The sequence below is a fragment of the Vigna umbellata genome, chromosome 1, assembly GCF_029865625.1.
Source record: "Vigna umbellata cultivar VRB3 chromosome 1, Vumbellata_1.0, whole genome shotgun sequence".
Taxonomy (NCBI): domain Eukaryota; kingdom Viridiplantae; phylum Streptophyta; class Magnoliopsida; order Fabales; family Fabaceae; genus Vigna; species Vigna umbellata.
The window spans coordinates 75,589,644-75,661,732 of record NC_142165.1 but is presented as its reverse complement, the minus strand read 5'-3'; the positions used below and the strand labels follow the sequence as shown (position 1 = coordinate 75,661,732).

The window sequence follows — 72,089 nt, the reverse complement described above, 5'->3', positions numbered from 1 at the left end:
CATTATTGAATTGCAGGAAAATTTTGGAGATACATTTTGGGACATCAGGAAGAATGCCAAATAAATTCAAGACTCTCCACATAGACATTTTAGAATTAATTAAATTGTAATTCAGTAGTTTAGAATTTTTGAATCAACTCTTACATTTTGGGTCAATTTTTGGTAAAGTAGATTAGACCCAAAAGTAGAGGTTAGTGACTTGGACCCTAGGGTTTTATTGTGTGGGCCCCACCCTTATTAAAGAGAGGACACATGGCCAAGGGCTACAGCCGTCACATTCATATTTTTTCGGTCTCTGCACTTGTTTTTCTTGGAAGGTGATTTTTTAATGAACGAGAAGAGAGTTTTAATGCTTCATTCCTTTGGCTGAATCTTCATTGCATTTTCATTTTTATTGGAGGCACATTTTATTTTAAAATGAAAGGGTCTATTGAACGTTGTGCATTCGGACAGAGAGAATGGGGCGTGAGCAATATTTTTTGCTGTGCACATTAGTCTTTAAGCATCCAACTTTCGTCCAGCATCAACAAGGGAAAGAAGAGGACTTCTGCAATTAAAGAGGGAGGTGTCCAGCCGCCACTAGGAGGAGTTTCTCTTGGCTTTTGAACGTTTTTCCAGGGAGAATCAGCATATGAAGAGTCTCCAGCCACGAGGATGAAGGGCTACGGCTGAAGTAGAAGCACACGTTCTTTTATTCCAGCAGCATAATGCTTTAAACCTTCTTTCTTTCTTTAGATGCATGAACGAGTTGTTGTGGAGAGATAGGAATAGGTGTGCACGGAGAGAGGATGATGGTTAAGATATGAAGTTAAGCTCTAGCCGGCACTTCGAGAACGGTTACTAGATGGAAGGAAAAAAGCATGGTCCAGCCGTGACACTTGGAAAAAGAAGAAAGGATCGTGGAGCGAGGCAAAGTTTTGATCCATTTCGGAGGAGTGCAGCACGGGTTTTCTTTTAATTAATGCTTGCAACATTTTAAGTTAACTTCAATGGTTATTCGGTGTTTTATTTCTAATATTACGTTCACGGCTTATGCGTTTTTTTTAATTTATAAATTTGATTCCAAGTGCACATTTCTCTTTTCAATTAGATTAGTTAAAATCTATTGCATTCTAATTGATTCACGTGATGCGAATTGAAGTCTCGTTTTTGCAGCTAGTGGTTTATGCATTTAATTGGTTTATCAACTGTTGCTTTCAAGGCTAATGTAAATCATTCGGTCTCATGGGTTAGAGCTTTTAGCACCGTTAGAAGTTATTTTTAGTTACTAGTTTGTTCGGTTTATTTCATTTTATTAGCTCCTTCAATTCTTTCAAGCTCAATTTAATTAGTTGTGCACTGTTTAGTTTAAGATTAATCAGTTACTATTTTCATTAACTTTAATGCTTTCAAGCATGTTTAGTTGTGTTTAATTTCCATTTTAATTTAAGTTCATCCGCATTCACAAACTCTTCATCAAAACCGCCCACTTCGTGTTTGACCTAAGCCACGAACCACATTTCGTCCTTGAGAGACGACCTAGGAGTCACTTCCTAGCACTATACTGCATTCTTTAATGCACATCAAATTTGATGGGCCGCGACAGCCCGCATCACATTCCAACCTTTCTCTCCATAAGGAGTCTCCTATCTTGGACCACCTTAAAGTGCTTCACATGTTTACGAGATAGGAACCTACTATAATGGGGTTGTTTTGGTTCATTTTCTTTTCTTTTGGATGCCATGGTCTTCATTCTTTTGCCTGAAGAGGATGTCATTCCTACATCAAACACAGATACAAAACCACAAAACATGTTGTTAAGCATTAGTAAAACACAAACAACACCTTATTTCGAAGCTAAACCGCCGCTGAGGGTCAAAATCACCCCTCAGCGCCACCAGTGCAGCAATCCAGAACGTAACTCAGCAAAAATAGCATGTCTATCAGAGTGCCGCTCAGCGGCAATTTACCCCTGAGCGGTGATTCTGCAGATTTTTGCAAAATTCATTTTTAACCTGTCCTAACTCCATCCACATGCAATTTTCAGTTTTCCAAATCAAAATCATCCAGTTCAATCGGTTCAAACATCAATTAAATCATCAAATCATGCATAGAAATCAAAACCCCTAAAAATTCATGCTTTAACAATCAAATTCAAACTCAAGAACCTTAGAATGAAAAATGCTTGACTTACTTGGGTGGAGATGCTAGATGAATGGAGAATGTTTTCAAGCTATGATGCTCTCTTCCAACCCCAAGCTTAGATGGAAAACTAGTGAGAAAGTGAATGAAAGGGAGATTTTCTCAAGAGGGACGAGGGAAAAGTTGAAGAGAACCTTCGAAAAAGTATGTAGGAGTGTGTGTGCAGAGAAGAGTCTGAAAAGAGAAACTAAGGCGCAGCTTAGGGTATAAAAATACCTTAATGGGCTCGGGTTCCGCTAAGGGGCAACCTAAGCCCAGTTTGCGACACTACTGCTCAGCGGCACTTTCGGGAAGTGTTCTTCTTCTCCCTAGCTTAACCTAAGTGCCTCTTAAACATGCCCTTCACTTGCTCCCTGCAATAACATGTTCAGATTACTCATGCAAAATCCTATTATGCAACTACAGCAGAACAAACAAAAATATAATCAATCAACTGGGTTGCCTCCCAGGTAGCGCTTGTTTAATGTCACGAGCCTGGCCCAAAATCCACCAACACCCATCAGTAGGTGCAAACCTTTCTTACCAACACCCATCAGTAGGTGTAACAAACCTAGTATCCTTCAGTGGATACTTAACCACCTAGCATCCTTCAGTAGATGCTATATCCCTGTAACACAATTATAACAAAAACAAAAATACCCAAAAGTCCAAAATTACATCACCAAACCAAAAATTAAAAGTTCTTAAATCACTGGGTTGCCTCCCAGCAAGCGCTCTTTTAACGTCATTAGCTTGACCCAATAAAGTTCAAGTTCCTTCTTCCTGGTTGATGTCCATATTCCACCAACTCCTCAACTGCTTTCGGTGTACTGTTTTGACTCTTCTAGAATATGGAGACTCTATCTCTATCATCTCCTTTTCTTTATAACCTTTCACAACCCACAACTTGTTTTTGAATCTCACAGGTGTACCCAGTTGGAGTTGTTCTTTCATCCAGTCATCAGGAACTTTTCTTCCTCTTCCAATCTTTTCTTTTTCTGGTACCTGAAACAATAAACAATGTTTACCTTTAACCTTGGGCTTTTCATCTTGAGGGTTAGTCATGAGTACATCTTGAAATGCAGCTTTATGACTAGCTTCTTCCTCCTACATCTTCCTCTCTTCTTTGAAGACATCTACAACAACTCTCTCTTCTCTGTCTTGGAGCACCACTATACCTTCGTTCACATCAATGATAGCTTTGGCCGTTTTCATAAACGGTCTTCCAAGAATAATGGGTATCTTTTCAGTCTCCATCTCCATCACCACAATGTCTACCAAGAACTGGAGTTTGCCCACACAAACTACAATATCTTCTACTATTCCACAGGGTTCCTTTGAAGATCCATCTGCCATTACTAAGTTAACTTTTACAGGCTTCACATCAACATCACCGATCTGCTCCAGTAAAGAATAAGGTATCAAGTTAACACTTGATCCTAAATCGAGTAAGGCCTTGTTTATCCTTTTCTTCCCTATTGTGCATGGAATGGAGAAACCTCCTGGATCTTTTGCCTTTAGAGGGAATGGTTCCTTTTTAACAGCTTTATACTTCTTTGTATCATCATCTCTACGTCTTTTCTTTGTAGAGACTTCTTCTTCAGGTTTAGTATAAACTGCAATTTGTTGTAATATCTGATTCCAAGGTACATCATTGTCCACCATCTTGAATAACTCTGTAAAATCAAATTGCTTCTTTTGATTTATTGGAAAAGGAAAAATATCATTACTCTCTATCTATCTTCTCTCTCCTTTCTCTTTTCTCTCTTCTTTTTCTTTTTCTCTCTTTTCTCTCTCTTCTTTTTCTTACTCTCCTTCTTCTAACTCAACTTTCTCATCATTTGTACTCTCCACCACTTTGCATTCTACCTTGGGTTAACCTCAGTATTAGCCCCAAAATTTTTGTTTGCCCTCTCTTCCAACTGCTTGGTAATTTGACCCATTTAAGTCTCCCAATTCTTAATAGTAGCTTCAGTGCTCTTTTAAGTAGACTCAGTTTTCTGTATGAACTGATGAAGAGTTTCTTCCATCCTTATTAACCTTTCATTAAGTATAGAAATCTGTTGCCATAAGGTTGGTTGTTGTTGTTGTTGCTTATTGAATTGCCCAGTTTGTCCGTGACCAATGCTTGGGTGTGGTTTCCACCCTTGATTAAAAGTCCCCTGACGGTATTGATTGGCCATGAAGTTAACATCTTCTAAGGCTTCTAGTGGAAAAGCGCATTGACCATTGATATGGTCACCTCCACATAATTCACACAACTGTGATTGAGCCTGTGCAACAGTCTTTAACTCTTTTGGCAGTTGTGCAAGTGTTTTTGTAAGAGTCTCCAGTTGTTGAGTTAGTATCTTGTTCTGTGCTAGCAAGGCCTCATGGGTTTGTAACTATAGAACTCCTTTTTGTTGTATAGGAGCTCCTCTTTCACTGTTGAGCTCATTGTCACTAGTAGCCATATTGTCAATGATTTCTGTAGCTTCCTCTGGAGTTTTCCATGTGATATTTCCTCCTGCTGAGGCGTCAAGCATCATCTTGGTTTGTGAACCAAGACCTCCAAGGAAGATTAGGACTACTTCCACTTCGTCAAAGCCATGCGTGGGTGTCTTTCTTACTAAGCTTTTATATTTGTCCCATGCATGCCCCAGTGATTCCTCCATGTCTTGCCTGAATGATGAAATCTCTTGCTTTCCTTTATTTACTTTTGATTGTGGAAAGTATTTGTTTAGGAACTTGGTCACCACTACTTCCCACTCTGTAAATCTTTCTTCTGGAAAAGAATTTAACCAAAGCTTAGCGTTGCCTCCTAGTGAGAATGGAAACAAGCTAAGTTTGATTGCTTCGTCCGACACCCCATTTATTTTCACCGTGTTGCAGATCTCATTAAAAGTTGTGAGGTGCTCATATGGGCTTTCGTGAGACAACCCATTAAATTGATTACTCTTCACCAGTTGAATTAATGCTGGCTTAACCTCCATGTTGGCTGCATTGACCCTTGGTCTTGCTATGCTGTTAAAGTGTTGAGGTCCAGCTATATTTATGTAATCTGCAAGAGTTCTTCTGGCATTATTATTCTCCATATTTTCGGTGCTATGGTCAGAACCTTGTGGTGATGGTTGTAACAGAGTTTCCGGAGGAGGAAAAAGTTCTCTAGATGCACAGATTCTTCTCCTCCGTCTACTCTCGTCTAAACCTTCAAGAAGAGGTTCTGCAGTTTTCTTGCTCCTAGTTCGGATTGCTTCCTGCATACACAAGAAAACAAATCCCTAGAAAAATTGGTTAGCATAAAAAGATATAAAAGAAGATATAAGATCAGAGATAAGAAGATAAAATAAAAACAGAAAATAAAATAAAATAAAATAAAATAAAAAATAAAAATAAAATAAAATAAAATAAAAATAAAAACAGAAAAAATAAAAACAGAAATTCAAAATTCAAAAATTCAAAATTCAAAATTCAAGTCAAAGATAATCAAAAATCACACAAATGAACTAGTTAAACCACGAGTCCCCGGCAACGGAGCCAAAAACTTGATGCCAAATTTATGAACACCAAAAAACGGCGCCACAAACTTGTTTAACAATCGGCAAGTGTGACCAAATCGTATCAAGTAACAAACTCGGTAAGACCAAGTATCGTTCTCCCAAAGGACTCACGGCCTAGTTTAGCTATATGATTTGTTGATTATTTAAGACTTAAGAACAAATTGATTGTAGGTTTTAATGCAAGAGACAGTAATTAAATATGTATGCATGAATTTGATCAATGGATAGAATACAAACAATTCAATGAATTAAATGGATGAGTATGTTGTTGGGGTTATCAATTTCATCTTATCCACTCTCATATACTTTTAGGAATTCATCATTCTTATCATCAATTGTTAATGCCACTCTCTAAATCACGTTGCAAGAAGGCCTATCCTTAATTACGAGTTCATACAATTCCTAGCATTCCTAGTAATTAGTTCTGAAGTGCAGGAGCTTAAAGGCAACCAATATGCTATTGGGAGAAATTCCCCGAATCTAGATTTCCCCGTACGTTCCCGTATCGACAAAATCAATAATCATGGCAATGAATGAGTTAAACAAAGCAAGCAATAAGCAAAGAGGAAAAACCCTAACCAAAGATGAAAGAAAGCATGTATCTTAATATAAGACGTTAAAACACAAATTTCATATATGAGAGTTTCACAAGACTACATTGATTCCCCAACAACAATACAAGGTTTAGTTCACCATATTCATGGTGAAACTAGATGAACAATAATGAAAGAATGAAAGATAGAACCCTAGAAAGAGGAGGAGGTAGCCTGAGCATCCAAGATCTTCCTTCAAGGGGTGGAAAAGTGAGTGTTTGCTTCGTCTCAGCCAAAGATACAAACCCTAGGACGTCCTAAGGCTTATATACTATTCTAAAATTACAGAAAATTAGGCCCAAGCCAAAAATAGTGCCGCTCAGCGGTAAGTGCGTGAGTTGTTTTTCTCCCCTCAGCGGCCTTTTCACCCCTCAACAGAGCCAACGTGACTGCCTGAGTGCCGCTCAGTGGTAAACTACCGCTAAGCGGCAGTTGCAGCTTCTCCTTTTGCACTTTTTGATGTCTTTTCTGATTCCATCTTTATCCTTCTTCACTTCTTTCACCAAATTCACCTTAAAACCTGCATAAAAACACTGAAATCAAGCATAAACCTGTCCAGCTCTCTTATTTCTAAAAATATAACCAAAAGCATGATTTCAAGCTAGTTTCTAAGTGTTAAAGGTTGCTTTTAGTATCAATTTTAAGGATGAAAATAACAGTTTTTCAACTGTTATCAGCAGGACAACTTCCCTCCAATTACAGTGCTGCAAGAGGAGGGATATTGAAACATCAACCATCTACATCCAACAATACTGAGCAAATCAACATGGTTAGTAGAGAAGCTTATGATGCAGTTATAACCAGATTGAAGACTCTTGAAGATATGTTCAGGAAATACATACCTCAGGAAGAAGTATCCGGCCCATCATCTTCCCACCAGCCACACTCACCAACACAGCCCATGCAGCCCACTCCAGTGCAACCACCTCTCTAGCCCATGCAGCCCAGTCCAGTGCAACCACCTGTCCAGCAACAACTGCCTCAGCAACAAGAAGAAGAAGATGATTCTGATGACTATACTGACTATTAGGAGTTGACGAACTTTTAAAACTTAGTTGCTTAGTTTAAAAACTTTTTTGAGTTTTAACGTTTATTACTATTAACAACTACTTCTATGGTATTAATAGTCGATAAACTTTTAAAACTTAGTTGCTTAGTTTAAAAACATTTGTGTTTTGACGTTTTTTACTATTAACAAGTACTTATATGCTATTAATGATATATTTGATGTTTGATGTTTTGATGTTTCTTGATATTGATTGAATTTTATAAAACAAATATTTAGTGCATTGATGTATGATGATATTGATTGACAGGTGTATTGTGGTGGGTAGGCAATGTACAAATAGTAGTGCAACCTTCATTTTATGAAACAAATATTGAGTGCATTGATGTATGATGATATTGATTGCCAGGTGTATTGTGGTGGGTAGGGAGTGAAGAAACTCCACTGGAATCTGCTTTGTACATCACCGACGGCCTTGCCGACGGATACTAACGTCGGTAATAGCATAAAGTCTTTGACACACTGCCGTCAGAAAACAATTACCGAAGGCCGCAAACCGTCGATAATTTTCTACTGATATTACCAAAGGCCAGCTCCGTCGGTAATTACCGAAGGACGAAAGCCGTCGGTAATTACCGAAGGCAATAAGTCTTCGGTAATTGTCGTTGGTAATTATCGACAGTTTCCCGCCTTCGCTAATATTTGTCGATAAATTTATCGATGGTCAGAATCCGTCGACAAATATTTTTGACGAACTTCTTATCGTGAGCTTAATAGTCGTCGATAATCCGTCGGTATTGTATGTTTACCAACGACATGTTTTTGTTATCGACGGATTGAAGCCGTCGGTAATTAATACGCATTTTGTACTGCATTCCTGAAGCATTGTGCTAAGAGTGATTCAAAATTAATTGGAAATAAAACTGAATTTAAATTCATCATATGTAATTAAATGTCAATTTTATCTAAATTAAATGGTTGAACAAATATAATTTACTCTAATTTAAATCAGATTAAAACATCCAATCAAATTAGTCCAACTAAATGGATCTAAATTTCAAATAAAATCAAATTTATTGAATTTATATCGAATATAGATTAGATTTTAAAATTTTGAATTCTTGCCCACCCTTACCCATAAGCAACCCTTATAAACGAGTTTTGAACCTTTAAAATGGTTTGTTGTGAGTTCAATGAGAAACGACGAATTGCATACAATCAACTTACTTTGATAATCAATGTTGTAGCACCAAACATGTTGAGTATCAACACCATTAAGATAAGCTTTGATTTCAGGAATTCCAGGTCCTGCTGCTGTGGGTGCAAAACACACGCACAGAATAGCAGCAACAAATGTCAAAATGAAATTAATGCCCGTGAAATGTAGGAAACCTGTCAAGTACCTGGTCCATGCACATTCACTCAATCACACACAAATAACTCATCACATTGTCAATACTTAAAGAAACTAGAAATCATTCACCTTTCTTTGTGGATGTATTTAAAAACAGCCAGAAGCTTGTACCCAATAATGTTCTGAATAGCAAGATTGATCAGAGTGGCTATATAATACCAGTGAGAAGTCCAACAAGGAATGCAAGTAACCATTTCAAGAATATGTACTACAACACTTGAACTCTTGATCTGCTCCTCCAGTAATGCTTAAATAGATCATTCTCATTTATCCTGCACACAAAAATTATTTTCTTATTAACATCAAAAAATGAAGCACAAGAAAGTTTAGTATCTGACAAAATTTGAAACAGTTATCTTTGAAAACAATACATTGCAAACCAAAATAAAGAACATAACAAAACAACTCCTGCTATGCTTGATATTTCTAAGGGATTACCATATCCTCCATTACAACTAGTGAATCTCAAAATTGAAACCACTGCCATCCTCAATTGAAAATAACGTAGTAGAAGAAACCTAGGACCTTAACACCAACATTATTTCTCCTAGCCTCTTCATGATCCATGATGCCAACAAAGGTAGTCAATACAATATAACCAAATTGCATAATTAGAAAAATGCAATAAGTAGAGGAACCAAATCATAAAGATAAATGTTTAATCTGATGATAGGAAACTCAATAGAAAGAATTTAACCTTAAACTTAACAAATAAACAACTAGACCTTAACCAATCTAACAAAACCATTCAACAAAAATTTCACATCATACATGTAATTTTATCTCCACAAGGAAGAAATGTCTACCCTTTTACATTAAGAACCACAGTTCTAAATTAATTAACTAATCTTAACAGATCGGTAAAACCATGTAAATAAAGAATAAACTCTTAATCCATGGCACTATGTTCATAAAGACATGCATTTGAACACAACACACAAAAGGGTGAAAGAAAAAGAAAACACTTTAACTAACCAGTCTTGAGGGGAGAAGCCTAGCAGTTCAAGGTTCTATATCTTTGACACTCACATCAAAACGGGGGCTAATAACCCCACAGTTGTTCAGTCTACCATTCAATTCAACCACGATTTTACCAGTCCTATGGTCATCAACATACTCAAACTCTCCAATGTAACCTACACAATAAATCATCACTAGACACAACTAAAATTCAGAACGTAGACTAAATGATGCAACAAAAAATAAAAAAGTTTGATTACTGGGAGATATCGTGCTTTTGCATCACCAGAAGAAATTTGATAATGACCTTGGACGATGGCCTAATCATGACTTGGCGCTTTCCTCTTTTCTCAGCATTGTACATGCTCTTCAGAGTTCTGTTCAACACACTAACCCTCACCATACTCGCTCACTGTCAGACAAATTTCAATTACAATCAATAAATAAAACCACGCAATCCCATAGACTTTCAAGAAGCAAAAGAATGAGTCGAATCTTACCAAGAAAAATAGAGAAGCCTAGGGAACCTCCATTAGTGCTTTTTTTTTTCTTCAGAGAGTGACGAACAACAGAACAAAGAGGAGAACACTCAAATAAGAAGATTGCATACCAATCATCTTAAAAATAAAATAATTGAAGCATTCAAAGTTTAGATTGTAAACCGAACCAAATATACACTCTAGAATTTTATACTTCACTCAGTTAAACAAAAAAGAGTAAACTTAGGTTAGCTCTTACCTCCACTCCTATGGAGCTTTTTTGAAGCGGGTCAAATCAATGGTTCACTGGAACAAAAATCCTAACTCCGAAAGGGGAACGTCCACAAAAGGGAGTTGACCGGCGAAGGTGTTAAGACTCCGGCAAGTGTACCGAATCGTATCAAGTAATATAAAATGGTAAGACCAAGTATCGTATCCCAAAGGACTCACGGCCTAAACAATTATGTGATTTCTTGATTAAATAAGACTTGAAAACAAACTCTTTTAGGTTTAGAATGCATATACTGAAAAGTACATATGAATGCAATTTGATCAATTGGACAAAAGTGCAAAGATGAACGTGTTTGATATTATGGAATGAATATGTTGTTGGGGTTAGATTTCACCTAGTTTACTCTCATGCATATATGAATTCTACTTCTTCATTAATGTTAACGTCACTATCTAAAGTACTTAAAACCCGATTCCTCGGTGAAGAAAGCCTATCCTTAATTACTAGGTCACAATTCCTTGCATCCCTAACAATTAATTCTGCATTACGATTAGTAGCTTAAGACAACCAAAACTCATACCCCCATTCCTGAACAATACTGCTTCTGGGAATAATTCTCCGAATCACGAATTGTAAGATACCTTTCGGTACTCATGCAAATCATACATCATGCTAAATAATGAGTTAAACAAAGCAAGCATTATGCAAAGAAGAATTACCCTAACAATTAATGAAAGAAGCATATATAATCAAGAATCAATTAAATACAAGAGAGTTTACAAAAGGTTACATCATCCGCAACAACAAATAGAGTTTAGTTCACCATTGACATGGTGAAACTAGATGAACAATGGAAAAAGAATGAAAGATAGAACCCTAGAAATTGAAGATAAGAGCTTCTGCATCCAAATTCGCCTTCAAGGGAGCAAAGAATGAGTTTCTAAGCTTATTTCATCCAAAGATATGAACCCTAGGACGTCCAAGTCCTTAAATAGAACATAAAAATAACAGAAAACGGGTCCAAGCCCACGAGACTGGCGCTCAGCGGTGTGCGAGTGATGCACAAATTTATGATCACCAAAATATGATGTCACAAACTTGATTAACAATCGGCAAGTATGACCGAATCGTTTCAAGTAATAAACTCGGTAAGACCAAGTATCGTTCTCCAAAAGGACTCACAGCCTAGTTTAGTTATGTGATTTGTTGATTAGCTAAGACTTAAGAACAAAATAATTGGATTTTACTATGCAAAAGACGAAAATAAACATGTATGCATGAGGTTGATCAATGGCTAAAACAAAAGACAAGCACTTTCAATGGAATATATGGGTGAGTATGTTGTTGGGGTTATCAATTTCATCTTATCCACTCTCATATATTTTAGGAATTCAACATTCAAGTCATCATTGTTAATGCCACTCTCTAAATTACCTTTCAAGAAGGCTTCTCCCTAATTACGAGTTCATACGATTCCTAGCATTCCTAATAATTAGTTTTTTTAGCACAGGAGCTTAAGGCAACCAATATACTATTGGGAGAAATTCCCCGGATCTAGACTTCCCCGTACGTTCCCGTATCGACAAAATCAATAATCATGCATTGAATGAGTTAAACAAAGCATGCATTGAGCAAAGAGGAAAAACCCTAACTAATGATGAAAGAAAGCATAAGTCTTAGATTAAGATGCAAGAACAAATTCCATATATGAGAGCTTCAAAAGATTACATTGATTCCCCAACAAACATACAAGGTTTAGTTCACCATATTCATGGTGAACCTAGCTGAACAATAATGAAAGAATGAAAGATAAAACCCTAGAAAGGTGAAGAGGTAGCCTGAGCATCCAAGATCCTCCTTCAAAGGGGTGGAAGAGAGAGTGTTTGCTTCGTTTCTGCCAAAGATACAAACCCTAGGACATGCAAGTCCTTAAATAGGGCATAAAAATAACATAAAACAAGTCCAAGCCCATAAAAACAAAAGAAAACCGGTCCAAGCCCACTTAGAATGGCGCTTAGCGGTATTTTACCGCTGAGCGGTACTAGCGCATGATCCATTTTGCCCCCCAGCTGCTGTTTTGCCCCTCAGCGGTGATTTCGGCACCCGAAAAGTGCCGCTCAGCGGTATTTTTCCGCTCAGCGCCACTCGGTCAGACTTTTTCTGCGTTCTGGTTGGTTTTTCAAAATTCTGGTTGACTTTTCTGGTTGACTGGTTGACTTTTCTGGTTTCTGGTTGACTTTTCAGCACTTCAATCATTCGATATTTCAATTCTTCTTTCAAATCATTCAATTAGCCTACAAAATCAAGGGAATCTTGCACAAAACCATTAAATTCACTTTCAACTCTCTTATTCTCAAAACTAAAGCAAAAATATGAGTTCAAGCTAGTTTCTAAATCTTAAAGGTTGCTTTTGGTATCAAATTTAAACATAAAAATAACGGTTTTTCAACCGTTATCAGCGAGTCAAAAGTTGAGCTCAGGGTCAGCTCAGAAGGCAAGCAAGCGGTGTGCGACTCGTCGAAGTTACGCTCAACGCCCCTGAAAGACTGTCCGGGCGCGAGCCCGGAGCATCCTACGTTGAGGGCTCGAAAAATGGGCAACCAAGCGTGGGACAGTGTACTCTGGCGCTGAGGAAACAATACGAAACTTTTTGCAAAAGCCAAAGATTAAAGTGAGTTACTAATATGTTTCCTATGACAATTTTTTGTCATGTTTTTGAGTGATGAGTACATATGAGTGGCAGCACTAGAAGAATCTGGATCATGGCAAAGAGAATGCAAGGTTTAAGCATCCTTCTTTAATAACCCAAAATTTGAGTTATGTTTTCTTTAATAACCAATTTTGGAGCAAACCAAAGGAGAAAGGATACTTCTCAATTAAGAAGGTACGCAGTGGGGATTACAATCTCTACACATGGTTCTCCTCACCATAACACCGGGTTTTGTTCTCTGTTAAGTGCATATTGAATCAATATAATAAAGTATTAAACAATCATACCAAAAACCCATTTTCATCATCTAAATGCAAAATCAAAATATCAATCTCTCATTTCTTTCATTTGTCATTGTGTTTAAGCTTTGGAGGAGAATTCCTTCCTACTCCTATTGATGGGTTGTTAGGTTTTTTGAACCTCCAACACACACGGTTTCTTTTGAAACTTCCAAATATACTGATTCAAAGCTAAAAATCTGAGGAATAATCCAAATGGAGAATGCCAACCCATCAATGTTTGCGAAGAAGAAAGAGAATGAAGAAGAATGGGTTGTGACAATTACAAAACCTTGAGTTCGCGGGACTACAAGTCTGTGGGTTAGGGACGCTGGTGTAGTGACACTTTTTCCTTTTTAAATTACTCCAAATCATAACCATAGGAATTTTTATGAATAATAACATTAAATAGAACTTATATAGTTGAAATTATGCATGTAAGCTTTTTCTTGAATCATAACCATTATGTATATATATGTATAAATATGAATAATTTTAATTATAGCATTAGACAAAATTACAATTGAAATTTTGTAAAGAAAGAACCTACATGGAATAACTTATGTATTGTAATGTAGTTCTCTGATCATACTTAGAGCTTCACCTTCACAATCAATAATAAACTTAACAAAATGTAAAATTACAATCATAAAACTTAATTGATTTGAAATCAAACATTTACCATTTTGTAAGTTTGATCGACTTAGAAATCGCAATTCTTTATTTACGTTTTCAATTCAAGAATAACAGTAACATTTTTAATTAATGTAAAATTAAGTGTTGTATAGTATAAAATAGGTTTAATAGGTTCGGAGGTCCTTATATTTGTGGGTTCGTTTCAATTGGGTCCTCCAATTTTGAAAGTGATCAATTTGGTCCCTAATTTAACAAAATTGAGTCAATAATACCCTTTCCGTTAAATGTAATGGACGGCGTTAACTTTTTAAAGATGTAGCATGTTGAGGCATCCTTTTATTTGCAGGTTGCACAGTTTTATTTGAAGGATGCTTCAACATACCACATGTTTAAAACGTTAATGCCATCCATTGCATTTAAGAGAAAGGGTATTATTGACTCAATTTTGTTAAATTAGGGACCAAATTGATCACTTTCAAAATTGGAGGACCCAATTGAAACGAACCCACAAATATAGGGACCTCCGAACCTATTAAACCTATAAAATATGGACCGAGCGGTTATTGAATAAGGTCGATCGGTCTATCCGCTGTTGGTCAACCTGGTCAAATGGTTTTCATTGGTATTGGGTCGTAATTGGGCCTACAGCGCTAATAAGCTACTTCAAATGGTAATTGGGCCAGCGCTTAAGTTGTTACTGGGCCAATAATCTAGTAGAAGATAAAATCAAAGATATCTTATTAAAGATATTCGTAAAGTTGTTTATGAGTAACTAACCGGATCTCCAGGTAAGGTTGTTTTTATTTTATCCATGAAACATTTATAAATACATTGATAGGGCCAAAAGCCAGGTACGTTACACTTACATTCCATTCAGGGTCTACTCACACTCAACTCATATTCTCAAATATTCAAATACTAATAACCATTCACTAAATACTCAACCAAGAGCCGAGGCTCTTCAAATCACACGCCTAACTTGAGCGTCAGAGTATCTTTTGCAGGTACATCCCCCTCGTCAAGAAAGAGACCGATTGGTCAGAGGCAGGAGATTGAAGGTGACTGAGCGGTCCACATAGAAGGCAGGCGATCCAAGCGTTCGGAGGCGAGGAAGACACGTCGGAACAGGTTAGTCGGTCCCATAAAAATATCAACCGAAACATTTTGGCGCCCACCATGGGGCCAGGGGGCATCCCTTATAGCCACAAGGAACAGGACAAGGATGCAGTCTCACCATCAACGTCAACAAGCTTCTACGGCTTTACAGATAATTATTTTGATATAAATTCCTTTTATTATTTAATTTATATGATTTAATTTAAAATATCTTAATTCAATATTATAATATTGTTCAAGATTTATTAATATACTCACCACTTAGCCAAATGTGGCATCAAGTGTTCAACCATGCAACAGCTCGGCCCTTCGGCCTCATTGGTTTTCAGTCATCCGGCTTCACATCGAAGGTGGCAGGACCATGCAAGAGCTGAGAGGTAAATCCCCTCTCATTGAAGAAAAGACCAAGAGGTAAATCCCTCTCGCCAGAAAGTTGAAGAAAAGACCGAGAGGTAAATCCCTCTCGGGCGAGAGATAAATCCCTCTCGCCGGAAAGTTGAAGTCAAAGACCAAGAGGTAAATCCCTCTCGGCCGAGAGGTAAATTCTTCTCGCCAGAAAGTCAAAGTCAAAGACCGAGAGGTAAATCCCTCTCGGCCGAGAGGTAAATCCCTCTCGTTGAAGACGAAGACCGAAGAGGTAAATCCCTCTTAGAAGTAAGCCATCACTGGCATCAACAAAACCCAGGGAACGCTCTCTGAGAATCCCTGGTCCTAAACCGAGCGGTGAGGTTTTATAAGGCCTCACTCTCGTCCTAAATCGAGTGGTGAGGTTCTATACGGCCTCACTCTCGTCCTAAACCGAGCGGTGAGGTTCTATACGACCTCACTCTCGTACTAAACCGAGCGGTGGGGAACGTTCTAAGTGAACGCTCACTCTCGTCCTAAACCGAGTAGTGGGAAACGTTCTAAATGAACGCTCACTCTCGTCCAAGCCAAACGGTAAAGCCCGTTCCCTAGGAGGAACTCCTAGGTCAAAGTCAAAGCAAAAAGGTAAAGCCCTCTCGCTAGTAAATTCTCTAAGAACTCCTAGTGCAAAGCCGAACGGTAAAGCCCGTTCCCTAGGAAGAACTCCTAGGTCAAAGTCAAAGTAAAGAGGTAAAGCCCTCTCACTAGGAAGTTCTCCAGGAACTCCTAGTGCAAAGCCGAACGACAAAGCCTGCTCTCTAGGAAGAACTTCTACGTCAAAGTCGAACGATCATTCACACCACAATCACAGCCGAACGGTCTTGCTTACATGGTATAACCATCTACTTTCTTTTACTTCAAATTCGATTATTTTTCCTAATTGGTACAGGTACAACAAATACAGCCTCCCTCAAACTCATAAGTCCTATAGTTAACCATGGCTAAAGTCGAACGCTTAACTCGGACTTGGGGGTATGATGTATAGTATGAAATATGGACCGGGCGGTTATTGAATAAGGCTGATCGGTCTATCCGCCGTTGGTCAACCTGGTCAAATGGTTTTCATTGGTATTGGGCCGTAATTGGGCCTACAACGCTAATAAGCTACTTCAAATGGTAATTGGGCCAACACTTACGTTATTATTGGGCCAATAATCCAGTAGAAGATAAAACCAAATATATCTTATTAAACGGCAGGAGAGCGTTCGCTCTATATTGCAGGAGAGCGAGCGGCAGAGTCATGCAAAAACGGCAAAGTCAAGTGTCTCGGTCCCAAAAAAAATCTACCGAAACAAGTGTAAATTTGAAAGAAGTTATAAATAGTTTTTATAATATATAAATAACATAGTATTCTAAAAATATTATAAAAATAATAAATATTAATTTGTAAAAAGTTTTATATTAAATGTATGATTTCTATAATATATATTTTTTTATTTTCTCATTTTAGTGAAAAATTGATCTGTAAATGTCATATTATGAGTGGTATGTTCTAATTCGTAGATTAACAATGAGATTCTAATTATCACATTATCACTTAAGAACGAAAAAATTATAACATTATCACTTGACAATAAGATTCTAATTACATATATAGCAAAATTTTGTTTACAGATGCGAAAATGGAAGAAGAAAATTTAGGCATTATTCTATAAATATTATATAATTATATAAGAAAAAGAAGTATCATGAAAACATTATACAAATAAGTATTATATTTTTTCGAAACACTTGTTTAGTAATTAAAATATCATAATTTCTAGAAGTTTGAAATGTCTTTGACAAAGGTGTTGCTCTTTGAAAGTTCCGTGATTAAGATTCGAAACATTGCTTGACCAACACGAAGTCATAAACTGTCTCCTCGCTCTGTCTCTTCGTCTGCCATCCCCGCTTTCGCCTGTTTGCAATCAATGGCTGGTGAATCTGATGAGCCCGAAAACAACCTCTGTTGTGTTAACTGTGCCAAACCCGCCAATCTTGAGTACTCTTTCTTCTCTCTCCGTGTTCTGTAGATGCTCACAAGTCACAATAACTGTGACCCCACTTTTATTTTATTTTTATTTTTATTTTTTAATTTGTTTTGTTTTGGGTTGCCCGTTTCTGTTTTTCTTTTTGGTATTTGACATGTGTGGTAAGGACTAAGCTTGTGCTATGATCAAATGGGGTTGTCATAGTTTCAGCTCAAGCCGTTGTTGCTGTTGCTGGCAACTTGCAATTTTGATATTTTCAATTTTACAGTACCCAAATTTGTTGCATTTAATTGCTGGTAGTTTTGGTCAACTGGGTGCTGAAAAATTGAATTTTCAAGTTTATTATGATGGTCTTGCAATCGGGTGATTGTGGTTTGGTATGCTATGGTTGTAGAAACAATCTATTGACAAGTTTAGTTTACTTTTCCTTTTTTTTTTCTTCAGGTGCCCAAAATGCGTGAAATTGAAGCTTCCTCGTGCAGGTTCTGCCTTCTGGTTTGTGACTATTACTTTGCCTGTTTTTTGCATTTTGAAATGTTATAGGATATTATTGAATAGGCTACCGATCGGTGGAAGAGGTCAGGCTACCGAACGGTAGAAGCACATAGACGATCGGTCAAAGTGGTCGAAGAGTTATACAACATTATAAATAGTTCAGTTAATTCTGTTAGTTTACAAAATTAACTAGACCCTGTAGTCTTTTGCTATATAAACAATGGTATACTGTAAAATTGAAAGAAGTTAATGCATAATATCAGAATTTCTTACTCTTTTCAAATCTATACACTCTTGTTTGGATTCCTTTCTTCTTACCTGGAGTCCCTATATCCTGGGTTCTTGTTCGAGACTATTGTCTTCCTAGAAGAACCATATCAATTGGTATCAGAAGGTGACCTTCCAACCACGCCATTCCAATGGTTGCCAATACCCATTCTGTACGTGAAGATTTTGACCATTTCAAAGATTCAATGGAGTCTCGCTTCTTGGAGCTCGGCACGTCGCTGGAGGCTCGTTTCATGGAAATTGGTGTATCTTTGAAGAGCAATCTTGTAGAAATAATTGGTAATCGCGAAACGCTTTCTATCGCCAATAACGGTAACCATTCTTGACCTTATTCTTGTAGTACTAGATTGGCTAGGTTAGATTTTCCTCGATTCAATGGGGATGGGGTGAAACAATGGTTAATTCAATGTGAAATTTTCTTCTCCGTTGATGGCACACCGGATGATTACAAGGTCCGTTTGGCAGTCGTCCATTTTGAAGGAAAAGCTCTACAATGGCAAGCGCATATGTCAAGAATATAGGGTTATTCAATCTTCCTTCTTGGGAGTCTTACACTAAGATCTTGATTGATAGATTCAGGGAGGTTTGTGAGGATCCTATGGCTGATTTGATGAGGTTGCGTCAAAAAAATTTTGTCCAAGATTACCATGACACCTTTGATCGAATAGTGTCACAAGTGGAACTCTTGGAGACGAATCAATTAAGTTGCTTTCTGGGCGGGTTGAAGCAAGACGTCCAGATAATGGTTCAGATGTTTCAGCCCATTTCGGTGATGAAAGCCTTCTCGCTAGCCAAAATGTATGAATCTACTAGCAACACCACTTCGCAAGCGAAGCCATTCCACAAGCAACTCAAACCACCTTTGTTGCCTAACCCCGCACAACGCGCGGAAGATCCTCGGCCAAGACTGCTCTCGAGGAATCTTACCCCTGCCTTTATGAATGAAAGAAGGGCCAAAGGTTTGTGTTATTTCTATGATGAACCGTTCACCCCTGCCCATAGTTTAACCCACAAAAAACTTCGGATTCATGTCCTGGAATTAGAAGACGACACTGTTTCTGAAGAAGACACTACAAACCCAGTTGAAACGAAGGAAAACAAGGGGGAAGAGCCATTGATTTCGGTTAACGCATTGACACGAGTTGCTAGTTTCAAAACTATGAGAGTCACTGGTCTTTGCAAAAAGAAACCTCTACATATCCTCATTGATAGTGGAAGTACTCATAATTTCTTGGACGTTCACATAGCCAAGAAACTGGGATGCAGAATTGTGAACATGGATCCTTTGGGTGTCACAGTGGCAGACAGTGCTAAAGTCCAGATTAACATGATGGTTAAAAATTTTTCTTTGATATTACATAATGCATCCTTTAGATCAAATATGATGTTGTTACCATTAGGGTTTTGTGACATGGTTCTTGGTATAGAATGGTTGATTACCTTAGGGGATATCACGTGGAACTTTGAAAAGTTAACAATGGAATTTACGGTGCAGGGAAGGAGACTTGTTTTGAGGGGTACAACAAGCCTCAAAACCATCAGGAAACAAATGTTACATAATACGCTTTGTTCAGGAGTCCACATCTCAATGATACAAATGTGTGATAAGGGTTTGTCTAGACCTGGCGATATCCTTTTTGAAGTCGAGAATAGCCTAAGAAGACTCATTTGAGAGCGCGAGCGGAGAGTTTGTCTAGACCTGGCGACATGTCATGAACAAAGCATACACAGCCAAACACTCGGGGAGATGTATGAAAGAAAGGATCATTAGGAAACAAAATGGAGAAAGGGACTTTATTATTAAGAGAGGAGGAGGGCATCCTATTAATAAGATAACATGCAGTTAAGATGGCATCCCCCAGTGATGGATAGGAATATGGGCACCAAGCAAAAGGGTACGAGCAGTTTCAACCAAGTGTCTATTTTTTCGTTCTGCTATACCATTTTGCTGTGGTGTATGAGGATAAGTAGACTGATGTAAGATACCATGGGAACTCAAGATGGCAGAAAAGGAGGATGAGAAATACTCTTTTGCATTATCACTTCTTAATATTTTGATTACTTGACCAAATTGATTCTTGATTTCATTCAAAAATGATGTAAAGATAGCTAACAATTCAGAATGATTTTTCATAAGATAAACCCAAGTACATCTTGAATATTCATCAATAAAGGTAACAAAATATCTAAAACCAAAGGAGGAGATACAACTAGGTCCCCATATATCAGAATGGATGATGGAAAAACTAGAATTACATATTGATTGAGACCTTTTAGGAAAGGAAGCTCTAACATGTTTTCCTAATTGACATGACTCACATTCTAAGGTTTGGAGACCACTAAGTTCAGGACACATCTTTTTTAATTTGGACAAATGAGGATGGCCAAGTCATGTAGCACTTTAGGATTAGGAGCAGCAACACAGGACACCTTTGGACGAGATCCAAAATGGTATAATCCGTCAGCTTCATATCCTTCTCCAATCTGTCTCCCCGAACCACACTCCTGTATAACAAAAGATTTATGATCAAAGGTTATTGAACAATTTAACATTTTAGTCAACTGATTTAAGGAAATTAAATTAAAAGGACAATTAGGGACAAAAAGGACTGAGTTGAGATTGAGGGAGGGAGACAAAGAAACATGACCTCTCCTTTGGAAGAAGTTTTAGATCCATTTGCAAGGGTTATGAAATGAGGTTTTTCTCGAAAGGAAATAGATGAGAACAAAGAGGTATTACCAGAAATGTGATCAGAAGCACCTGAGTCAATTACCCATGAATTTTGACCTTCCATAGATTGAGAAACGCAGGCTGTTGATGTATTGGGAGATTGAGATGGTTGTTTCATGCTGTTAGACTTTAACTTTAAATACTCGTGATATTCATCCTCAGAAAACATAGAAGTGGAAGTTTCAGTCTTCGAAGTGGAAGTTTCAGTCTTCGAAGTGGAAGTTTCTGTCTTCGAAATATTGGCGGTTTTGGAAGGGAAACCATGTAAGGAGTAGCAATTCTCTTGAATATGACTCATCCTTTTACAGTATGTGCATTGAGGATGTTCCCGACCTCCTCGTCCTCCTCCTCTAGTGCCATGTCCTCCTCTTCCTCGTGTGGCAACCATGATAGATGTTCCACTAGTTCATGCGCTTCTTGAGTTTGAGGTACCGGGACACGCAGAAGGCGAGTGGTCAATGTTTCCATAGAGGGGACCTCATGACTAGTTAGAAATTGATCTCTGAGATGATCAAAATTGGGATGTAGGGCACGAAGGATCAACACCATGTAAAATTTGTCTAGTTTCTTTTTGATATCCTCTAATGAATCTACTTCCAAAAACATCCTAAGTTCTTCGACAGCAGATTGGGCTTCAGCCATGAAGGACACCATATCATGGTCTGCCATTTTAAGAGATGCAAGCTTGTTCGTAGTGTCATAGAGACGTTGAATATCGTTGGCATAAATGCTTTGGGCTTTCTTCCAAAAGGAGTGACAAGTTTTAAAAGCCCTCAAAGATACAAGAAGTTTGGGTTCCACTGATTGCCATAATAGGGCACACAACTAGAAATTTGCTTGTTTCCACTGATCAGCTTTTTCAGTAGGCACATGACTTCCATCTCGCTCAAGGTGGTCATAATGCCCTTGGCTAAAGAACCACATTTCAACGGCAGCAGACCATGATAGATAATTTTTTCCATTTAGCTTCTCGGAGGTAATTGATGGACTTTCGGAGAAGGAAAGAGTACTGCCAGACCCATTTCTGAAAAAGACGAATAGTACTAGCGAGGAACAAGAAAACCTTAAGGGTTTAGACGAAGGAAACTGTGACAGTGATGGACGACGGTGGCCGGCGAAGACGGTGGCCAGACGGTGGCCGGCGGCGGGCAGCGGCGGACGGTGGCGAGCGACGAAGAACTGTGGTGCCGGACAGATATATATTACGAGACAGAAACCAGAGCGGGATCGACCCGCTCTGATACCACCTTAAGATTGAAACTGTAAAATAATTCTAGAGCGCTTAATTGATCCCTCTCACAATCTTCTATTTATAAGAAATAATTGATACACAAGTACATGATAAATAGGGTAACCCTAGACCCATTATAATCATGATAAATAGGGTAATCCTAGACACAATATAATCATGATAAATAGGATAACCCTTGACACACTATAATGATGATAAAATAGGATAAATATCCTAACACCCACTTTGCTCCTTACAAGTTAAAATCGTCTTCCCTGTGGAAAGGTCCTAAAAAACACTATAAGTTGGAAAAAATGTTACTGAATAATTTAAATCCTTTGTGAGTTTTTGCACAGAGATAAGACTATTAGCTAATTGAGGAACATGTAAAACATCATTTAATATAATAGATGAGTCAAAAATTATATTACCAGAGCCGCATATAGGTATACTCTGACCATTCACAACTGTAATAAGTTGTTCTTTATTGCTTTTTCCATGAGTCGAAAGACCCACTAAAAGGTGTCATATGGTCAGTTGCACCGAATCAAGGATCCAATTGAGAAACATGACCAACAATATTGAGACAAATCTTACCTTTTATGGACAGAGTACATGATCCAGAGGGCTTACTCATTGATTCAACCATTGTTTCCAAGCGCTCGAGTTTCTCCTTATAAGCTTTCATATCAAGATCTGGTGGTGTGGGTGAAGGACTAGATGGATTGGTGGCTTCCCATTCTGAGGTAGTATGATTTACCCATCTTTGAGTAGACCCTTTGTTGTTTCCCATGCGCTCGAGAACATTCTTTCTTCCATGGAGTTTGAAGCATGTTTCCTTGGTAGGTCCAGATCTTTTACAGTATGAACAATAGTCCCCATGAGTACCTTTTTCAAACGTCTTTCCCCCAGCATTTGTGCCCTTGTGGATTCCCTTTCCAGTTGTCATGGCAGAGCCTGTGTTGGAGATCCCTCCATTAAGCATGACAGTTCTCTGAGTTTCTTCTCCTCTTACCATAAAAAAAACTTTTGACAGGGATGGTAATTTTTCTCTTCCAAAAATCTGAATCCAGATTGGGTCGTACTCATGATTCATGGCCTAGAGAAATTTAAAGATTCTTTCCCTTTCAATGAATTCAGCAAGAGCGGCAACATCTGTTTTACACATCTTTATTGTTTGGATCTGATCGAGTTCCATCCAAAGACCATTCAGGATTCTGTGATATTCTGATACGGAAAGGGAGCCCTGTTTTGTATTTATGAGAAATAGAGAAGATTGGGAGAAATATCCCTTGTGTGTTTTGCATACACATAGGGTAGTTTATTTATAATGTAAGATATGGGCCAAGGCCCTTAATACAGAATGGGCTGAACCCAATTAACATAAACACACATCTTAACATCTAACACTCCCCCCCAAGCTAGAGCATATAAATCATATGCTCCAAGCTTGTTACAAAGATAGTCAATTCTAGGTCCTCGTAAGGACTTAGTGAATATGTATGCCAACTGGTTGCTTGAGTTAACGAACTCAGTCTTGATATCTCCAAATATGATTTTTTCTCGAATAAAATGACAATCAACTTCAATGCGCTTGGTTCTCTCATGGAAGACAGGAATAGAGCTAATATGGAAGTAGTTTGATTATCACATATAAGTGTCATGTGAGTGACATCTCCAAATCTCAATTCATTAAGTAATTGTTTAAGCCACACAAGCTCGCAAGTAGCTGATGCCATAGCTTTATATTCTGCTTCTGCGCTGGACCTTGCCACAACACTTTGCTTCTCACTTTTCCAAGATATCAGGTTGCCACCAATAGAGACACAATATCCAGAAGTAGACCTCCTATTAGAAGGGAAACCAACCCAATCAGCATCTGAATAGCAAACGATTTTTGTATCAATGTTAGGATCATATAGCAAACCTTTTCCAGGTGATCCTTTAATATACTTCAGTATCCGAACAACTGCATCCCAATGGTCTTCACATGGGGAGTTTAGGAATTGACGTGTAACAGTAAGGTAGTTTAATTTATCAACTAATCTTCTGTACCATTCAGGATCTGAGAAAGGCTCCCCCAGATTTGGTAGGAGTTTGATGTTAGGATCCATAGGTGTCTCAACAGATTTAGAGTTCATTAACCCTGTTTCCTCCAAGATGTCTAGCGCATACTTCCTCTGAGATATGACAATACCAGTGTTGGATTGTGCTACTTCAATACCCAAAAAGTACCGGAGTTTGCCAAGATCTTTGGTTTGAAAATGATGACAAAGGTGTTGTTTCATCTGAGAAATGCCAAGATAGTTGCTTCCTGTGAGAACAATATCATCGACATACACTATTAAGTAGATAGATCAGCACTTGAGTGGCGAATAGAACACTGAATGATCCGCTTCACTGCGAGACATACCAAATTGTTGAACAACACAGTTGAATTTACCAAACCAGGCCCGAGGAGACTGTTTTAGGCCATATAAGGATTTGTGAAGACGACATATCAATCCAGATGACTCTGTTAGGTTACTTTATGCGAGTAACCTAAATCTATACTCTACTCTCGCATCAACCATCGAATAACAGAAAAAAAGAAAGTATGTATGTATTATTGATTCTGTAAGGTATAGAAAATTACAAGTGTAATCTCCCCCAAGGAAGCCTATCTTTCACCATTAGGGACGTTTACTATGTTCCCGAGTTAAAGCGTAATATTTTACGCATGGGTCAGATAATTTTAAAAGGTAATTCAGTTTTTATGAAAGACCAGGTACTGTATTTAAAGGATAAGCATGGTCGTCTAGCAACCAAGGAAAAAGCGAAGAAAAACTGGTTGTATGAACTGCAGCTGAAGATCTTGCATAAAAGGTGTTTGAAGCAAGATATGACTAGCAAGAGCTTGGATAACTCCATGATGAGGTAAATGTAACATGTTTGTTAACAAGTGCAGAAGATATAAAATTTGAAGAAGTTGTGCTTGATGAAAGACGGAAGAAAGCTATGGATGAAGAGATTAAGCAGATAGAGAGGCTACTAGATGAAGCTAATGAGATTATGAATAAACAGAGGGTTGAGCTTGAGGAGCTAAAGAAGGCGGCTCTTGAAAAAGAAGAGAAAACATCTAGTGTTATTGAACCAAACGAGGAAGATGAAGATGACGGCCAAGATTGTTGAGAAATCGTCTAAGGTCAGAAACGAGTTGGTCAAAGTTATTGAGAAGTCGAACATAACAAAGTCAGTCAAAGCATTAAAGATGTCAACCAAGGTAAAAGACAAAAAGGCCAGAAGGAAAAAAAAGAAGTCAAACCTGATTGAAAGAAGCAAATATAACTGCCTAATGTCTCTCCCCCTCTTTATTCCCTTTTTTTCTTCCTTTCAATAACTCTCCATACCCTATCAGCTATCAACAATAAACTTCCAGTGTATGAAATAGGAGGACGAATAGTAACCAATTACAATGGTGTAGGGAAAATGATATGGAACAACCAATAAATAGAGTCTGAGAAGAATGTAGGGAAATGAATATCAACCCATCTTCCCTCGTTATTCGGTGTCTTTCTCTTATAGAGTGTCTGTGCACACATCTTTCAGTCGCTATTCTGTTAGTTTCTGCCTCAGATTTCTTCTCATATCTGGGATTCCCGGATCTCCTCTTACAGATTTTTTATCTTTGGTGTCATAATTTTCTATCGATAATCAATTCTGAATTGGCAGCTTCTTGACAAATACCAAATAAAGTCAAATACAAGTTTGTAGATGGGAATTATCAATCATCATCTTCTAAATCCAAGTTGTCTTAATCATTTTGACCACTACTAGAGCTGTAGATTTCATTTTTAAAAGGATGTCTTTGGAATCAATACCTTGCTTCTGCTATAGTTGCTATTCAGCGAGCCATTTGGTCCAGTACATCTGCTATGCTAAACCACACCACTGAAGTGAGCACTAAAGTTGCTATATAGCGTGCTATTTAAAATCATGAATGCTACTGTTAATGTATCGGTACAATATAGTGCATCAGTTGGTGCTGACTAGTAATACTTATCGACCATTGTAAATAAAAAACTAAGTTCTGATTGATCTAATTTAATATCCACAGCATATTGATTTAGTTATTAGGGATTGTCAATTTGGTGAAGAGATGACATTGTTCCTCCAAGTGGAGTCCTGTAGAAGAAGTTGAGGTTGACCATGGTTCTAATAGAGAACAGTGAATCACTAGTTAATTACTGTTACTGAATCACCCTGAAATATACATCTCGTAGTCTTCATATCCTTCATACTTGAGCCAATTTTGATATCTTTTGACAGCTCTCAGGAATGTTTCAAGTCTTCATGGAGCTCGCACAAATCAGTGCATCTGAAGGCAAAGTTATCCTCACCTGACACACAAAATTCAGGCTCACTCAGTGAAGGTTGGTTATATTGTTTGAAGAGTGGGCAGGCTTGGACACCAAAGCTTCCTTACTTTGATTGGACCGGGTAGGGCTTTGAACATCTTCATACTCTAAACTTTCAAATCCCCACAATTTAATTAATACAAGATGTTGTGTTCATTATTAGTAGTGCTTTTTCACAATTTTTCATTCAGAGGCCTTCTGTGATTTTTATTGTTCCCCCTCTTTTCATTAATTTTTCTCTTTCAAGCTTACTGCTAATTACTTGTTTATTTGTTGAAACCAAAATATAACTTTTGCTCTTGCAAGATCGCTGCGGCCGTCTCCGATTTCTAATAAACGGATTGTCCCATGTCATATTGATAAACCTGATTGGGCTGATGATGTAAGTTATCCCAGTTCTTCTTATTTAAATGCTTTGTGCCTTCTCTTATTTAACTCATTTTGCTTAAATACAAGGAGGGTCCATTGGTTGCTGAAATCTTTTTATTTCTTCTGTGTTTAACTTCTAGGGAATTCCAATAATTGAGCCCAATAGTGTTCTGCAGTATACCGTTGAGGTGGGTAATTTTAAAATACATGAGTAGGTCCAAAAATTGTCTTTATTCTTTTTATTCTACTTTCTAACTCATACTAATCTATAGGTCAAAACTCCAGATCAAATCGAGAGAATGAGGGAAACTTGTCATGTAAACTACTTGCCACTCTTTCTCTCTGTAGATTCTCTTATATATAAGTTGTTTTCACTCGTCTACCATCTCAATCATAGTTATGAATTCAGGATAACGGTGCAGAGCTGCTGGCCCAGAAAATGGGATAGCAGGATGGTGGATAGTAGGATGACTGTTTTTCCTGAAATTTTTATATACATTAAATTACTAATACTATGCATATACCAATGCTCAAAAATAGAAAAATTACTTAAAAATAATGAGTTTTGAATTGAATGATGACAAATTCAGAAACTGTAAACTTGAGTAAAATGAAAGGTCTTTTAAATATTTATTTATTTTCTATTTTGTGTTGGTGTAGACTTTAGCCTCTAATTTGGCTGAATTGATTTCTACTTTATATAGATTGCAAGGGAGGTATTGGATGAAGCTGCTAGGATTATTCAGCCTGGTGTGACAACTGATGAGATTGATAAAGTTGTTCATGAGGCAACTATTGCTGCAGGTGCTAAATTTTTATTGAGTTTCCTTTTGAAACACTTCAAGTCTTACCACTTTTTTATTTATTGATTTTTAGTAGGTTTATCAATCAATGAAGCTCAGATACTTCAGCTTAGTAGCCTTCTTTGTGGCGTACCTATTTTTTATGTATGTCTATGTCAAACCCTTCACAATCAAATATTCCTACTAGCTATTCTACAATTTCTTTTGGAAACCTTTATACAAATAAATACATATTTGGGATTAAGTTTTTGGAAAATAATATTTTTCTTTTTCAACAGCTATTATTTCTCGAAAATATAAACTTCTCGGTGGCTACTACATAAGTTTGTGACATTAAATTATGTCTACATTAGGGTTTTAAATAGCGTGTCAGTGATGTAGTGGTGCAGAGCAGTCGCGACTGGCTAAAGGGCTGCTGTACTGGATCTGATGAATGGCTGAATAGTGGCACTTTGTGTTGATTCCAAAAAACTGCCTCAAAACAAAGTCACACAGTTTTGCGAGCGAGGAATTAAGCTTATTGTGTTCGGTTGAAGTGAAATGCGCAGACGTACTGTTCAGTCACCCGCGGGTGATGAGATTTGGAGGGATGGAATGCAAATTCTCTTAAATGTCCCTATAACTCAAAATAATTCCCAGATGATGTTTTATACTTAATATAATCGGTTCATTGTGAAGAAGAATGGAGGTTGAGGATGAAGATGAGAGACGTTGAAGATGAAGAAGACGAAGCAGAGAACGAGTTCAGCGTGAAGAGAGTGAAAAAGACGAAGAAGAGAGATCATCACCATCCAATTCCCAAACCTTCCCAAATGAACTAGAAGAAATTGCCATATAAGTAGACTCCACATCCTTCTTCAACCTCTTGCTCCCAAAACGGCACTTTCTCCTCTTCTGTCCCAAATCCATCTCCTTCACTTCACTCTCCTCATTAGAAGCAACTCCGTTCTCCTGCACGACACAGCGCTCACTGCTTCTCCTCATTAAAATCATTCGACAGCGACCGCCGTGCTGGAGGAAGCCTTGCGCGAGGTCGGTGTCGAAGGCAAGGTCGGTGGCGCATCCTTCTTCTTTTCCTCCTCTTCCCTACGTCGAAGTGAATCCAGCATCTGCTCCAGCGAGCTTCTCGCCAAGGAACATGGCGAAGCCGACAACACCATGTTTCCCCACCCCACCAACAAAAACCACTGAAATTTATCAACTTTGAACCCAATAGAAATTTCACCACCCCCACTTCGACTTTCGTTGCTGCATTGATGAAAGCCGTGAAATTGAAGATAGAATTTTCAGATTCAAATCCCTGTTGGTTAGTGCAACAAGAGTTCCTGGGGAATGAAAATTTTCGATTGCATAGAGGGAGATGTGAGTTGCTATGCGTAGCTCTTCCCTCGTCAACACATGGACCTCGTTTTTTATTATGTTGACAGCAAATTACTATTACATTGTTGTTACTGTGAATATTGTTGTTACTGTGAATAGAATAGTAATATTATTACATTATTAGTATTTTAATTATTATAAGAATTGTTGTTACTATGAATATTGTTGTTACTGGTAATAGAGTACTAATATTATTACATTATTAGTATTTTAATTATTATAAGAATTAAAATATGATATAAAAAATACAACTACTTTAATATGCTGTCTTATAAAAATAATTATTTTAATTTTTTCACAATTCCCTCATGATTAAAAATAATTATTTTAATTTATTAAATTACAATTTTATTACATTTTAAAAAATAATATTAATAATTATTTTTAATTTTTTACTCTTTATAAACATTTTTACAATTAAATATAATATTAACAATTATCATTTTATATTATTTTAATAACTAGGGGCATTTTGGTAATCTTTAATTTTTACCAATTAAACAAATTTTTTAAATGTGTCCCATCAATCAAATCCTACAGTAATTCTCACACACTTTACTTCCAAATTCACCCTCAATTACCCACAAATCCACTCAAAAAAACAACAAAAAAATTACCCTCAAATCAACTCAAATTCATTCAAATCATCTCCCCCAAATCGTCTCTCCCAAATCCCTACAAAAGAACAAAGTCTTAATTTTCAAAATTAAAATCTATAGATGTTAAAATTGTGAAAATGATGAAGAAGAGTTGGATTAGGAAGATGACTGAAAATTCCAATCTAGAGAATTTGTATTTATCTTTTGTTGGTGTTTACTTGTATGTTCTGTTTAAGACACTGACTTTTTACTATTAATTATAGATGTTATGTTAGGTATTCAAGATGAAATCCCTAACGAGCTCTCTAACTCTCACTTACTTACACCAACACGGAACAGAATAGAATGAGAAAGAATGGAATTGCATTCACACCAACAAATCAAGAATACAATGTACCCAGGAGCTTAACCTCCTTCACCTGGTTCTTAGACCGGTCAACTACATACAAGTCACTAACCAACTTTCAGAAACAAATACAGGGTCCTTATATAGACCCTGTTCCCGCCCTCTTAACTGTTATTCTGTTAGATAACAGTTAGGTATTATTCCTCACCCTTCTCCTCTCATAAACCCTCCAAGGCCTAACATTACTCCCTCCTTGAAAATCAACCTTGTCCCCAAGGTTGAATTCTGGGAACTGTTCTTGCATCATCACCCGATCTTCCCAAGTGGCGCTTTCCTCCCCACTGTTTTGCCATTCAATGAGTAATTGCTCTCTTTGGTCCCCTCCTTGCTGCCGGACCCTTCTATCTAACACTCTGCTAGGCAAACAGGTTGGGCCACTTTCCTGCAGATCTTTTGGCAGCTCCTTCTCTACCTGCTTCGTGCCAATAGCTAACTTCAACTGGGACGCATGGAAAACTGGATGAATCCTTGCGTTCTCAGGTAACTGCAACTTGAATGCTACTTCCCCTATCTGCTGAATCACCTTAAACGGTCCATAATACCTAGCTGCTAATTTCGGGTGCAACCTCACTGGCATCGTAACTTGTCGGTGCGGTCTGATTTTGAGAAATACCCAGTCATCCACCTTAATCGTAACTGGCTTCCTCCCTCGGTTAGCTTGTTTGACCATCGCATCCTGAGCCCTTGCCAAATGGAAACGAAGTTGCTGCAGTGCCTCATCACGCGTCTGCAATTCCTGGGCTACAGCTTCTACCATCGTTTCTCCCGGTACAAACCTGGTCAAAGTAGGGGGTGATCTTCCATAGACAACTTCAAAAGGGGTACTCTTCGCTGCTCCCTGATAGCTGGTATTATACCAGTATTCGGCCCAAGGGAGAATCATGTTCCAGCTTTTAGGCTGTTCAGAGCAAAAACATCTGAGATACCCTTCTAAAATTCTGTTGAGCACTTCCGTTTGTCCATCAGTCTCTGGATGGTAGGAGGTGCTCATCTGAAGCTGAGTACCCTGTAACTTGAATAATTCCCTCCAAAACAAACTGAGAAAGAGTGGGTCTCGGTCACTGACTATAGTTTTGGGTATCCCGTGCAACTTCACAATCTCCTTTACAAACGCTTCAGCCACTGTCTTTGCGGTATAAGGATGTTTGAGAGGAATGAAATGTGCGTACTTGCTCAGACGATCCACAACTACAAGTATCGCGTCGTACCCCTTGGATTTCGGCAACCTTACTATGAAATCCATGCTGATATCTTCCCACACAGCCTGGGGTATTGGTAGGGGTTGCAACAATCCTTGGGGAGAGGCTGCTAAATATTTATGTTGCTGACATACCAGGCACTGAGTTACAAATTCTGTTACAGCCTTCTTCATTCCGATCCAGTACAAGGACTGTGCGATCCGGCGGTAGGTGCGGTATACTCCCGAATGACCTCCCGTCGGTGTAGTATGATGCTCAACCAGCAGCTTCGGAATCCAACTTGACTTGGCTGAGAGAACCAGTCTCCCCTTGTAATGCAGCCTCCCATTCTCCATCGTGAATGCTGGATGTTTGTCAGGATCTTGGTTTAGGGCGGTTATAATTTTTCTAAGCTCTTCATCCTCATCAACTTCCTTTACCACTTCCTGGAAGTCTTTCCAGTATGGTCTTACTACCATATTCAGCTCCTTCTCCCTTCCTGGAATACCCTCCTCGGTTTCCTCCTCCGATTCATCTCTTTCCTTTCTAGATAAAGCGTCAGCCACCTTATTAGTTTGCCCCGTCTTGTAAACGATTTCGAAATCGTAGCCCAGTAGCTTGGCTATCCAGTGTTGTTGAGCTGGGGTGGTTATTCTCTGTTCCAGCAAAAACCGCAAGCTTTTCTGATCAGTGTGCACCACGAATTTCTGACCCATCAGATAGGGCCGCCAGTGCTGAACCGCCAACGCCACCGCCATGAGCTCCTTCTTTTAAAACAATTTGATGTTTCGCCATTTTATTAGGTGGCAGTCCTGGAAATTCCTGGAATACCCCCACGTACTGTTCCAAAAGTTTCTTCATATCCTCCTTTTGTTCTCTCGTCAACTCACTTTCTTCCTCAGTCTCCCAACTTGCCTCTTTGCCCTCCAGACTCCAAACCAACGCACACGACTCTACCTCGCTAAGTTTCAGCAGTTGTTCGGGTTCTATCACCCTCCTCTCCAACCTCGGGTCTCCGGTTATGGTGCGTTTCTGCTCCCCTTGCCAGAACGACATGGTGGATTTTCCCCAGTCTACCGTGATCTCACCCAACTTAGCCAACCACTCCACTCCGAGAATCATGTCTACGCCCCCCAGTTCGAACAAATAAAATCTCTCCATGATCTCGACGTCCCCCATGCAAACCACCACTCTCGGACAACACCCCCGCGTCTTCTTTCGTTGACCATCCCCCAAACTGACGTGATATGGGGATGTGTCTTCCTGCTCGAGTTTCAGCTCCCTCACCAATTCTTGACTAACGAAGTTGTGGCTCGCGCCACTGTCCACTAGTATCAGCACCTTTCTCTCTCCCACTCTTCCCTGCAGCTTCAAGGTTTTTGGTTGAGTCAGCCCTCCGGCTGAGAAAGCCGACAACTCCATGCATGGCGGTTCTGTCTCCGCCCCTGTCTCTCCTTCATCTCCTTCTTCGTCCTCGGCCAACAGCACCACCCTCAAGTTCTTCTCAGGACATTGGTGCCCGGGACTAAAGGGCCCCCCACAGCGAAAACATCTACCCTCCTCCCGGCGCTTCAAGTACTCAGGATACGACAAATTTCTTGAGCTCCGATTCCGACTGTCCCCGCCGCCGTAACCTCTGCTCCTCACGGGTTCACTCCCTGGCGCCGTGTCGCGCTTCACCGATCCCACACTCTCTATCGGTGTCGCTCGAACCATGCTACCCCTTGGTTGCTCCGTCCTCGTCACCACCGCTCCTCCTGATGATCGTCCCCACGCGGGGGTAGTCTTCGCTGCCGTCCATCCCATCAACCCTAGGCCGCGAAGAGCTTCCTCTACGTCCCGCGCAATCTTCATCGCCGTCATCAAATCGCGGGGATCATGTGGTCTCATCTGACACCGCAGCTCCTCACGTAACCCCGCAATGAAATAACCTAACAATTGGTTATCGGAAAATTCCTTTGTCTGCCCCGCCAATGCTTCGAATTCTTTCACGTACTCCTCCACGGTAGTGGTCTGCCTAATCGCCGCTATTCTTTCGTAAATTCCCCCACGGTGGCGACTCTCGAATCGGATCAGCAATGCTTCCTTCAACCCCTCCCAGGTTCGATCAGTTGCCTTGTCTTTCCAAAACTTGAACCAGTAAGCCGCGCTTCCCTCCATGCTGATATGAGCCAATTCGACTTTCTCCGCTTCCGCTACCTTCTGAATCTCAAAGAACTTCTCCGCTCTGTTAATCCAATACAGAGGATCAGGTCCTTCGAATATGGGTAACTCCACCCGTCGTCTCCAATTAAAGCCGTTGTCTGATCGCTCTCCCTCTCTTCCCCCTCCTTCGTTCTCGCGCCGGTTCCCTCCATTATGGTTCACTGAATCCTGACTTTCATCCGAGCCTGATTCCCCTTGGCTGTTACGTTTCCCCATCAACCGTAACAATTCTTGAATGTCTTTGCGCATCGCGATCGATTCTTGGCGATTCGCTGCCGTCTCTGCCTTCAAACCGTTGACCGCCAACTCCAGGTGCTCCATCTTCCCCTCAACCTTGACCATTCTTCCCTCCATCACTCGCGCTTTCCTCCGATCTGATCCGGCAGGTCGGACCTCTTTGTTAGGTATTCAAGATGAAATCCCTAACGAGCTCTCTAACTCTCACTTACTTACACCAACACGAAACAGAATAGAATGAGAAAGAATGGAATTGCATTCACACCAACAAATCAAGAATACAATGTACCCAGGAGCTTAACCTCCTTCACCTGGTTCTTAGACCGGTCAACTACATACAAGTCACTAACCAACTTTCAGAAACAAATACAGGGTCCTTATATAGACCCTGTTCCCGCCCTCTTAACTGTTATTCTGTTAGATAACAGTTAGGTATTATTCCTCACCCTTCTCCTCTCATAAACCCTCCAAGGCCTAACATGTTATTAATTTAGAGTAATTTTTATAATTTTTGGGAATTTATGCATTATGTAAACAATAAAAGAAATCCATAATAAAAGTTGTTTTGTCATGCCCAAAAATTTGGTATAGTGGGACAACTTCTATTATGAATTTTTTATAGTTCTTGTATAGAATGTTTTGGCATTACTGCATCTAGTGAGTGTTGAGCATGCATCCTCTGTTATCTAGAGTAATGAGTTTTGTCCTATATTGATTAGTAATGAGCAAAATGACAGTATATAAAAAAGAAGACTCATAAATTCATTGTCTTAATTGTCTTAAGGTTTTGGATTAGAAATGGTTTCTTGGTCTCTCTTGTATGGAATGCTTATAGTCCATTGGTGTTGAATCTTCCTGGTGTCTCTCCTCGTGAAAACCTAACAAACTGGTTCATGTATTGTATAGCTTTGAAAGGATCGCTTTCGTTTTTTCTCCCACATTTTGTTGTACAAATCACAACAAACATTTTTTATAGGAAAAAGAAATTTAATTTCATAGCAACTAGGTGCTTCATCTCTCTGCTTACCAGAAATTAGAAGTTCTAAAAAGGCCATGAGCATTAGAGAGCGGGCTTCCCAACCTTATAACTATGTTTCCAATTGCTTGCGTGAGTTTCTTGATGTGACTGTCATTTGGTTATTACAGATAGTTGCCGGTGGTGATACTGTTTTTACTTTTTACCTTTGCAGGAGGGTATCCATCACCTCTCAATTATAATTTCTTCCCTAAATCTTGCTGCACGTAGGTACTTTTCTTCTGTAATGTCATATTTTTCTCATTGTCTAAGTATATTTTAAGACGGAATTTTGCACTATCTAACAGTTCAGTTAATGAAGTAATCTGCCATGGAATTCCTGACGCAAGGTAAACTATTCTGTGCCTTTTTAGTCTATTCATATTATGGTTTTTCGTTGTTGCTAGTTGTTTTATTTGTGGCTGTAATTATTATAAACCAACTTCCTCAACTGATGCTTCATTGGCTGGGTACTTGAGAACTCCTCTTTTTAATATAGTCATTGTGCAGGAAGCTTGAGGATGGTGACATTGTAAATGTTGATGTCTCTGTGTACTATAAAGGTGTTCATGGTAAGTTGGTTAGCTTATTTATGCTTCACAGTTTCCAATTTTGAAGTTCATAAATCAACAACTGGTTAATTTTGTGGGTTGTTGTGCAGCTGATCTCAATGAAACATACTTTGTGGGAAACGTTGATGAAGAGTCTTGCCAATTAGTAAAATGCACATATGAGTGCCTGGAGAAGGCAATATCCATTGGTATACATCCATTGCCAATTCTGTCTCTTCTTTAACTTTCAAATATAATAACAGTCTTGGATCTCTTGTTTGTCTTTTGTTTGACGTGTACCTTAAAGTTTCATTATGAATTCATAACTCAAACTACAAATTTAGTCTTTAAAATGTTGATTTGGTCCCATCTCCTTAATCCCGTATTTTAAGGTTATAAATCATTTAAAAATTAAAAATATAAATTAAGGACAGAAGGACATGTTGAATAACTAACATGATCATATCATATTAGCTACTTATTATGTTGTAAACATGTATTGAAATGTTGATAATTGATGTTTACAGATTGCCATACTATACAAGTATGCATTTGGATTATAATGTGTTTTGGGTGTTTAAAATACATCTTGTAATTGGAATGTATATAATATTTTTTAAAACACTGAAATATAGGATCCTAATTCTTCTTCTGCAATCAAATTCAGTTAAACCAGGAGTACGGTTCCGGGAAATTGGTGAAGTTATTAGTCGTCATGCTTCAGTGTCTGGCTTCTCAGTGGTAATTTTTTACTTATTGGTTCTTTAGTTTTTTAAATCTGTTTATCATTATTCCTTCACTATAGTTGATGCTAATCATCTGTTCCCTATTTTTTTTCCCTTGGACCCGTTAGGCAAGATCATATTGTGGTCATGGAATTGGAGAGCTCTTCCATTGTGCACCAAACATTCCTCATTATGCAAGTATCCTTCCCTAGTTTTTTAGCACTGCAGGGAATTGTAAGAAATATTTAGAAATGGTCTTTTTCGTCAACTGATGTTTGATATTAACATTCACCACAGTTTATAATTTTCTTTTACAACAAACTTAACTCGGCATTGATAATGAAAGAAGCAATACAACTAGGAACATATTAAAACAAATAGTGGAACTAGCATAAGTTAAGGAAGCTTTAGCAAGAGCATGAGCTACCCTGTTGGCTTGTCTCCCTAAAAACTTGACCTCAAAGTTTCAATTAGTCTAAGAATTTTCCTGCATTGTTCCAGAATGGAACCAACTTCTGAAACATCTTGAGTAGTAGACCACAGTCTGTCAAAAATGATTTTGCAGTGTATACTTTCCTTCTAACATCAAGTGACCAGTTTAGAAATCGTTCTATATGTTAGTCATTCACTTTCTATTGACAACCCTGTTATAAATACCATTAATTCCAAGCAACAGGCAATGTGCACCTCTTGATTTATTATCTCTACCAACAAAGAACAAAGATTGCTAGAAAGTAGAAAGAAAACTTGTGGAATTTATACTCCTTAACCACTGTCAGGAAATAAAGCAGTTGGTGTGATGAAGGCTGGACAGACCTTTACAATTGAACCAATGATCAATGCTGGTATACTTATAATTCATAAAATTTCTTACAAATGGTTTTTATGAATCCATGTGGCAGCTCCAATATTATTTTTTAATAGGTGTCTGGCGTGATCGAATGTGGCCTGATGGATGGACTGTTGTTACAACCGATGGTAAACGAAGTGCTCAATTTGAGCATACTCTGCTGGTTAGTCCTTGTGTTTTCTCCATACTAAGTCTGGTTATTTCTGCATAATCCTGCCAAGTAAAACACGGTCTTGATGTGCTGAAAAGTAATAATAAATGAGAGAAAATGATCATAGTTGTAATTTTGGATGAGGTTTTCAAGAGAAAGATACGGTAACGATTAGCCATTTACTTTCTCACCTCACCTCTATTCATTTTGGTGTGAAACAAATGAAACATCAATAATATGCTTTGGACTAAGCCTTTGAAAAATATCATAGAGAGTACAGTGTCTTGGTATGATGTTAGTTTGAATTTTTTTATTTTTGGATAATGCAAGTTTAAACGTATAATGCAAGTTTAAACGTATAATCTCATGCATATTATCCAAATCATTGACCACTAATTTAATCATGTGTCTATTACATAGAGCTACAAAACCGTGGCTACTTTGTTTATATTTGTTTTGGTCAGTGAATTAGTAATTTGAATTTAGACTTATATTTGGTCTACATTAGTAGTTCACGATTATTTTTATCTGGTTGTACCTATTTAACATAGCTTATGGTTTTCATCATAATTAGGTGACAGATACTGGTGTTGAAGTTTTAACAGGGAGGTTGCAGACATCACCCAATGTTTTTCCTTGGCTAAATTCATAATTGGGTGAATCAATATGGTGATAGAGTCTGCCATTTTCTAAAATTACCATAAATTAACTGGGCAACATTTATTTGCTCTATTTCCATGGTTGCCTCTTTTGGGTATCATGTTTGTAAGGTATACAAAAAAAGATAAATAAAACATAAGAAAAATTTAATTGAGTTGAGGTGTAAAGGGTGATCAATGACATGTTTGTGCAATTTAAGGAAAGATTAATTTTAATAATTTTGCCTTATGCTTTTTGTATTATTTGTTTTTTTAATTAAATGATTTTATACAGTATTTCTGATTCAAATCAGCACAGTAAAATTGTTAGATAGTCAACAAAATTATAAAATTATGTAAATCATCATCAGATCTTTTGAGTGAATGGATTCAGTTCAAATAAAATCTAAATCTAATTAAAAATTAATGTAATTAGAGTTTACTTGTAACATCCTATTTTAGTAGTATAAAACTAATAAAATAAGACGTACATAAATGAAAACTTACAAGTAACTTGAGGCTATTAGAACGAGAGATCCTATCCTTGACGGACCAAAGATTATCTATCCTGTTGCTTTTTCCTTTCAACCAAACATTGAGTCTCCTGAAAGATGTCCTTCCTAAGCTTACACCGGTTAAGGTGATCATTGCAAAAGAGAAAACACCATACAATGTACAACAAAGAAGCAAGGGTAAGTTAATTTACAATTGAGGAACAATATATATTTATAAACTCCTGTAAAACATGTTACATACAACAAACATATCACTCCACAATCATCAAACACTTTATGCAGGACACTTGTTATGAATGGACTGTCCGGACTTAGAATGATTACCGAATTATGGCGGGTCGTGCACTCATGGTGGCTTCTACTGCTTTGCAAAGTCATTGCCAATGAGTTTCATGTTGATTGGTACCAGACAGAGTGTAACGCAGCGGAATAAAGCTTAGAGTAGCAGAAAGCGTGTTCGGTCACCTTTGTAAAATAAATTGGTCTGTTTTTAGAAAATCAATTTTCTTTCAGAAAATTTATTGAACAGTTGATATGCGTAAAAGATAAAAAATGTAGGGAATAGAAAATCACACGAGTAATTTTTATACTGGTTCGATTCAACAAAATCTACATCCAGTCGTTAATCACTATAAAAAGTGATTAACAGTTCCACTAAAAAGATGTTTCACAGATTACAACAAATAGTGAATAAAACAGATAAATAAACCTTCCTTCAACGAAAGAACCGGAAGAAGAACATTCCGCCAACTCGAAGAGAACCGCTCCGACTATCGACAAACGAAACGCGAGCTTCTCCTATTCACGAGACCAGGCAGAGCACCTTGCTAACTCGAAGAGAGCTTGCTCCGACTATCGACACACGAAACGCGAGCCCCTCCTGTTCACGAGACCAAGCAAGGGAACTTGAACTATAGCTTCTGAGAACTTCCTCTGACAAACAGTATTCTGCAAGAGCTTCTGTTCAACTGATCTCATTTTGAACTTCACAGAAACCCAATATATAGCCAGATGTTATGAATATCTAAGGTTAAGTCCCAACTGCCACGAATAATCGATTATTCAAGTCCGTTACAGGTTTTTCAAAAAATGTGATAATCGATTATTCAAGTCCGTTACAGGTTTTTCAAAAAATGTGATAATCGATTATATGAGGTGATAATCGATTATTCCTGGATGACTTTGTCATAATCGATTATTGCCATTCCATAATCGATTATTTCAGTTAAAAATGCAAGTTTTACAAAGTTTACAAGACTTTCCTACTATATTTAATTTCTACAAATTGCTTTTAAATAATTCTAATATATTCTTCAACTAAAACTTCTTGCAGCATCATCAAAACAATTTTCTTCAAGATTTACCAATACTCCTTATTGGTAACATTTCACCCTACCACACTCATGATGTTAGTCTGTTCTGGGCCTTGGAGCATATTGGTAACCTCGAAGACTAAGACCTCCTGCTACTCCTCACGACATGGATCAATCCTCTCTATGTGAGAATGAAAGACCATTGGAGTTTCAGGATAACGCCCAAGACTGAGCTCCCTGCAATCATTCTAAACATACTTGAACCTCACCAAGAGGATTCACTTTTGGAACTTACTTTGAAACCAACACCAAGAAGTTCCTCTGTGGAACCGATTTTACCAACCGTGAACCCATTTGAATCCATATGAAATCCTATACATATAATATTTCACTTTTACATTGCATATAAACATAGATATAATACTAATTATACTTCAAAAGACCACAAACAACTTAACAAGTCATCAAAAATCATATGAAACCATTCCATGTACGTTAACAGACAATAACAGTCCAAGAAGAACCACTAAACAACACAAAACCCCTTAAACTCATACTTAGACAAGGAAAACAACTTTGAAACCATCACCAACAATTCCGAAAAGGTCCAAAACCCCCAAAACGACCTAAAGAACGTCCAAAAATGGTATCCAGAATCCCGAAAACCACCAAAAACTGTCATGCATGATTTTCTAACGACAATAATCGATTATCATGTGATAATATTTGCGAGAGCTTTGAAGAAGATACAACTCTCTGACTAAAATAATCGATTATCAAATGAGATAATCGATTATTCTTATCTGTTTTTGACAACAACCTGATTTTTATGGTTTTGGTTGCATCTTAGACATATGCAAATCATCAATTTAGAATATATAATACTAATATTGATACGAAAACATGTTTATAGATGAAATAGAGTACTATATTGCTCATTTGAATAGGAATTAGATGTACCAAACCAATTCAATTCAAAAGTGTCTAAACTCAATTTTATCATGCTAATATCTACTCTTATCTCTTCCACACCAGATTTAACTTATTTAAAAGTCTAGACACATCATAATAGGTCTAACAAGACACTCTATAAACTTCCCGAGATCGTTCACAACCCTTTCCTCAAAATCTCATTACTCAAAACCCCACTTTTACACTAAAAACACTACAAAATATCCCTAATGAATTACTCCTATTTATTTCATCTCATTTAAATCAAAAGACACCTCTAACAAGTTTCAAATGACATAAAACAAGACCTGAAATACCATGTATACAACTCAAACCCTTATCTTTCAAATTTGCCTATCAAATCTCCACTTTTAACTACGCAAATTCAGAACTTTGATAGCTTAGTGCAACTTGAACATTTTAGTCAAATCACAAGATCAACACAACTTAATAACACACGGTTCATCATCACAATAACATCAATATCACATATTATCATAAAATCAATCATAAACTAACCAAATATACCCATTAAAATGATCCAACACAAACATGCAAGTGAAATTCTAATTAAATCAATTTATCCTACATGCAAGCACCAAACTTATACAACCAACATAATTTAAAGATACAAAACTAGCTTCCCTTACCTAAAACTGTTCTTCACGGCAGCATTCAAGATCACGGGACGTGGAAGGAAACCCTCTTTGAAACCCTAAACCCTAAATCACCACAAATCAGAAAGAGGAAAGAAACCCCAAATTCAAACCCTAAAACGATCGGGAAAGAATGTCGTGTCAGAGTCACCGGAAACTCACCGTGAAGAAGTCGCAACTCTACTATCGTGAAGAGAATGTCGTTGTCGTAGCACCCCCGAACGGAGACAGTTGCATCGTAAAGAGAAATGAGTTTCCTCCTGCAACTCCTTTTCCCTCAAGCCCACATCCTTCTATGACCCTAGGGTTTTCAGAGAAATGAAAGAAGAAAAAGAGAAATTGATGAGAGAAGAAGAAGACAAGAAGGAGAGTGACAGAGGAAAAGAAGAAAAGAACAAGTCTTTACATTATTTTTTTATTCAATTGTAGCATTTATTTACTTTCTTGATGAAAAAGGTTTCAATAAAACAAAATCCAAACTCAATTAAAAGTTACAAATATTTTTAAGTGCACCTCGTACTTCTTAATGAATGAGTTTCAATTAAAAGAAGGTTTAATAGCCAATTTAGTCCCCATTTGGTTGAAAAATCTCAATTTAGTCCCTCGTTATAAAAGTGTTTTACATTAGTCCTAACTTTTAAAATAGTGGGTCAGATTGGTCCCTTTCGTTAAATATAAGTTAACGAAATTAATGGATGATGATGTGACACAGCTTAAAGCTGATGTGTTAGATTGGTCCCTCGTTAGCTTTAAGTTGTGTCACATCATCATCCATTAATTTTGTTAACTTATATTTAACAGAAAGGACCAATCTGACCCACTATTTTAAAAGTTAGGACTAATTCAAAACACTTTTATAACGAGGGACTAAAATGAGATTTTTCAACCAAAGTGAGGACTAAATTGGCTATTAAACCTTAAAAGAAAGATCAGTTAAAGTATATATATATATATATATATATATATATATATATATATGTAAAATAAAATATACTCTTCAATTTCAATCCAAACATATATTAACACATGTGAAAAATGTAAAGCATGTCTGCCTTATGATTTTTATCCATATATATTAGTCCTAAGCTCGGATGAGGACAATTGAAACTTTAGCAATATTCCTTGGTACTTCTTCCTGCACTTTCAAGTAGATCATTGTCTCCTTCGGCAAAGTAAAATGTAAAAGAAAAAAGAGAGAGTAAAATGTTAAAAAAAAACTTAGGTAAGAAGTAATTATTATTTATCAAATCACATTTACTTTTACTTAAATATTTTCTGTTCTTTTGCACCCCTACCCTCATGTTCAAATTTTCATTTTTCTGTTTGTCTCTTTGCTTCGTTGTTGTGTGGTGGAGAATTTTACTTGCTTTTTCATTAGTCTTGAATGGTTCATTTTCTTCTTCATTTGACATCATACAGATATAAGAGTTTAAGTTTGTTTAGCTTAATGTAGTTATTTAAGCCATACGCACTGTTTAGGAAACAAAGTGGATTTCAAAAGCTAGCCAAAGTCATCGGATTTGGGTCATCAGATTTCAAAACTAATCGATTAAGAAATCCTGTTTATGAAAAATGTATTAGAAAATACACATGCCAATAGTAGAAATGTTAGCATGGAATTTTAGTTGTGACGTCAACAAATATTTAACACCATTAAGTAACACACATTACATCTATTTATTTTTTAAGTTTGAAAATCAAACTACATTAAAATCTGAAATAAAAATAAAATTTAATTTTACAGTTTAGAGACTTAAATCATATTTAATCTTTTAAAAAAAACATATAAGGTAATTTTTACTTTTTTAGCCTAAGAAAATCTAGGATTTATGGGTTTTATGGGATGCAGGAAGAGAAAGGAGGTGCAGGAAGAAATAGCGGAAGGTCCAATACGCGTAGTAGGAAAACAGAACAAGGTTAGGCCCAAACTGGAAGACAGACTTTTGCTTCACCAACACGAAGTTATAAAATGTTTTCCTCTTTCTTCGGTAGATTGTTCTATTTTCTGTTCCTCCTCAGCAACCCTAACTTTAAGCTCTTGGCAATCGATGGCTGATGAATCTAATGTGCCGGAAAACACCCTCTCTTGCGCTAACTGTGGAAAACCCGCCAATCTCCAGTACTCTTTCTTCTCTATTTTTATCTCTCTCTGGTTTATTGCTCCTCACTAGTAACAATAACTGTGGCCACACTTTTTCTCTAATTTATTTTTGTTTTGGATTGGATGTTTTTGTAATTGATATGTGGCAAGGTGTTAGCTTTTGGCTTTGATTAAAAGAGGGTTTCTTGGTTTTAGCATAATAAGTTGTTGTTGTTCTTGCTGCGGCGGGAAGCTTGTAATTTTTTATTTTTTCCTTCACCCAATAGTGTTGCATTGATATGCTAGTGATTTTGATCATTTAGTGGTGAGAAAAAAGCAATCTTCGGGTTGTTTATGGTGATGTTGCCATTGAGTGATTATGGTTTGGTATGATGATGATAAAGAAAACTTGAAAGGGGTTATTTTTAATTTACTTTTTTTTTTCATTTTTTCCTCAGGTGCCCAAAATGCATGGAATTGAAGCTTCCTCGTGAAGGTTCTGCCTTCTGGTTTGTGACTCTCCCTACTTTACCTGTTATATTTGCATTTCGAGATCCTTTGTTGTTCTGTTGTCATGATGGTAGTGTGTTTGTACCGGTGTCTAATTGCTATATTTTTGCCAAACCAAATATAATGTGTGTTGGACAACTGTTTAAAAGTGAAAAACCATGTGGAAGCTGTATATAACTACAAGCTTCTCAATAATCTTGGGAAACCACATCTAAAATAGATTTCCGTTTCACTTGGAACCTCTTTTGGGAGATATGTTAAACCCAACATGCATTGAGTCTCAATGGATGATACAATTTGATATAACCACTAAGGCTGGGTATAATGTGTGAAGGATAGAAGGAAACAGAGTAGGAATTAGTTGTTAGTTGAATTGTTAGGTGGAGTGAGACTTACTTTATATTCTTGGGGGGTGTAGGTAGGGGATGTTTAGAGAATTGTTGACAGGATCATTACCATCCTGTGTGAAGGGGAAACCTTTGGAGGAGAGAGGGCTCTCCTAATTTTGTATTCTTTTCAGTCTTTTTTTCTAGACCTTGCTTTCGAGTTAACTCGGAAGTAAACTTGTTTTTTAAGTAAACTCGATGGAACGGACTTGTAAACTAGAAGTTTCATGTAAAATCGTGATTTTGGAGCGATTTTGCAAGCTTGAAAAGGGAAAAAATTAAGAAAAACAAGCTCATTTTGGGTTTAGGGTTTCATGTCCTGATTGACACGGTCTCTCTATGGCCATCTCATTCGCCATCGCCTCACCTCCTTCAGGTCGTTGTCGTGCTTGTTTGCAATCTCTTTGCGCTCTATTCATGGTTGTTGTCACGCCCCATTTAATGCCTCTGTGTCTCATTAATACACCCACGCCCCTCCACGTGCTGTGCCATTAATGTGCACTTTCATTCTCTGAATCTCTCTGACATGTGTCACATCGGAAGGTTCTGCACTCAATTCTGGAAGCCAGGTGTCAGCACAGGAAGGAACGTCCGTATGATTTGGTAAGAGAATTAAATTTCTCTGAAAAACTCTTCCCCTCCTCTGCGTACACCTTCCTCTTCCCCAGAAATTCAAAATCTCCATTTTTCTCCTCCTTCTCTCTAGAACCTCCACCTTCTCTCTACCATAACTCACTTTCTTCTCCTCCGATTACGTTTCAGAGACCACAGAAACGTTCCCTGCACCAAGAGCTTCAGACTGAACCGAACAACTTACAGTTCTGGTAAGTTTATTTGGACGTTCGTTTCTAGAAGTTCCTGCAAACCCTATTCCGTTGCATGCAAAGGCGTGGACTAAGTCCTTTCTTTTTCTTTGGTTAGTTTAGTTGGAAAGTGTAAGTGAAACGCTGAGGGAGTCTCGGTTAGACGAATCAAGATCCACTCAGTTTAGGACGTTCACTACAATCCGGGTAAGGGAAGTTTTAGTAATTTAATTTAATACTTGTTTGATGTGTATGAAAGCAATGAAGTGTACTGGATTGTCTGAAATGCATGAAATATTTGATGTTTAAGTATGCATGAACGAGCATGGTTGCACTGGATGTATATGATGAATATTGTTTGAACTGTATGCTGAGAATGAAACGTATGATTCGGAGTATGATTAAATTTCTGTATGGTTTGGGATGATAATATGAATCATATGAAAACTGTAAAGTTATTGTAAAATGATAAATCTGGAAATTTTCATATTCTCTGCTTGATAATGTACGCTCGTCATCGAACGGTCTTATACCGTTCGGTTTCCCTTGAAATAACTTAGAATAAGAATTCTTTCATTTGGAAAGGATTCTGATTAAGAACGAGCGTCCTTTGAGTGAAGGGTTAGGTTCGAGCGTTCGGCTCAGCCTAGCGTGTCCAACGATTGAAATAAATTGAAGTATTTTAGTAACGCTCGGTTTTATATTCCAGCGTTCGTCATAGGTAGCGCTTAGTCTTATACTGAGCGTTCGTCCAAATGAGCTCTCGGTCTTAGATTGAGCGTTCGTCCTAGTTAGCGTTCGGTCTAATACCGAACGTTCGTTCTAAATGAGTGTTCGTTCTATTTAGTGCTCGGTCATTTACCTAGCGTTCGTCCTAGTTAGCGTTCGGTCTAATACCGAACGTTCGTTCTAAATGAGTGTTCGTTCTATTTAGTGCTCGGTCATTTACCTAGCGTTCGTCCAAAGCAGAGTTCGGTTTTATAACTGAACGCTCGTCCAAATGAGTATGTGGTAAAAGAACGCTCTGTACTATACCGAACGTTCGTTCCTTCATAAATTATCAACGAGCGGTAATAGCGTTCGTTCCAAATTTGAAATAGCGTTCGTCCTTAAAATCTAAATAGCGGTTGTTCAATAATCCTAGAAACGTTCGTCCAAGATTTCAGTGACGTTCGTTCAAAAGTTTCATTTAACGCTCGGTCGTTGACTAGCGGTTGACTCTTGAATTAAATCGTGTTCAGATCCTTTATCTAAACAATTTGTGATACATCTATCCATTTGATTCGTTCCAGAGTTATTGAATTTAAATTATTCTAAGTATTATCCGGGTCGTACTGAAGTCAGTTCATTTAACTGATTCAAAGGAGTCTTTCTCGGTCTCGCTCTCGACGTTCGTCCTCGTTATGAAGGGGAGTGAACGTTCGTCTTTTTATGCAAGTGGAACATAGAATGAAAATGTATTTAAGAGGAAGAATTAAGATGTGCGAACACTATAAGAGTTGAAGTTATGATTATGGTTTTTGAACGAGCGTTCCAGGGAGGAACGACTCTTGGTTGGAAATTGAGATTTGTAAGTATGAACGTGGTAAGCTTAGATGGTGGTTCATCCTGATATTCCGTGAGTACTCGTTCTCAAGTAGAGAGGAGTATGTCATACGTGGGAATGGCAGGAGGTCTAGTCCATAACTGTAACTTGGACAGAACAGACTAACCTCAGGTGGCTACTGATGAGCATTCCAGTTACCCCACCTGAGTGCACGGACGCCTTAGCTACACAGGATTCATACAGTCCGGACGGTCGGTCTAGTATCAGGGTTTGGATGGAATTATTGTATGAATTGAATGTACATGTTTGTGAATTTGCTTGCTGTATTTAATAAGTATGAAATATATATTTGACTTGAATTAAATTCAATAAGCTTACCCTTGCACTTTCCTTGCGTTGTCTGTATATGTGTATCCGTCTTGTCCTTGCTATGATCATCCGTGTGGATGTGAGCAGAAGGTGATACTTTCCTGGAGCAAACACTTGAAGAAGAAATCCTAGCTGAGGAGAATCTCGTTGAAGTGGAAGTGAAGGCCGAGCAGTAAAGACGTTCGGTTTTTGGTTAGAGAAATTAGAATAGCGGGTCAATTAAGCGAGCGCCCTTTTGTTGGTTGTTTATAGTTGGACGTTCGGTCATTATTTTGTAAACCGTTCGTCCTAATTCTTTTTGTGAACGCTCGTTATTTTTGTGTGTATATGTAAGGCCGTTCGGCCATTTTTGCACACTGCTCTCTTTAATTGTAAAACTGCTATATAATATTAATACATGTTAATATTCTATTATATAGTTGCTGACTGTATAATTTTGGGATGTTACAGTTGTCGTCATGCCTAGTTCGAGCTTACCGTCGTGCCTGTCATCGCACTCGAGCGTCTTGTCTCCTGGGCTCACCTCCTTCCACTTGATAAACTTCTTTAGTCAAGAAGTTGATCAACCCTCTCTTTCTCTCAAGAACACACAAACAGAACTGAATAGTATGTATTTTATTGATGTATGAAAGAATTCAGTGTACAAAGAATCACCCCAAGGAAGCCTCTCTACCTCCACTAGAACAATTATCCAGACTATACCAAATGTACAAAATCACTAACTACTCCCCTTTACAAAATACCTCCTCTTTATAGTATTTACCCCTTCACACTACTAACTAACTAATCTATAGATCATATATTAGGATTAAACACTCAAAACTGACAATTCAACATAAGTTCACATTAACATTAATGGAAAACGTAATTAAGGGAACATTCAATAGCATCCAAGGGAAATAAATCCCTTCATACAAGATAAACCCTGTCCAAACTTAAGAAAATATAACACACCCACCAGAAGGAACATTCTCCTCCTTAAAAGATAACCCTTATTAAACTGAATAACTACCTTTAACCACCCCTAAACTGCCCTAAACTTCCCAACCACCATTAACTATCATGAAATTTCTTATTTTGAACCTTCTTCCTAACATACACCTTAAAGGTCTTATCAATACTTCTTATTTTGAACCTTCTTCCTAACCTCCTCCCCCTTAGGAATAGGTAAGGGTTGAACAAGTCCCTAGGGACAAGAAGCTAGATACTTATGTTGTTGACAGACTAAACACGCAACCACATAGTCTGTCACTATCTTCTTCATGCCCACCCAATGGAGAGATTGGGCAATCCTCCTATATGTTCTATTCACTCCAGAATGCCCCCTGTAGCCTTGTTATGAAATTTTGCTAATAGCTTCGGTATCCACCCAGACATGGCCAAGAGTACTAGCCTTCCCTTAAAATGCAACTTCCCATTCTCTAGTGTATAAGCAGAGTGGGAATTCGGATCTGCTTTCACTTCTATAATCTTCTTCAAGCTTGCATCACCCTCCACCTCCTGCACTACTTCTTGAAACCCTGGCCAATGGCTTGGTAATCATCTTCAAGACCTTATCTTCTTCCTCCAATTCCTCCCCTTTTCTCGATAAACCATCAACTACACGATTGGATGCCCCTGTCTTGTAAACAATGTCAAACTTGTACCCCATCAGCTTGGCCAGCCAATTTTGCTGGTTTTGAGTCGTGATACGTTGCTCTAACAGATATTTTAGACTCCTTTGGTTTGTATGGACTTTGAATAGCTGACCCAAAAGATAAGGGTGCCAATGTTGGATGTCCAACACAAGAGCCATCAACTCTTTCTCATAAACTGATTTGGTGAGGGATGCTTCTAACAATGCCTTGCTAAAGTAGGCAATCGGCCTTTTGTTCTAAGATAGAACAACTCCTATACCCTTTCCTGATGCGTCACATTCCACATGGAATGTTTTTGAGAAGTTTGGTTATGCCAGAACTAGAGCTGTGGTTACTAACCTTGATCGTTACCATCATATTCTGGAGTTTACGTAAACTCTCGAGTTTACATAAACTCTCGAGTTTGACAATCTTGATCATTACCACCTTGTTTGAAGGGGAAACCCTTGGAGGAGAGAGGGCTCTCCTATTTTTGTATTCTTTTTATTTAGTCTTTCCAATAAAAAAGATTACTCTTCTTTCTCTCGGGTATAGGATTTGTTCTAAGATAGAACAACTCCTATACCCTTTCCTGATGCGTCACATTCCACATGGAATGTTTTTGAGAAGTTTGGTTACTCCAGAACTAGAGCTGTGGTTACTAACCTTGATCACTAACCTTGATCGTTACCATCATGAGTTTACGTAAACTCTCGAGTTTGACAATCTTGATCATTACCACCTTGTTTGAAGGGGAAACCCTTGGAGGAGAGAGGGCTCTCCTATTTTTGTATTCTTTTTATTTAGTCTTTCCAATAAAAAAGATTACTCTTCTTTCTCTTTCCAATTCTGGTTTCCTAACAAAATCTTTTAGACTAAATGTACGGGAGTTGTGAAGGTCTTTTTTCTGTTTAGTTTTAGGCAATGATTCTACACAAGACTTAAGTTCTTTAAATATTTGAAAGAGATAATTGGCTGTTCTGGCTCCTATAGAATGCTCATTGTCTCCATAATCTTCATAGAGTATAATACCAGTATTCTATGTTTACCATAGAATGCCATATGTGTTTTACATACCACATAGCATCTAGCCCCAAAACCACTAGAGTGAGATAGCGGCTGTTCTGAATAATTTTTATGTAGTTTATATTTATATGATGCATACTAATACTTAAAAGTTTTCCAAAATGATAAAAAGTGCTTGATTCACGACTTCCATTGGTGACAATACAAAGCATTGATGTCTTAAATAAAGCATACAAGCAAATACCCAGAAAAGTGTAATACAAGTTTTCTAGATAGAAATTATCAAGCATCTTCTAAATCCAAGTTGTCTCCATCATTTTTACAACCATTATGGCTGTAGATTTCGTATTTGGAAATTGAAACCCAAAAATTAGCCCCTTTAAAATCTGCCACCTCTGTTCTTAATGGGCATTTCTGAATTCAACAACTAGCGTCTGCTGTAGTTGCTATTCAGCCTGCCATTTGATCGAGTACAGCTGTTGCACTAAACCACACTGGTGAAATTTAGAATTCTATTAGTTTACAAGTGCAACATGCATGAGTTGGTGCTGACTAGTAATACCTTTTGACCATTGTAATATAAAAAGTTGTGTTTGATCTGATTTAATATCCATAGAAGATTGATTTAGTTATTAGGCATTGGAGATTTAGTGAATGGCATTGTTGCTCCAAATGGAACCATGTAGAAATTGGGGTTGAGCATGGTTGCTAATGAGAGAACAGTGAATTACTAGATATTTACTATTGCTGAAATTTATTTCTCAGTCTTTATATCCTTTATACTCGAGCCAATTTTGATATCTTTTGACAGCTCTCAGGAATGTTTCAAGTCTTCGTGGAGCTCGCACAAATCAGTGCATCTTAAGGCAAAACTATCCCCACCTGACACACAAAATTCAGGCTCAGTTGGTGAAGGTTGGCTATATTGTTTGAAAAGAGGGCAGGCTCGAACTCCAAAGCTTCCTTACTTTGATTGGACTGGGTAGGGCTTTGAATATCTTCGTACTCAACTTTCAAATCCCCACAATTTAATTAATACAAGATGTTGTGTTCATTATCAGTAGTAGTATTTTCTGTTTTTTCATTTCTGTTGCCTTTTGTGATTGTTCATTGTTCTCCTTTTCATTATTCTTATTTTTTGAGCTTAATGTGCTTATTACTTGTTTATTTGTTGAAACCAAAATTTAATTTTTGCTCTTGCAAGATCACTGCGGCCATATCCCATTTCTAGTAAACGGATTGTCCCAGGTCAAATTGATAAACCTGACTGGGCTGATGATGTAAGTTATCTGGTTTAACTTATTTTCTTTAAATACCGTTGGAAGTTATCTTTTTATTACTTAGAGGAGGGTCCATAGGTTGTTGAATCGTTTTTATTTGTATTTGTTCTAGGGAATCCCAAAACTCGAGCCCAATAGTGGTCTGCAGCATACTGTTGAGGTGGATAATTTTGCAATACACGAGTAGATGATTTATTATGAAATGAAAGATCAAATTGGACATTTTATTTTTATTCTACATTCTTACTTGTATTAATATGTAGGTTAAAACTCCAGATCAAATTGAGAGAATGAGGGAAACTTGTCGGGTAAGTTCCTTGCCACTCTTTGCCTCTGTAGATTCTTTAAAAGGAAGATATTTTTGCCCGTCTTCCATCTCTATCATAGCTATAAATCACAGGTAGTGGTGCAGAACAGCAGACTATCATATCTTAAAATGGGATAGCAGTATACTGGATAGTAGGATGACTGTTTTTCTGATTTTTTTCATATTTGTTAGAAAATAGAAAAAATACTTAAAAAATCACGTTTTGAATTGAATAACAAATTGAGGAGCTGTTTAATGCGAGTAAACTTTGGTGATGGAAGGTCTTTTAAATAGTTGTTTATTTTCTACTGTGTGTGTGTAAACTTTAGTGTCTCAAGACGGTTAATTGATTTATACTATGTAGATTGCGAGGGAGGTTTTGGATGCTGCTGCACGTATTATTCAGCCAGGTGTGACGACTGATGAGATTGATAGAGTTGTTCATGAAGCAACTATTGCTGCAGGTGCTAATTGTACCGAGACTTTTTTAACACCTCAAATTTTACCAGCTTTAGTTATTTAGTTTTAGTAAGTTTATGTAGGTTCAAGGGAAATGTTTATATACTTGAAATTAAAATGGATACATATATTTCTACAGGGCTTGCCTCTTCTCTAATCTTAAGGTTACATTTATAGGAAGAAGAAAGTAACCAGCCACACTTTTGACAACTCACCCTAGTTGGAACACACTTAAACACAACTCATACACAGCTTATACATAGCTCACACACAACAACTGATTATTCTAACACTTTCCCTCAAGTTGGAGCATACAAATTGTATGTACTAAGCTTGGAACTAATGAATTCAATTCGAGGTCCTCCTACTTAGTTAACATATCTGCAAGTTGGTCATTTGACCCAACAAGCTCAGTACAAATTTCCTTTGGACAATAACTTTTCCCGAACAAAATGGTAGTCAATTTTTATGTGTTTAGTCCTCTCATGGAATATTGTATTTGATGCAATGTGGAGAGCAGTTTGGTTATTGCAATACATCTTCATAGTTTGAATGTTACATAAGTTGAGCTTTTGAAGGAATTGCTTTACCCATTTAAGTTCACTTGATAGTGATGCCATAACCATATATTTAACCTCGGCTGTTGATCGAGCTACTACATTTTGTTTCTTACTCTTTCATGAAATGATGTTTCCTCCATGGAGAACACAATATCCAATAGTAGACTGCCTATCAATAGACGAGCCTGCCTAATCTGCATCAGAATACCCAGAGACTTGAATACTTCCATTATCTTCATATAACAACCCTTACCTAGGAGCCTTTTTGAGGTACCTTAGAATACGAATGATAGCATTCCAATGGCCAAGACATGGAGCCTGCATGAATTGACTAGCCACTCCAACTGCAAAAGATAGATCCGGTCTTGTAATAGTGAGATAAATCATTTTTCCAACCAGTCTCCAATATTTGGATTGAAGAATAATTCACCTTCTTTTGTAGTTAATTTTTGATTTAGGTCCATAGGACCGTCTACCCGTGTAGAATCAATCATACCTATTTCTTGTAATATATCAAGAGCATACTTCCTTTGGAAGACTACAACTTCATTTTTTGACTAAGCTACTTCAGTGCCCAAGAAGTATTTGAGGCTTCCAAAATCCTTGGTTTGAAAATGCCTACATAAGTGTTTCTTCAGTTGAGATATTCCAACAGTATCATTTCCTGTGATAACTATATCATGAGCATATACTATTAAGTAAACGCATTTCATGAGAGATGTATGATGGTAAAAAAGTGAATGATCTGCTTCACTGCGTTTTAGGCCAAATTGTTGAACAAAAAGCTGAATTTTCCAAACTAAGCAAGTGGTGACTGCTTGAAGCCATATAAATAGCGATGCAACTTGCATACCATACCACACTCCCTCTGAGTAACAAATTTGGTAGGTTGTTCCATATAAACTTCTTCTAGATCATCATGGAGGAAGACATTTTTTATATCTAGTTGATGAAGTGGCTAGTTATGAATTGCTGCCATTGCAAAGAGTAGACGAATGATAGTCATCTTGGCCACGAGAGAGAAAGTGTAACAATAATCAAGGTCATAAACTTGAGTGTATTCTATTGCAACTAACCGAGCTTTGAGGCAATCAATTTTACCATCAGAGTCAATTTTAACCGCATACACCCATAGAGAATCAATTGCCTTTTTGCATGGTGGAAGGGGCACCAATTTCCAAGTTTTATTGTGATCAAGAGTTTGGATTTCTACAATCATAGCTTGTCTCCATCCACGATGATCAAGTGCTTCTTTCACATTTTTGGGTATATCTATAGAAGACACTGAAGATACAAGAGAACCAAAGGAAGGCAATAATTTGTGATAGCTAAGAAAGCTATAAATGGGATGTGGGTTGCGAGTGGAACAAGTACTTTTTCTAAGAGCAAGAGGCCACCTTCAATCATCTTCGGGAGTCGTGATAGGAAGTGATGACCAGCAGTTTCAACCAAGTGCTTATTTTTCCTTTCTGCTAACCATTTTGCTGTGGTGTATGGGGACAGGTGGACTAATGCAATATACCATAGGAACTTAAAACTGCAGAAAAAGTGGATGAGAAGTATTCTTTGGCATTGTCACTTAGGATTTTGATGACTTGACCGAATTGATTCTTGACTTCATTCAAAAAGGAGGTGAAGATGGATATCAATTCAAAATGATGTTTCATAAATAAACCCAAGTGCATCTTGAATATTCATCAATGTACATAACAAAAAACCTAAAACCAAAACATAAGACGTGACTAGGTCCCCTGGTATCAGAATGAATAATAGAAAAACTAGAATCACACGTTGATTGTGACCTTTTTAGGAAGGAAGATCTAACATGTTTTCCTAGTTGACATGACTCACATTCTAAAGTCTTGATACTACTAAGGTCCGAAAACATTTTTTTTTTGAATTTCAACAAATGGGATTACCAAACCGATCATGTAACATTTTAGGACTAGGAGCTGTAACACATGACACATGTGGAAGAGATAAATGGTATAGTCCTCTAATTTCATATCCTTCTACAATCTCTCTCCCCGACCCACAGTCTTATATAACAAAAGATTTGTTATCAAAGGTTATTGAACAATTTAACGATTTGGTTAACTAATTTAAGGAAATCAAATTGAAAGGAGCTAGGGACAAATAGGACAAATTTGAGATTTAGAGAGAAAGACATGGAGGCTTAATCGACTCCCTTTGGAGAAACTTTAGAACCATTTGCAAGGGTTATGAATTGAGGTGTTTCTTGAAAAGAAATGGTTGAGAACAAATAGGTATTACCAGAGATATGATCAGAAGCACCCGAGTCAACTATCCATTAATTTTGACCTTCTAGGGTTTGAGAATTGCAAGCTATTGGTGTACTTGGAGGATGAGATGTTTGTGCCATGCTGTTGGATTTTAATCGTAGATACTCCTGATATTCATCCTTAGTGAACTTTGAATTTAGAAGATTCAGCCAGAGAGATGTTAGCTGTTTTGGGAGGAAAACTATTAAGGAAGTAGCAGTTCTCTTGGGTGTGACCCATTCTTTTGTAATATGTGCACTAACCTCGCCCTCGACCTCCATGTCCTCCTCTAGTGTCACGTTCTACACTTCGTTGCGTGGCAACCATGATAGATGGTTCTACTACTTCATGAGCTTTTTGAGTTTGAGGCATCAGGACTCGAAGAAGGCGTGTGGTCAAGGTTTCCATGGAGGGAACTTCATGACTGGTTAGAAGTTTATCTCTAATATGAGCAAAGTCGAGATGTAGAGCCCGAAGAATCATCACCATATAATACTTGTCCAACCTCTTCTTGATATCCTCCAAAGATTCCACTTCCAAAAAATCCAAAGCTCTTCAACCGTAGATTGAGCTTCAGTCATTAAAGACACCATATCACGGTTTATCATTCTAAGAGATGCAAGCTTGTTTGCCGTATCATAAAGACGTTGAATGTCGTTGTCATAGATGCTTTGAGATTTCTTCCAAAAAGAGTGACAAACTCTGAAAGTTCTCAAGGATATAAGGAGTCTTGGTTTTACTGATTGCCATAACAGGGTACACAACTGGAAATTTGTTTGTTTCCACTTATCAACTTTCTCGGCAGGCACATGGCTTCCATCTTGCTCAAAGTGGTCATAATATCCTTGGCTAAGAAACCACATTTTGACTGCAGCAGACCAAGATAGGTAATTTTTCCCATCTAGTTTCTCGAAAGTAATTGAGAGACTTCCAGATAATGAAATAACACTGCCAGTTGCCATTTTTGGTCAAGGAAACAAAAACTATCCACGCAAAACAGAAAAATATATGACTTTCCACAAGGGTGGCTACTGGACTATACTAAAATAAAGTTTCAAGGGTAAGGACAGAGAGAGGAGGTTTTGAGGACACTATGAAGGTGATGCAGTGGTGTTCCGATGAGCAGATGGTGGTGCGCGGACAACATGCGTCGGTTCTGAACATAAACATTATGTGTGTGGCGGTGTGTGAAGCAGAACTGAACATCGACACAATTAGGGTTGGTCATTGCGTTGAGAGACGATCCACATCTGATGGTTGTCGGACCTATGATTGCGGACAGTGCAGACAGTGAGGAAACATCAATAGTGGTTGATAATGCTAGATAGTTTCAGATAAAGGTAGAAAGTAGTAAATCACTATTGGACAATGGTGGAAAGTGGCAGACACTTTAGATAGTTCTGGACAGCTCGCTCTGATACCAACTTAAAATTAAAATGGATACATATATTTCTAGAGGGCTTGCCTCTTCTTTAATCTTAAGGTTTCATTTATAGGAAGAAGAAATTAACTAGCCACTCTTTTGACAACTCACCTTGGTTGGAACACAACTCACACACAGCCAATACACAACAACTAATTATTCTAACATATATTAGGAGAAATAAAAGGGACAAACAATTATAATTGTTTGTGGGTAGGTTTTGTTGTCTCGGACTTTTATAAAGTTTGGGTAGGCAGTTGTTTTTAGTAGTTTTTTAGGAAGTTTTGTAAAGGGAAGGCTAGGGAGAGTTTGGTCCTCTCAACAGACCAAGGCTAGTGTAATAGTTTGGATTAGTGTGCTTATTTCATTGTTAATAAAGCTGCCTGACTTGTTTGGGTGAACATCCAAGAACCTGTGTTGGAAGTCTTTACACTGGTAATAAAATCTGGGTTCCTATCATTGGTATTCAGAGCCACTTTCCTAGTGTTGTGGTGGCTTTGTGACATGGTAAATACGAGAATGGAGGCAAGATTGGATGGATTGGAGTGCATAATGAAAGAACAAGAACATGAAAATCAGAGAAGGTTCCAAAGGTTGGAGGAAATGCTTACAAGGTTGACAGGGTTGGTGGAACATTTCACATCCTTTGATAGACAAATAGCGTACAATGCTTCTGTTGCTAAGGAAGGTAGTGCGGGCAGTCTAGAGAATGACAGAGGGAATGAAAGTGGTCGTTTAGGACTCACTTAGGAAACATGGAGAAGCTAGATAGTCCTGTTTTTGCAGGAGAAGATGCTTATGGCTGGACTAACTAATTGGTTGAAGAGATGTTTTTGGTTGAAAGAAGTCAATGAAGAAGAGAGGACGAGGGTTGTTTTGGTGGCTTTGGAGGGAAAAGCCCTGATTTGGTTCCAATGGTGGGAGACCTGCTATTCGAATCCCACATGGGAGGCTTTCAAAAAGGTGGTTGTTCAACGGTTCCAACCAATAGTGATTCAAAATCCTTTTGAAGTCTAGATTGGGGCAAATTGGGCATGTGGGAGAGTATATTGAACAATTTGAGCAATATGCGGGGTTCTTGAGAGGTATAAGGCAAGATTATTTGATTGACATTTTCTGAATGGATTGAAGGACGAAATAAGAGAAGAGGTTAAGTTGTATGAGCCTAAGAGCCTTGCTGAGTTAATGATTAAGGCTCAAATGGCGGAGGAAAAGTTGAGTCACCATCGAGGGGGACTCTCTAACTGTGCAACTTCAAAGTAACACCTACAGACAATTGCCACCTACTCGCCCTTCCTTAAAGGAAGGGGGAAATTTAGTGGGTTTTACCAACTCTAACAAAGGAAGTGGAGAGAGCATGGCTGTGTGAGCACGATCAATAGTTCTCATGCTGGGACTCAACAAGGAGGGGCACCATTTAAAAAATTGTCCCAAGAAGAATTGCAAGATAAGATAAAAAAGGGCTTATGCTTCAAGTGTGATAAAAAGTTTAGGCCTAATCATACTCGCAAAAATAAAAAGCTCCATATGTGCTTATTTCGAAAGAGGAATTTCAGGAGTTAGGGGAATCTGTTGCCTGCATTAATAAAGAAGTTCCATACTTTCACCTTGTAGGCAGTTGTTTTTAGTAGTTTTTTAGAAAGTTTTGTAAAGGGAAGGCTAGGGAGAGTTTGGTCCTCCCGAAAGACCAGGGCTAGTGTAATAGTTTGGATTAGTGTGCTTGTTTCATTGTTAATAAAGCTGTCTGGTTTTTCTGGGTAAACATCCAAGAGCCTCTCAGAAGTCTTTACAGTGTTAATAAAATCTGGGTACCTATCAGTTTATTAATCAATGAATGAAGCTAAGATACTTCAAAGTAGCAGTTTTCTCTGTGGCATACCCACATTTGACATATCCATGTCAAACACTGCACCGATAAATCAAATAATCATAGTATCTATTTTTAATTTCTTTTGCATTTTCTTTTTAAAACATGTATACTCTCATAATTTAGGATAGAATCTTATATTATTATTATGCTGAGAATACAATCCATGTATACAAGGCTAGGAAGCTATTTTAGGATGCATGATAATAACTCCTAGACAACCAGATCCCTATGATTAAGGGATATCTCCATTATTCACAATAATTATAATCTACTAAAAAAGGAAAAAATATATTTAATAAAAAACAATGATTCCGACAGAAATAAAACAGATTCTAACATATAGAAATAGGAATATTGCAATTCCTTATTTGAAATGTGTCAGGTCTTCTAATTTTTATAATTTGTCACATTTCGCTGATGTATGTTTATTTTATTTTTTCATATAGATAATGTTGGCATTACTCTAGCTGGTTAGTGTTGAGTTTGTATTTCCTGTTATTTAATAATCACTTACTGTAGAATGCAGAGAGACATCTGGCAGAATTGCTTCTTGCCCCTTCCACCCTTTTTGTTATACTATTCGGTACAATCATCTTTTATAGGAAAAATATATTTACTTTCATAGAAAATACACTGAGAGTAGGCTTACGAACCTTGTTATAATTCTGTTTCTTAATGGTCCCTTGAGTTTCTTGATGTCTTTGTGTTTTGTTCATTACAGATAGTGATTGGTGATGAGATTTTCTTTTTTACTTTTTACTTTTGCAGGAGGATATCCATCACCTCTTAATTACCATTTCTTTCCTAAATCTTGCTGCACGTAGGTACTTTTCTTCTGTAATGTCATATTTTTCTCATATTTTCTAGGTATATTTAAGAGTGAAATTTGCACTATCTAACAGGTCAGTTAATGAAGTAATATGCCATGGAATTCCTGATGCAAGGTAGGTGTTCTGTTGCCTTTCTAATCTATCTATATTATGGTTTTCTTTGTTGCCGGTATTCAGTTTTTCTCGTGGCTGTAATTATTGTAAACTAACTTTCCTAACTAATGTTTCCTTGGTACTTGACACTATATGAGTGCAGGTGCCACTGTTAGAGAGTGAAGAGTGTATGAGAGGAGGAGAAAGCATTAATTACCTAACTGCCTAACTGTTTAGCAGTTAGGTAAGGCGGGAAGGGGAACTGTGTATAAAGGGTTGTAGGGCACATTGTCCTGGGAGGGGGATTAGGCTCCTTAGTTACGAGTTGTACATCTTTTCCTGAGAATTGAATACAGATACTATTCTTTTTCGTGAGTGTACCATTGATTGTTGTGTGTGAGTGTTGTGTAACAATTGGTCTGACCTGTCGGATCCTATTGAGCGTGAAGATCAGAATGGAGGGGCGCATGAAGGTAGTCGAGGGACAGTTGGAACATATGGAGATCGCCATGGACGGTTTGAAGGCGGAAACGGTGGCAATTCGTCAAGACTCAACGACGATGCGCAAAGACTTGCAAGAATTGATAAGGATCACGGGAGGGCAAACCAGACAAATGGATGGGAATTCAGACAGGAGTCAGGGGTCTATTAATGGTAACCGGGGCCACCCAGTTAGCGGAGAAGGGTGGAGTTACCCATTTTCGAAGGACATGACCCACTGAATTGGATAAACCGGCCAGAGAAGTTTTTTGAGATCCGGAGGGTGACATAATCGGAGAAGGTCGAATTGGCGTATATTAGCATGGAGGGAAGCACAAGGTATTGGTTCAAATTCTGGAAAGAAAAGGGTAGGAATCGATCTTGGGAGGGTCTGAAAGAGGCTATGGTTATCAGGTTTGGAGGCAGGAATTGGGGCAGAATTTTTGAGAGATTGGCAGCGATAAAGCAAACTGGTACAGTGGAGGAATATGTGCAAGATTTCGACGTGTTGGTGGGACAGACCAAGGTGCTTTCGGACGAACAACTGTTGGGTTATTTTCTGGCTAGGATAAGGTAGGAGCTTCTGTGCCAAATAAGACCCCACGATCTTCAAGAACTGATAGTAGCAATAAGGATTGCGCGCGATGTTGAAGACGCACAACGCGGGTCGAGGGCGAATGGTTGGGCAACGACCAAGAATACTCCTTCTTGGGGGCATTAGACGGGAGGAGGAGGCATGGTGACGAGAACTGAGCCTATAAGAAGCAACCTCGGGAGGACATGTGCGACGAAGAGTGTGGGGTCGATGAGGAGGGAAGGAAACGTGGGAAGCAGTGCGTCGAGGGGCGGAAACACAGTGGGCAGTGATAATAGGTGGCAGAACTCGAGAAATTTGCCTTAACAGAATTCTTGAAGTGGAGGGAGGAAGGGCATTGTTTTAGGTGTGGGGGCCCTTTTAGCCCTGAGCACCATTGCTCAAAGAGGAGCTTACAAGTAGTAATACTGGCAGAGGATGAAGAAGAGGATGCTGAAGAGGAGGTGGTCGAGGTTGAACAAAAACTGATGGAGTTATTAGTCATTTCGGCCGAAGGGCTCACCCAACCAAAGACAATGAAGCTGCAAGGGAGAGTTGGGAAGAAGACCGTGCTGATGGAACCCGAGGCACTGCTGAAAATGAAGGAGGTGGAAACATGGCCCTGGTATGGAGTCTGGAGAAGATGGAACGTGGGCAAGTGGAAGGACAAGAACAAGGCTAATTGGGAAGCAAAATGGGGAACTGGAGCAAATCTTAGAGCTTCAGTCAGAGGTCTTTTGTAAGCCCGAGGGACTACTTCCTGACAGGGACAAGGTGCACTAGATAACGTTGCAAGAAGGAACAAATTCGGTGAATGTTAGACCATATAAGTGTCCTCTCTACCAGACCCCCCTTGCCTTCTTATAGAGGCAACCCACTTCTAACTACCCAACACAATTAATTCCTAAACTGTTTTCTCTCCCCTACATCTATTACCCATTATAACCTCTCATATTAGATCCTATCATTACACACTGCTGCAGAACAACCTTGTCCTCAAGGTTGGAATCGTGAAATTTGATCTCCTAGCTCCTCTTCATGATCGTGTAATCATACGAAGGGAACCCTCTGGCAACTGCCCTCCAATTCATGTCTGGAGGTTTGGGTGGTGGCAATTCCTCCACCAATGACTTCCATTCTTCATGGATTTTATTAGCTTCCAACATTTTGGTCACCTCTTTTCCAGAATCATAAGCCCTGAGGAAATGGTCTTCAATGTCTTTTAATGCTTCAAACAACTCTTTCCCCTCTGCGGGTGTATCAAGCGCAAGGCCCCTTTTTTCTTTTCTGGTCCACCTCTTCATAGAATCCATCCTTCTCTCCCGGGCATTGATTCTTCCATCCACCTTTCCCTACCCAGCCTTCATTCTAATTGTAAGACTGTTCAGCCAATGACTTGGAGACCATTTTGACTGTAACACCGTTCGGCCTTTGACTATAACTGTAAGACCGTTCGGGTCCAATAGTCCTCTTCCGTGCGAATTTGGTAGTCCTTTCTTGTTCGGATTCGGTCGTCCTCTCTTGTTTGGATCCAACATATTGTGGGTGTTCAGTACTGACCCCACACTCTCGACGGCTCCCGATCTGCCTAGGTGATTGGCCTCGGATCGCTCGGCGACTTTGGATCTACCTGGGTGATTGGCCTCAGACCGCTCGGCGACTCCCGATCTACCTGGGTGATTGGCTTCTAACCATTCGACGACTCCCGATCGGCCTGGGTCATAGCGATTGGCTTTGGACCGCTGGCAACTCTTGATCGGCCTGGGTTGTAGCGATTGTCCTTGGACAGTGTCACCTCTCCGCTCGGTTGTCTCCAAGACAATTGCTCTTCAATCCTGCTCCCGTTCCCCACCTTTGCCCCTCCCTAGAACTCCTCAACATCCCTTGGAATCTACATCGCCACCATCAATTCCTACGGGTCATGCGGCCGGACTTGATTCCGGATGTCCTCTTGCAATCTCGCAAGAAAATATCCTAATAGCTGCTCGTCCGGCACCCTCTTCATTCGACCTGCCCATATCTTGAAGTATTGTACATACTCGTCCATCGTCCCCGTCTGTTTCGATGTCGCCAAACACTCAACAATGGTTCCAAACCTTACCACCAACGCATCCTTCAATCCTGCCCAAGAACGAATCTTGGCCTTCTCCCTCCAGAATCGGAACCAGTACCCTGCGCTACCCTCCATACTTATCTATGCTAATCGGACCTTCTCGTCCTCCGATACCCCTTGTAACTCAAAGAATTTCTCTGTGCGATTGATCTAGTTTAGCGGATCGATCCCCTCGAAGACGGGTAGCTCCACCCGTTTCTGCCCACTGTTTTGCCCCTCGTTACGTTCTACTTCCCTGCCTCCTTCTTCGTCCTCCCGCCTCACCCTCCGATGTTCGTTGACGAACGCCTGATTTTCGTCCGATAGCCCTTCCTGGTCGCGAGTCCTTCCTGCCAAGATTCGCATGACTTCTTGCAAATCTTTCCTAATCGCCGCCAAATCTTGGCGCGACGCCGTTGTCTCGACCTTCATTTTATCCACCGCGATTTCCATCGCTTCTATCTGACCCTCCATTACATTCAATCTTCCGTCGATTTTTATGTCCATTTTTCCCCCAATTTGAATCCGACAGCTTCTCAATCCGACAATTCTCCTGTTGATACGACAGCGCTCTACTTCTTGATCCGGCAGGTCAGACCAATTTATTAGGTTCCTGAGTTGGAAACCTAACTTAGACATCCCAATCACACACACAAACTGTCTGTACTAAGAAAATGACTACTAAGAAAATGACTCAAGCTGTCCTCTATACCAGACCCCCCTTGCCTTCAAATAGAGGCAATCCACTTCTAACTACCCAATGCAATTATTTCCTAAACTGTTTTCTCTCCCCTACATCTATTACCCATTATAACCTCTCATATTAGATCCTATCATCTTTGAATCGAGCTACTATTCCAAATAAGTTTCCCATTCCAGTCATAGATGAATTATTGGATGAGTTAAGGGGGGCTAAGTATTTTTCGAGAGTAGATTTGAAGGCGGGGTACCATCAAATCAAGATGGGGGATGAAGACGTACACAAGACAACATTTCAAACTCACCAAGGCCATTATGAGTTCTTGGTGATGCCCTTTTGCCTCACCAATGCCCCGCAACATTCTAGAGTGCCATGAACAACTTGCTTCAGCCATTCATGAGGTTTGGGTTGGTGTTTTTTGATGACATCCTCATTTACAGTCAGAATTGGGAAGATCATGTAAAACATGTGAGTCAGATTTTGAGTGTTTTGAGACAGAACAACTGAATAGCCAATAAGAAGAAATGTGAGTTTGGCAGGGAAGAGATTAGATATCTGGGCCATTTAATAACAGGGAAGGGTGTGGAAATGGACCCAGAGAAAGTCAGGGCAATCATGGAATGGGAGGAGCCCAAGGCTCTTAAGGCGTTGAGAGGATTTCTAGGCCTTACAAGTTACTACCGACGTTTCAGTAGAGATTTGTCGGAGGGATCGTTAAATATGTCCATCTACAAAAAGGAGCTCATGGCATTAGTCATGGCGATACAACATTGGAGGCCATATCTTTTGGGACAAAAATTCTTTGTTCATACTGATCAAAGAAGTCGCAAGTACTTACTGAAACAAAGGATAACTACCCACAATCAACAGAACTAGATAGCTAAGTTACTGGGGTATGATTTCGAGATTTAATATAAATTAGGGGCCACCAATCAAGTTGGTGATGCTTTATCCAGAAGGAGGGAAGATAAGGAGGAGGAGGAGAAAGAATTAAGGGTAGTGGCCCAACCCTATTGGCAAGATTTCGAAGTGTTGAGAGAAGTAGAGGAGATGAAAGCTTTGGTAAAGATCAGGGAAGATATTAGAAGAGATCCTGATATTATACACTCTAGAGCATGACTGCCTGCATCATAAAGGAAGGCTAGTATTATCTGCGAAGTCAACATGGATACCAAAGATCTTAGTCGAGTTTCATATGACCAGCACAGGGGGCACTCAGGGGTTTACCGCACCTATCGCAAAGTTGCCCAGTCACGCTACTGGATAGGGATGAAGAAGGGGGTTACTGACTTTGTGGCTAGATGTTTGATATGCCAACAACACAAATATTTGGCATCCTTTCCCCAAGGGTTGTTACAACCCTTACCCATACCTCACGCTGTTTGGGAAGAAGTGAGTATGGATTTCATAGTAAAGTTGCCCAAATCATAGGAGTATGATGCGGTGTTGGTAGTGGTGGATCGCCTCAGTAAGTATGGGCATTTCTTACCATTGAAGCATCCTTACACTGCACGCACAATTGTAGAATTGTTTGTAAAGGAGGTAATAAGGCTGCATGGGGTGCCAATATCCATTGTTAGTGACAGAGATCCACTCTTCTTGAGTGTTTTTTGGAAGGAAATCTTTAAGATGCAGGGAACGCAGTTGAAAATGAGCATTGCCTATCATCCTGAATCGGATGGGCAGGCTGAAGTGTTGAACAGAATACTGGAAGGATACCTGAGCAACCAAAAAGCTGGAGTACGGTACTTCCTTGGGTGAGTATTGGTACAATACTAGCTATCAAAGTGCAGCGAAGTGTACTCCTTTTGAGATGGTGTATGGTAAAGCCCTCCCCGCCCCCCTCCTCCTTAAGTAGGTTCATACCTTGGGAAACATCAATGGAAGCGGTAGCACAGGAGTTACAAACGCGTGATGAAGCTTTGAAGCAGCTAAGGTTCCATTTAACCCGAGCCCAGGACATGATGGCAAAGTTTGCTAACAAAAGAAGAAGACCAGGAGATATTAAGATTGATGATTGGGTCTATTTAAAAGTTAGACCGCATATGCAACTTCTATGCCTTTGAGGCTGCATCCCAAATTGGCAGCAAGGTATTTTTGATCCTTTAAAGTTTTATAGCAAGTAGCGGAGGTTGCTTTCAAACTCCAATTACCAGAAACAACCAGGATCCATCTAGTGTTTCATGTGTCCCAGTTGAAAAAGGCAGTAGGTACTAGGAATGTTGAAAAGGAACTACCAACCAGATAGTTATAGGACACATTAGTTGTACATGTTTTCTTGAGAATTGAATACAAATACTATTCTTTTTCTTGAGTGTACCATTGATTGTTGTGTGAGTGTTGTTTTTGAGTAGGTTTCTTTCCGAGAAACCTAACAGACTCACTGAGAGATTATAAGATTAAACTTTAGAGATTCTCTTTATAATATAGTCATTATGCAGGAAGCTTGAGGATGGTGACATTGTAAATGTTGATGTCACTGTGTACTATAAAGGTGTCCATGGTAAGTTGCTTACCATATATATGTTTCACAGTTTCGCTTGAAGTTCATAAATTGATTATTGAATAATTTTGTTAATTGTTATGCAGGAGATCTCAATGAAACATACTTTGTAGGAAATGTTGACGAAGAGTCTCGCCAACTAGTAAAATGCACTTATGAGTGCTTGGAGAAGGCAATATCCATTGGTATATATCCATTTGATATCAATTTTAATGTTTCTATATGTTGTTTAAGTTTCAAATATGATTGTATTTTTGAAACATTATAGCAGTCATGGATCTCTTGTTTGTCTTATCTCTCATGTGTACCTGTTAGGTACCTAGGTTTGGAACCTAACAAGAACACACTCAGAAGATAGAAAGAACAATGAAAGAATGGGTTTCTATATTGAAATTGAGAATGATGTACGCTGATAGCGCTAATGCCTAATCCCCTCCTTGGCCGTAACGGAGGCCTGATCCCCCTCTTCTAGCCAAAGTCCAGATTTACAAAATAATACTCAATGATGCCCCTGACAACATAACAAGGTCTTATTTATACAATTTCTCCACCTTCTATCCTAAACCCATTACCCATTATATCCTTTTACCCTATATCCTAACATTACACCTCGCTGCAAAACAACCTTGTCCTCAAGGTTGGAACCGTGACGCTTGATTTCCGGGCTCCTCTTCCACATCGTGTTACCCTATGAAAGGCACCCACTGGCTACTGCCCTCCAATTCAAGTTTGGAGGTTTGGGTGGTGGTCAAAATGAGAGACAAAATTTATGTGACCATTTTCGTGTCTTCATTATTTCCTTGAAGGTGAGGAGCTTCTTATTCTTCCCGGTAAAATAACTTCTTATACCATTCAGCTCGCTCCCCCTGCCTTTATACCGTTCGTCTCCTTCCCCTTCCCTTCAACCGTTTGGCTCTTGTTCCTTTCAACCATTTGGCTTGCATTAACAACCCTTGGCAGAGTTGCTACAAGATCTTCCCAAGAAAAATCCTTGGATTTTTGCTCTCAGGACTTGAACCCCTGTTTTGTCTTGTCTTCTAAGTTCTTTGAAGGTTGGGTTTGTATTGAATTTTCTCCTTTATTTGAGGGTTGTTGTGCTTTCTTGATGTCCTGCAGAAGTTCCTCTCTTCTTTCCTCTCTCCATACTGACACCGCATTCTCGGCGGCTCCTGATCGGCCTAGGTGATTGGCCTCGGACCGCTCGTCAACCATCGATCGACATTGGCTATTGCGCATGGCCTCGAACCGCTCGACAACACTCGATCCGCCTGGGTTATAAGCGATTAACCTCGGACTGTGTCACCTCACCGCTTGTTCGTCCCCCAAACGACTGGTCTTCTATGGCCTCAGACCGCTTGATAACTCCCGATCGCCTTGGGCTATCGCTCATGGCCTCGGACCGCTCAACCAATGACTGGGAGATCGTTTTGACTGTAAGACCGTTCGGCCTTTGACCGTTTGGTTCCGCTTGTCCTCTCACATTCGGATCCAGCGGTTCTCTCCCGTTCGGTTCTGCTTGTCCTCTCACATTCGGATCCAACAGTCCTCTATCGTGTGAATCTGTTAGTCCTCTCCTGTTCAGATCCAGCCGCTCCTCTCCTTTTCGCCTCCATGGAATTCTTCAACACCCCTTGCGATCCGCATCGCCACCATCAATTCCTGCGGGTCATGCGGTCGGACTTGATTCCGAATGTCCTCTTGCAATCCTTTAAGAAAATATCCTAACAGCTGCTCGTCCGGCACCCTCTTCGTTCGACCCGCCCATATCTTGAAGTATTGTACATACTCGTCCACCGTCCCCGTCTGTTTTGATGTTGCCAAACGCTCAACAATGGTTCCAAACCTTACCACCGACACATCCTTCAATCCTGCCCAAGAATGGTTCTTGGCCTTCTCCCTCCAGAATCGGAACCAGTACCCTGCGCTACCCTCCATACTTCTGTATGCTAATCGGACCTTCTCGTCCTTTGATACCCCTTGTAAGTCAAAGAATTTCTCTGCGCGATTGATCTAGTTCAGCGGATCGATCCCCTCGAAGACGGGCAGCTCCACCCGTTTCCTCCCACTGTTTTTCCCCTCGGTATGTTCGTCTTCCTGCCTTCTGTTGGCGTTGACAGATAGAGACTCTATAGGACTAATGCCATTTAAGATACGAGTGGGTAACGTGTTGATGAGATATGTGGCAGTTAACACAACTTCTCCCCAGTAGTTTTTGGAACAGACATTTGAAAAAGAATAGCTCTAGTTACTTCAAGAAGATGACAATTCTTTTTTTCCGCAACCCCATTTTGTTGAGGGGTGTTAACACAGGTGAGTTCATGAACAATACCATTATGAGACAAAAAATTGAGAAATTCATGATTCACATATTCAGTACCATTATCAAACCTAATTCTTTTGATATTTTTTCCAAATTGATTTTGGACAAGATGGAAAAATTAACAAAAAGTTGAAAAACTTCGGATTTATTTTTCATAAGATATGTCCATGTGACACGGTACAATCGTCAATAAAGGTAACAAACCATTTGGCTCCGGAAATAAAATCTATGACAAGACCCTGAATTATATCAAATGGTGAAATACTCTTTTTATTACTAATAGGATAAGATGCATGATGGTGTTTTGACAATTGACAAATATCACAATTAAAAGACTCAACAGACTCTTTGGTAAACAAATGGGGAAACAAGGACTTGATAAGACTAAATGAAAGATGCCCAAGCCTTTGATGATGTAGCCATATTTGGGAATTTGCCCACGTCTCAGATGTAGCTTGTTGACTCATAATTTGTGTTGTTTTGGTCATCAAACTCTAAAAAATACAACCCACTTTGCTCCTTAGCAGTTAAAATCGTCTTCCCCGTGGCAAGGTCCTGAAAAACACAATAAGTTGGAAAAAATGTTACTGAACAATTTAAATCCTTTGTGAGTTTTTGCACAGAGATAAGACTATTAGCTAATTGAGGAACATGTAAAACATCCTTCAATATAATAGATGAGTCCAAAATTATATTCCCAGAGCCTCATATAGGTATACCCTGACCATTCGCAACTATAATAAGTTGTGCTTTATTGCTTTTACCATGAGTCGAAAGACCCACTAAATGGTGTCATATGATCAGTTGCACCTGAATCAAGGATCCAAATACCTTGAGACACTTGACCAACACTATTGAGACAAATCTTACCTTTTATGAATAGAGTACATGATCCAGAGGGCTTACTCATTGATTCAACCATTGCTTCCAAGCGCTCTAGTTTCTCCATTTAGCATGACAGTTCTCCGAGTTTCTTCTCCTCTTACCTTAAAAAAAAACTTCTGACAGGGATAGTAATTTTTCTCTTCCAAAAATCTGAACCCGGATTGGGACATACTCATGATTCAAGCCCTGGAGAAATCTAAAGATTCTTCCCCTTTCAATGAATTCAGCAAGAGCAGCAGCATCTGTTTTACACATCTTTATTGTTTGGTTCTGTTCGAATTCCATCCAAAGACCACTTAGGATTTCGTGATATTCTGATACGGAAAGGGAGCCCTGTTTTGTATTAAATATCCTGTACTCAATGTCATAGTAAGCAGCAAGATCCTTTTTTAAAGAAAAAGTGCTCTGTAAATCATCCCATATTTCTCTTGTAGAAGAATGCAACATATAATTTCTCCTTATCTCAGGAATCATGGATTGCCACATCCAAGTCATAATTAATGAATCTTCATTGTCCCAAATTGAGAAATAAGTGTCATCTGGTTCTGGTCCTCCTCCATCTATGTGATCAAGTTTTGAAAGACCCTTGAGAACCCTTCGAATAAATTGGCTCCATTGTAAGTAATTTTGACCGTCCAACCGATCGGTACCTCCTATATTTGGTAGGTCATTAGGTACTCCCAAAGGAACCCTTTTTACTTCAAACATCTTGTAGAACAGAACTAGGAGTCTCCGGTGACCTTTCCCGAGACGATGACGGCGTGTGGGTCACACCGAGAAGAGGAGCAAAACCTTCAAAATCATATATGCTCAAATATAGGCCAAACGAGACGTCACCGACCCCAGGAACAGACTCAGGAGGCTCCGACGACCCTGTCTGTGGCGGCGGTGGCGAGTGGGTCTCGCCGGAGGTGGGCGTGTGGGCTACACGCGCCGGCGTTGTGATCGCCGGTGTTGGGCGCACCTTTCTGCCCTATCAACGACCCCAACCAACGGCGGCAGTAGCGGTGGTCGGACAGCGGCGGCGGTGCGACTCTGTTGCAGCGGAATGGAGCCCCTAGATTTAGAGCTCTGACACCAAGTTTAAAATAAGACTTATTTATTATTATCAATCATGAAAAATACATTCTCATATCCTCTATTTGTAATAATCTAAAAAGTAGTGAATCATACTGGATGAGCTACTCGGTATGTTGTAGATAAGTATGTTGTAGATAAGTATTAATAAATGATGTTTATGGATGACCATACAAGCATGCATTTTGCATTCGGATTATATTGTGTTTATTTGGTTTGAAATATTTTATAATTAAAATGTATATATAATATTTTAGTAATTTAAACTAGGGGACCCTGATCCATCTTTTTTGGCTAAATTTAGTTAAACCTGGGATAAGATTCCGTGAAATTGGTGAAGTTATTAATCGTCATGCTTCAATGTCTGGCTTCTCAGTGGTAATGTTTTACTTTTTGCTTCTTTATTTTCTTAATCTATTTATTGTTATTAGTTCACTATAGTGAATTCTTATCTTCTGTTAGTTTTTTTCCACTTAGGTAAAATCATACTGTGGTCATGGAATTGGAGAGCTCTTCCACTGTGCACCAAACATTCCTCATTATGCTAGTATCCTTCCTTAGTTTTTAAGCATTCAAAGGTATTGAAATGCTTTTTTTGGAAATTATTTTTTGCATCCTCTGATGTTTGATCTTATCATTCAGCACAGTATACACATTTATTTTAATATAAAGTGACCAATTGTTTTTTTCTTAGGCATATAAAAGGGCTTGTAAACTTAGAAATTGTTGTATAGATGTTAGACTTTCACTTCCTATTGACAATCATCTTGTACATAACATCACTTGCTTGAAACATCATCCAATGTGAACCTCTTGCTTTTCTATCCCTTTCAACAAAGAATAAAGCTAGAAAGTAGAAAGAGAACATGTGGAATGTATACACCTTAACCACTTAACAGGAAATAAAGCAGTTGGTGTGATGAAGGCTGGACAAACCTTTACAATTGAACCAATGATCAATGCTGGTATGCTTACACTTTCTATAATCGCTTAAATAGATAACGAATGGATATACATGCAACAGTTGTAAGATTATTTTTTTAATAGGTGTCTGGCGTGATCGTATGTGGCCTGATGGATGGACTGCTGTTACAGCTGATGGTAAACGAAGTGCTCAATTTGAGCACACTCTTTTGGTAAGTCCATTTATGTTTTTTTCCCGAGTCCTATTACAGTATTCTATCTGTTTTCTTCATTTTGTCACGGTCTTGATGAGCTGAAAGGTGATAATAAATTAGAGAAAATGATGGAAATTTTAAATTTTGGTTGGAGTTTTCATTAACCACTAGTTCTTTAGTTTCTCACCTCTATATATAATGTTAATGATATTGATGTGATACAAACATGCGAGACTAAGCCTTTGCAAACTATTAAGATACCAGAGAACAAAAAATGTCTTGGTTCAATGTAGGTTTAAATTTTTGGGTATATTGCGGGTTCAAACCTATAATCTCATGCAAAATATCTGAATTCTACACCTCTCAATTGGATTTAAAGCCATGGTGGTTTCTTTATCTTTATTGTGTATACATTAGTAGTTCATGACTGTTTTTAGCTGATTGTACCTATTTAATAGTTCATGGCTTTCATCATAATTAGGTGACAGATACTGGTGTTGAAGTTCTAACAGAGAGGTTGCAGACATCACCCGATGTTTTTCCTTGGCTAAATTCTTAATTGGGTGAATCAATACGAGGACAGATGCTCACAGTTTCTAAATATAGGAAGAATTTCTTTGCTCTATTTCTCTGGTTGGCTCTTTTGGGTATTGTGTTTGTAAGGTATACAAAAAGAAACAGAAGCAAAATTCATTTTTGTTTAGGTGAAAATTAATTCAAGGATATAGTTATGTAATCGAAGAAAATTAATTCAACAATTTTGCCTTGTGTTCTTTCTATGCTCTGGTAGTTAAGGCAATAATGATGTTTTAGCCAAGTTTTGAACACCAGGTCTTAATTACCACATTTTTGGGTTAATGTCTTGTTTACGTACTATTTCTTGCAACATTTTCATTATTTATGTGATAATCAGTTCTATCTTATCTTCCCTGAACAATGCAAATTAATCATCAAGATTATTGTTTTAAACATGTTTTCATTTGACAGAAATAGTTCCACAGTTTTTTCTTATTATTCATTATTTGAAGTGCTTCTGTTCAAAGTTTAGCTTTGCTTATAAGTTGCTGAAATATATTTTTCGCTTCTCTTTTTATGGAAAGTAAATCTAAATGTTAAATAAATGCACTTTAAAGAATCAGTATAAGTCTTTTATTATAAATTTCGAATTTTAAAAATGTGGTATAATTAAATCTTTATATTTCAATGACTATTCACTTTGTAAAGTTTGGCGAATTGTAATTTCTATATCGGGAAAATTTTAATAGAAGATGGATGTTTTTATTTTTTTATTGTTGAAAATAGTGATAATAAGTTGACAATGAACAATATTACAACAATATGACAATCTTTCTTATTGTCTTTTGATCCGCAAAGAAAAATATATATTCATAAACGTGTGTAACCTATGTACAAAATTAGATCTAGCTACAAATTTACGACAATGTCCAAAATAAAAAAGATCAGTTAAAATTAGGAGAAAGAAAGCTTCCTCATACCATAACATTAAAATAACAAAGTAATAACTAAACAAATATTTGGTGCCGCTCCTATGAAAAGAATCATTGTTCTTACATTATTTCATAAAAATGTTATCAAGTGATTGTATACTTCGAACGAGTGTTTTCAAAACCTAAGTTTGTTAATAATTACTAGTACAATATGATCAACGAATGCAATTCTAGATAACTGACCAAAGCAGAGTATGCTCTACCAAACTC

At 38.4% G+C, this 72,089-nt stretch overlaps 3 protein-coding genes across 6 annotated transcripts; 2 read left to right on the top strand and 1 right to left on the bottom strand.

Moving 5' to 3' along the window:
- The first annotated feature begins 17,316 nt into the window (after positions 1 to 17,316).
- On the top strand, positions 17,317 to 37,923 carry LOC124842091 (methionine aminopeptidase 1A-like). 4 transcript variants are annotated; one of them, XM_088104236.1, is made up of 17 exons: positions 17,317 to 17,509; positions 17,943 to 17,993; positions 26,552 to 26,722; positions 26,947 to 27,022; positions 27,150 to 27,197; positions 27,282 to 27,326; positions 27,714 to 27,813; positions 27,889 to 27,956; positions 35,008 to 35,063; positions 35,141 to 35,182; positions 35,343 to 35,404; positions 35,494 to 35,592; positions 36,051 to 36,124; positions 36,237 to 36,306; positions 36,888 to 36,953; positions 37,033 to 37,121; positions 37,684 to 37,923. In XM_088104236.1, the coding sequence occupies exons 1-17, from the start codon at positions 17,439 to 17,441 to the stop codon at positions 37,759 to 37,761; spliced, it is 1,266 nt and encodes a 421-aa protein (XP_087960362.1). In that variant the 5' UTR covers positions 17,317 to 17,438; the 3' UTR covers positions 37,762 to 37,923. The 4 variants fall into 4 exon arrangements, with proteins under 4 accessions (XP_087960362.1, XP_087960361.1, XP_087960363.1 ...); XM_088104235.1 differs by having other exon boundaries at positions 27,886 to 27,956; XM_088104238.1 differs by having other exon boundaries at positions 17,351 to 17,509; positions 17,943 to 17,980; positions 27,886 to 27,956.
- Positions 28,899 to 34,311, bottom strand: LOC148206353 (uncharacterized). Its single transcript, XM_088105290.1, has 4 exons — positions 32,123 to 34,311; positions 30,346 to 32,031; positions 30,189 to 30,252; positions 28,899 to 28,999 (listed from the first exon to the last, which is right to left on the bottom strand). Exons 1-4 carry the CDS (start codon positions 33,932 to 33,934, stop codon positions 28,899 to 28,901), a joined length of 3,663 nt encoding a protein of 1,220 aa, XP_087961416.1. The 5' UTR covers positions 33,935 to 34,311.
- A 5,225-nt stretch (positions 37,924 to 43,148) lies between the features above and the next one.
- LOC148206352 (methionine aminopeptidase 1A-like) lies at positions 43,149 to 71,294 on the top strand. Its single transcript, XM_088104239.1, has 16 exons — positions 43,149 to 43,301; positions 43,721 to 43,771; positions 50,330 to 50,500; positions 50,723 to 50,798; positions 50,911 to 50,958; positions 51,062 to 51,106; positions 51,470 to 51,569; positions 58,468 to 58,519; positions 58,602 to 58,643; positions 64,910 to 64,971; positions 65,058 to 65,156; positions 69,558 to 69,631; positions 69,731 to 69,800; positions 70,153 to 70,218; positions 70,301 to 70,389; positions 70,853 to 71,294. Exons 1-16 carry the CDS (start codon positions 43,231 to 43,233, stop codon positions 70,928 to 70,930), a joined length of 1,194 nt encoding a protein of 397 aa, XP_087960365.1. The 5' UTR covers positions 43,149 to 43,230; the 3' UTR covers positions 70,931 to 71,294.
- The last annotated feature ends 795 nt before the right edge of the window (positions 71,295 to 72,089 follow it).

Excerpts from the sequence above, each read along its gene's own strand:
- LOC124842091 (XM_088104235.1), top strand. The coding sequence starts at position 17,439 with ATGGCTGGTGAATCTGATGAGCCCGAAAACAACCTCTGTTGTGTTAAC. Across the intron at positions 36,307-36,887 it reads AAACATTCCTCATTATGCAA|GAAATAAAGCAGTTGGTGTG; the intron begins GTATCCTTCCCT and ends AACCACTGTCAG. Across the intron at positions 36,954-37,032 it reads TGAACCAATGATCAATGCTG|GTGTCTGGCGTGATCGAATG; the intron begins GTATACTTATAA and ends ATTTTTTAATAG.
- LOC148206353 (XM_088105290.1), bottom strand. The coding sequence starts at position 33,934 with ATGGAGGGAAGAATGGTCAAGGTTGAGGGGAAGATGGAGCACCTGGAG. Across the intron at positions 32,032-32,122 it reads AAGGAGCTCATGGCGGTGGC|AGAATAACCACCCCAGCTCA; the intron begins GTTGGCGGTTCA and ends TTGCTGGAACAG. Across the intron at positions 29,000-30,188 it reads GAAGGAGGTTAAGCTCCTGG|TGGTTTTTGTTGGTGGGGTG; the intron begins GTACATTGTATT and ends GATAAATTTCAG.
- LOC148206352 (XM_088104239.1), top strand. The coding sequence starts at position 43,231 with ATGGCTGATGAATCTAATGTGCCGGAAAACACCCTCTCTTGCGCTAAC. Across the intron at positions 43,302-43,720 it reads GGAAAACCCGCCAATCTCCA|GTGCCCAAAATGCATGGAAT; the intron begins GTACTCTTTCTT and ends TTTTTTCCTCAG. Across the intron at positions 65,157-69,557 it reads GGAGAAGGCAATATCCATTG|TTAAACCTGGGATAAGATTC; the intron begins GTATATATCCAT and ends GGCTAAATTTAG.